This window comes from Acomys russatus, chromosome 19 (assembly GCF_903995435.1).
Source record: "Acomys russatus chromosome 19, mAcoRus1.1, whole genome shotgun sequence".
NCBI classification, from domain to species: domain Eukaryota; kingdom Metazoa; phylum Chordata; class Mammalia; order Rodentia; family Muridae; genus Acomys; species Acomys russatus.
The window spans coordinates 13,643,826-13,701,621 of record NC_067155.1 but is presented as its reverse complement, the minus strand read 5'-3'; the positions used below and the strand labels follow the sequence as shown (position 1 = coordinate 13,701,621).

At 51.8% G+C, this 57,796-nt stretch overlaps 2 protein-coding genes across 2 annotated transcripts; both read right to left on the bottom strand.

The window, feature by feature from the left end:
- Positions 1 to 4,162: 4,162 nt before the first annotated feature.
- On the bottom strand, positions 4,163 to 6,408 carry Gpr4 (G protein-coupled receptor 4). Its single transcript, XM_051162507.1, has one exon. It carries the CDS (start codon positions 5,724 to 5,726, stop codon positions 4,635 to 4,637), a length of 1,092 nt encoding a protein of 363 aa, XP_051018464.1. The 5' UTR covers positions 5,727 to 6,408; the 3' UTR covers positions 4,163 to 4,634.
- Positions 6,409 to 24,272: 17,864 nt separating this feature from the next.
- Positions 24,273 to 57,542, bottom strand: Eml2 (EMAP like 2). Its single transcript, XM_051162506.1, is given in 23 exon segments — positions 24,273 to 24,517; positions 24,893 to 25,023; positions 25,833 to 25,928; positions 26,326 to 26,413; positions 26,985 to 27,082; positions 27,249 to 27,337; positions 27,767 to 27,834; positions 28,465 to 28,596; positions 33,256 to 33,381; positions 33,490 to 33,644; positions 36,491 to 36,590; positions 39,137 to 39,271; positions 40,574 to 40,669; positions 45,803 to 45,913; positions 46,001 to 46,070; positions 47,842 to 47,991; positions 50,809 to 50,938; positions 51,912 to 51,940; positions 54,151 to 54,255; positions 54,360 to 54,483; positions 54,579 to 54,797; positions 57,282 to 57,404; positions 57,407 to 57,542. Coding segments are annotated over 23 exon segments (2,547 nt in total). The 5' UTR covers positions 57,453 to 57,542; the 3' UTR covers positions 24,273 to 24,391.
- Positions 57,543 to 57,796: the final 254 nt, after the last annotated feature.

The window sequence follows — 57,796 nt, the reverse complement described above, 5'->3', positions numbered from 1 at the left end:
GCTGCTCGTGGGAGCGTGGCCGGAGCCCGGGTTCCGACGTAGAGGACGTCGCTGACGTCAGCGCGCTCTGGCGTGATGTCACGTACTGAGTCGGCTTCTCCTGCCCATAGGAGGCGCCCGGCGGTGGGTACGCCTTCCTCCGCGGGTTAGAGCGCTCACCCGGGAGTGAGCCGACTCAGCGTGTAGTCACGGACCTGACCGCTTTACTCACTCTCTGAAGTTGGAGGAGAGGAGTGACTCAACCTCTCGGGAAATCAGTTCTAATTTTTAGTTTTTCCTAATTATTAAAAAAAAAAAAAAAAAAAAAAAAAGCCGGATCTCAGCCGGGCACGGTAGCGCATGCCTTTAATCCCAGTTCCGTTTGTTTGTTTGTTTTTGGATTTTCGTGACAGGGTTTCTCTGTGTAGCCTTGGCTGTCCTGGACTAACTCTCTCTGTAGACCAGGCTGCCTCTGCCTCCTGAGTGTGGGGATTAAAAATGTGCACCACTGCTGCCTGGCTTTATAGTGTAACTGTGTTCCTGAGGCTTGTCCCTGATTCCCAGCCCCTCACTGGGGGATTCTAGGCCAAGTAAGCTGATAAGGCAAGAGTCCCTCCCTCCTTATGCAGGCACAGGGAGTGACACATGTGGAGTTCTTGGGATAGTGCAAGGCCCAGAGAAGCCCTTTCTACCATGTCCGTAGTAGTAATATTCTCTAATTCCAGCCTAATGTGCGCTATAGCTAACCCGTCCTTTTCCCAAGTAACTGAAAGACCGAGACCCATAAGAACAGCGACACAGAGGTCCTCAGCCTGCGCATTGGCTAATAGCACTGGTTCTCAAGCAGCCCCACTTCCTCCTCTGAAGGGTAAGGGTCCCCAGGGAGCTGGCTCAGGAAGGAACTTTAAGGACATGTCCCAGACTGTCCTCCATTACCCAGCAGGGAGCAAAATCGTCTAAACAAAGTCAGGACTGAGTCAAGAGAAATTCCTGCCTGGTGGCGTGAGGGTGGGTAATTGGAGACGAGAAGGGACAAGAAGGCAAAGGAGCCGAGGGGTGGTGGCTAGCAGGAGGGAGACACTGGGGACACGTGGCCAGGGGACCCTCCGTCAGTGCCTTTGGTCAACTCCCCACACCAGGGGACCTACACTTCATTTATATTGGGGACAGCTGGACCTCGTGTCATACCACTGTCATCACTCAGGAGGCTGAAGCAGGAGGCTGGAATGTTCTAGGTCAGCCTGGACTCCATAAAGAGTTCAAGGTCAGGCTTGGCAACCTGACTCGAGGCCAGTGGAAGAGGATGGCACCCTAAGTGTGAGGACAGACTGGGCTGTGTAGCAAGCCTCTGCCTTCTCAACAAAGCAAGACAAAACAGAATGTATTATTGAACGCCTGCTGTGTGCTAGAAGCTGTTCTGAGAGCTAAGGACACGGCCAGAAAGGAAGAATGACATGTGAGCTTAGACATCTCCTAACCCTTCCTGCGATTCCTAGACTCCCCGGCAGGCCCCTTGGCCACCACAGCCGTGGGCTGGGACTCAAGAAATGCTAGTGTCCTCTCTGCCCTGACGACCTGCGGAGCCTCAGTTGGGGAGATGGGGCTGAGAGATGGCTCAGTGGTTAAGAGCATGCACCGCTCTTCCAGGGACCAGCACATGAGAAGGCTCCAAACACTTGTAATTCTAGCTCCAGGGACTCCAGCTCCCTCTTCTGTCGCCCGTGGGTACTACACGCATGTGCACCCGCCCACCCCTCCACCCAGGAACACACATATACACATAATTAAGTAAATATAAATGGGAAGATGCTGCCCGCCCGAAGCAGATGATGGATCTCACCCAACCACACGGTTTCAGAACAGATCCTGGGAGAGCTGTGTTGCAAGAGTCTGGATGTTCTTCATAATTTAGACGCCAGGGCCGCACATGCTCTCCCCTTCCTTCTTTCTAGTAGTGGGCATCGAACCCCAAAAGCTAGGCAAGCACTTTACTGCACACAGCTACACTCCAGCCCCTTGGATGTATATCTTATTTAATTTCCACAGGCCTGTCGCCCCATCTCCTTCCCAAATTGGTGTTTTCTGAAGCCCCTCCACTCTCCGCTCTCCACTTCCTGTCTACGAAATCCTTTTCCTCACTAAGTGTGTTGGTATCCCCTCCTCTGGCTTCCTCTGACGTTCTCTGAGAAGGGTTCTGTTCCACGGGACTTCTCGGGTGAGTGTGTGTGTGTGTGTGTGTGTGTGTGTGTGTGTGTGTGTGTACACAGGATCTTCCAGTCTTAGGTCTGGGATGAGGATACGTGTGTGTGTGTGTGTGTGTGTGTGAAGTATCTTCCAGTCTCGGGCCCGGGATGAGGATACCTGTGTGTGTGTGTGTGTGTGTGTGTGTGTGTGTGTGTGTGTGTGTGTAAAGGATCTTCCAGTCTCAGGGGCCTGGGATGAGGATGTGTGTGTGTGTGTGTGTGTGTGTATATGTGTGTAAGGGATCTTTCTACATCATGGGGTGGGGTGGGGTGGGGCTTGCTAGTCAGAGCTGGGCACTTCCTTTCCCCCTCCTGCTTGGTGAAGGAACCACCACAGCATCTGGATGACCCATTAAGCCACAAAGAGGAAAGGACACCATTAGCTATGTCAGGCAGCCCTGGCCACCCTGGGGCGTGGGAATAGACACAGATATGGGAGGAACAGGGAGCCCAGGGTGGCCCCAGCAGTGACTCACCGTAAGACCTTCCACCCTTTGCCCCCCAGCCTCTTCAGTGGCCATCCTGGACCATGGCCTGATCTGGTTCCCAGAGGCCCTTTCCGCTCAGGCCCCTTGGGCACCCTTTTCCCAGAATGGGCCAGGGGGTTCATGTTACACAGTCCCTCAGGCCCTGCTTTTAGTCCACTAAGTCTTCTTTCAAAATAAGTCCTAAAAACTGGTCCCGCTGGCGTGGTGGCACATGCCTTTAGCGTCAGCATTCAGGAGGCAGAGGTCTCTGTGAGTCCTAGGTCAATCTGCTCTACAAAGCCAGTTCCAGGTCAGCCAGGGTTACACAGTGAGAAAAACAACAGTAAATCAAAACCAGAAGCAACCAGTCTGGCCCTGGCGGTGCAGGCCAGTAATCCCAGCTCTTCAAGAAAGAGCTGAAGACCTGTGTGGACTGCAGAGTTCAGAACCAGCCTGGGCAACTTATCCCGACGAGAAGGGGACCAGAGTGTGACCCCCCTGGGTCCCACATGGTGGAAGGAGAGAACCAACTCCCACAAGCTGCCCTGTCACCTCCACAGGAATGATGCCGCAGAGCCCCCATCCCACGATATAATAAAGCAATAAATTTAGAAAGGAAGTTGCTGATGGGTGATGGTGGTGCACGCCTTTAATCCCAGCACTTGGGAGGCAGAGGTAGGTGGATCTCTTGTGAGGTCAAGGCCAGCGTGGTCTACAGAGTGAGTTTAAAGACAGCCTGGGCCATATGGAGAAACCCTGTCTTGAAGAGCCAAAAAAACAAAAGGGGGGTGGGGTGGGAGGTTGTCTTGCTGTGTTTACTTTTTTTTTTTCTTTTTTTGGTTTTGCAAGACAGTTTCTCTGAACAGCCTTGGCTGTCCTGGACTCACTTTGTAAACCAAGCTGGCCTTGAACTCACAGCGATCCGCCTGCCTCTGCCTCCCGAATGCTGGGATTAAAGGCGTGCGCCACCATGCCCAGTAACTACTTTTTACTTCTTCATCCCAGCCTCTCTGACAAAAGGTTTTGGACATCACCTCTGAGGTGAATGACTGGACGGATGCCCTTCTTGTCCTGGGCTTCCTTCCTAAGCCAGTCCTACTTACTCCTCCAGGAAGCCTGCCCACATTGGCCCTCATCTGCTTCTGACATTTCCCGTCTGCACCATCCCAGACTGAGAGGATGCTATCTGTGTAGAATCTCAGAATCTCTGCTTGACATAGCAGTCCACACCTGTAAGCTTAGCACTTGGGAAGCTGAGGAAGGCGGATGGAGAGCTTAAAGGCAGACTGTGATAAATAGCCACATTCTTCTTCCAAAATACAAATGAGAAAATTACTATTACCAGCATGTATTCTAGGCAGGGGCTCTACCACTGAGCCACACCCCCAGCCCCTCACTGGGGGATGCTAGGCAGGGGCTCTACCACTGAGCCACGCCCCCAGCCCCTCACTGGGGGATTCTAGGTATGGACTCTACCACTGAGCCACGCCCCCTCTTTTCGAGAGCTACTGCTAGATACATCCCTAGGCTTTCTTGCACTTAGTATTTTGAGTCAGGGTCTTACTTTGTGGCCCAAGTAGGTCTTGAACTTTCAAACCCTCACTCCTCAGCCTCCCAAACAGCTGGAATCACAAGCTTGTACCATTAGACCAGGCTTTTCTGTCTTTATCTCTTAGAAATTAAGCAGTTAATTATCACCTCATCCTACACGCTCCATGGCTGACTCCCCATCTGGGAGCCCGTGATGACAAATCCCTGGCTGTGTCATTCCCCTTAAGGCCCTGCCAGTTAAAATGAATCACTGGGGATCGCAGTGGAAGATGATGGCCGAGAGACACAAAAACCTCATTTCCCCCTTGTATTCTTAGGAATATCCACAAGGACATATTTACATCATTTGCATACACGAGGGCGTGGGGGAAGCCATGAGAGTTGAGCATGGGGCTCACTGTGCTGGCGGCAGCAGCACCTTCAGGGGCACCTGGTCCCCCTGGGTGGTCGGTGGCACTGCCCAGACAGCCCCGGAGGACTTGCCCGTGGTGCTCCTCTTGGAGGTCAAGGGTGTCTCCAGGGTGAGCGAGGCGTTGGCCATCTCCTGGGGCTTGTCACTGGTCAGGAAGCGGAGGAGGTTGTGCAGGGCCTTGGTGACGTCACTGCGGGCTCCCTCGTTGACCAGGCAGTAGAGAATGGGGTCAGCCACACAGTTGAGGCTGGTGAAGGCCAGGGAGCTGTGGTAGGCGGAGAAGACTCGCTCCTCGAAGCCACAGTCCCCGGGCCGGCCCAGGAGGACGGCGCTGCGAGACAGCAGGAGAGCGTGGTAGGGCGCAAAGCACACCAGTACAATGGCGATAAGGCTCAGGGCCAGACGCTTGATCTTGACTTTCTCCTGGCGCTCGGTGGACACGCTGCTCTGCACGGCCCGCAGGATGCCGCGGTAGCACAGCAGCATGAGTGCCCAGGGGAAGAGGAAGCCCACGAAGACGCGGTACAGATTCATCCAGGCCACCCATTTCTCCATGGGGAACCTCTCAAAGCAGAAGGTGTGGTTGTAGCGATCTCGAAAGAGCTCGTCGTGGAAGAGCGGTGCGGAGTTAGCACCCAGCTCGGTGGCCCAGACCACGGAGCTCACAGCCACGGCTGTCTTGACCCGGCGCAGGCGCGCGAAGCGCAGCGGATGGGCCACTGCTAGGTAGCGGTCCACGGAGATGCAGCACAGGAAGGCGATGCTGATGTAGATATTGCTGTAGAAGATGAAACCGAAGAGCTTACAGGAGCCCGGGCCGTGGATCCAATTGTCGTGGTGCAGGAAGTAGTCGACCCACAGCGGCAGGGTGCAGATGTACAGCAGGTCGGCGATGCTCAGATTCATCAGATAGACGCCCAGCTCGTTGCGCTGGCGCACCTGGCGGTAGGCCGCCCAGAGGGCCAGGCAGTTGGTGGGCAGCCCCACCCCGATGACAAAGATGTAGAGGGATGGTGGGAAGAGGTGGTCCACTCGAGAGTCCACGTGGCAACCCTCCAACGTGCGGTTGCCCATCCTGGGCGCTGGATCTTTCCAGGTGCTTCCCCTGGCCCGCTGGGGCTACAGGGCCACGGGGGGCGGGAGGCCATGGGGCCCCCCTGAGCCCCTTTTTTGGAGGCTCAGGGGAGCATCATAGGAGACAGTTCAGGAGGACTGAGGCCCCAGTTTACTTTGTGGCCAGCTAAGCAAAAGGAGAACTTGAGAGGATGAGCTTCAATGTCTGAATAGAAAGATGGGGGGGCACCAGAAAAAATGGGTGAAGGCAGTGTTCATGGAGGAGATGAAGACAGCAAAGGTGTGGTGCTTACTGAGGTCTTAGGAAATAAACATGGACATAATGAAATACCAACGGGATGGAACGTTCTAGAAGGCTCAGGAAATAGAGTATTGAAAAATGATCCAAAGTAGGAAAGACGCAACTTGGAGTGCTGGCATCCGCTAGCACCCCAGCAGGAAATAGAGAACTATGTAAAGTCACCAATGGGGGGGGGGTAGAAAAATGAGGTGTCTTGGGGCGGGGCAGTGGACAAAGAGGAAGGGCTCCTGAGGACCGGGGACTGTGGAAAGGGATGCTAGGAAACAGGAAGGTGAGTAAGTGGTGAAGCACAGGAGGATTGTGGGTAGAAGGGGGAGTCTGCAGAGAGCGCCAGAAGACTCAGAGTTGTTCTTGGTGGGCACTGAGGGGTGGAGGTGACGTTGTCCCGTTCATGACTGCATTGAGAGCTGAGCTCCCTAGGCCTGTGGAGAGAGAAAACTGGTGAAACAGGCACGGACATCCATGCTAGCCATCCTCAGACCTTCCCATTATTCCTGTGGAAGACACCCCAACAAAGCCTGCTCAAGTCCCACCCCCAAGGAACAGATGGCTAAGAGCATGGGATCGAAGGCCTTTGCAAATACAAATCAAAGACCTAACACGCGGAGCATGTTGGCATGTGACCTCCATCCCAGAAGTCAGAAGGACGGAGTCTGGAGAATCAGGAGTTCAGAACCATCCTCCACTACACAGTGGGTTTGAAGTCATGATAACCCGTTTGGAAATAAGCAGTGGATGGTGAGGTGTGTGGAGACGGCTCAGTGGGGAAAGGAGCTTACGGCCAAGTCTTGCCACCTGAGTTTGATTCCAGGAATTCACACCATGGCAGAGAACCAATTCCGCAGGTTGTCCTCTGACTGCCCTTCTCCCGCCCCCCTCCCCCATTCACACACACACATGCTCGGGGATGCACACGCATGCACACACACACACACACACACACACACACAGACAGACACAGAGATCTGACAAACTGAGGGAAGGAGCAGGGCCCAGATCTGTCCAAGGTCCTGATGCCCAAGGTGGGCAATCTCTGCCCTCAGCCCCTTTCCCAGCCTGCCCTGCGGTTTCCAGTGTCCTGTGGATACAAAAGGGGCTGACAATGGGACAGAGCCAGGGGGACCCAGCTCTCACAGTGCTCGCAGCCCTCACAGTCTCTTCTCTCCCCTGCCACTGTCCCCACCAAGGACCTTGGACCTTTATTTTTCTGGGAAGATCTACAAGTTTAGAGCGGAGACCATTCATGCACCAAGTCTCTCAGCTGGTGGTCAGAGGGTCTGTACACATTTAGTTTTCTTGGATGTGAACCAATCACCCACCTCCTTCTCTCTCAGTCTCATGTAATCCACCCTAGCCTTGAACCTGCTACGTAATTGAGGATGACCTCGATGCTCCCATCGACTCCTTCTGGGTGCTGGGGTCACAGGAGTGCACTACTGTACCCAGTTTACACAGAGCTGGGATTGTTATGCCTGGCCTCCCGCCTTCAAGGCAGGCACTCTACCAACGTGAGCCACGCCCTCCACACATATGTTGGTTGGCTTGTTGGATTGTTGGATTATTGGAGGTTGGGTCTTACTATGTAGCCCAGGCTAGCCTGAAACTCGTGAGCATCCTTGCTTCTGTCACCTGAGTAATGAGAGTGGAGGCATGCACCATCGGGCCCAGCTTCAAAGCGTTTCAAACTCGGAGGTAGAGGCAGGTGAAGCTCTGAGTTTGAGGCTAGCCTCGTCACAGAATGGGTTCCAGGATAGCCAGGGCGACACAGAGCCTGTCTTAAAGAAAGCCATACAGACAAACAAGATCATACTTTCAAATCTAAGGCAAGCCACTGAAAGGATCATGTGCCATGTAGTCTGAGTGAAAAGACAACGGCAGCCAGGAAGCCACCTCTGCAAAATTCCTAGGACGTGCTCGAAAACCACTGCTTGCGAGCCAGTAAGATGGCTTCAGTGAGTAAAGTCACTTGCTGCCAAGCTTGACAACCTGAGCTGTCAATACTCACATGGAGAAAAAAGAGAACGGATGCCCAGAAGTTGTGCTCCACGCGTACCATGACACATAACACCCTCCTCCCACCCACAAAATCAATAAATAGTAAATGTATGTAATTTAGGAGAGAGAGAGAAAGATGGGTTAAGCTGGGCATGGTGGCGCACACCTTTAATCCCGGCACTCAGGAGGCAGAGGCAGGTGGATCACTGTGAGTTCGAGGCCAGCCTGGTCTACAAAGTGAGTCCAGGACAGCCAAGGCTACACAGAGAGACCCTGTCTTGAAAAACAAAACAAACAAAAAAAGATGAGTTAAGTCAACTAGACAGATGAGGAAATTGAGGTCTAGAGAGGGAAAGGGATGAGCCTGGGGTCACACAGGGGGTCTTCAGAAGCCCGAGTGAAGGAGAGATAAACCTGTTTTTGTTATGATCCCAAGTGTAGGGTGGGGAACGGTCTTGTGAGAGAACAGGTGATGTTAATCCACTGGAAGGCAAAACACCTCATGCGGGAGCTTGATTGTTTCCAGCTGAAAAGATCTGTGAACAGACTCTGGGAGGAGATATATAAGGGAGCCAGAAACAAGAGAGGGGGCTTTTGGAGACTTGGAGTTTTGGCTGCTCAGTGCTCCACTTCCAGACGCTCTTAGAGAGAACCACTCGAGGAAAGGCTTAGGGGCTCCGGGCTCCTGCTGAGGTTCCAGGTTCAGATTACTCCAGGTTCCAGCAGAAGAAATCCTGCTGATCACGCCTGGAGAATCGTTCCTCGGAACTGATATCCTTATGGTTTTGTTATTGTGTTCTTTAATCCTCTTTTCCTGTTTTTTATCTTAGTCGGGTTATAAGGGACGTACGCTTGGTTAATAAGTTCGTAATAAAATACATTTGTTAAGAAATATGAGCGTACACCCGGATCTTTCTTCTTCCCAAGAAAAGCCATTCCTGCTTTATCTCCAGATGGACCCTGAGCCCATGCCTGTGTCTCTAACCCCTCACTGGTTCTATGCTGCCCTCACTGCTCAGGAGCCTGTGACAGCATTGTCCTGTCACTCAGCCTCCCTTGATTAACTTTACAGGGCAGCCAGGAAGACTTTGCTAAGGGAATCAGCTCTTGTTCTTTTCTTCATGAACCTCCAAAGGCTTCCAAGAGGCTGGGTTGTGGCTCGGTACAGCCCCTGCCTAGAATCCCCCAGTGAGGGGCTGGGGGCGTGGCTCAGTGGTAGAGCCCCTGCCTAGAATCCCCCAGTGAGAGGCTGGGGGTGTGGCTCAGTGATAGAGCCCCTGCCTAGAATCCCCCAGTGAGGGGCTGGGGGTGTGGCTCAGTGGTAGAGCACTTGATCAGTATGTGCACTGTCCTAGGTTCTATTTGCCCTATTTTCAAGAAAACAAATAAATCTGACAGAAAATGGAAACTCCTGGTGTTTGGTTACAGGCATCTAGGCTCTTCCCAGCTGGCCTGTGCTGCCTCGCCTACTCCATCTCCCTTCAGCAGGCTCCAAGCCAGAGCTTCCTCCAGTGCCAATACCTTCGCACGCTCTGCCTGGCTGGCCTATGCCGTCTTCAGCTCCTCTGCCTAAATCCCTTCTTCAATCCTTCCCAGGCCTCTGCCCAGGCTTCTGCCTGTCTAGAACTTCTTGGGGGACAGAGATCTTTAGTGTCCTGTGGATTGTTCTATTCCCCAGATGAATGACAGTCCTTGCGTACACTAGGTGCTCAGTAAGTGGCTGGCTACAGAAGCCTAGAGGCTGGGAGAGGGCCCAACCCCCCGGCCAGCCCTTGTCTCATCCATGGCTGTCCTTCTCTTCCTAGATTGGACCCCCGGGGCGCCCAGCGGGAAGAGGCTGCCTGCTGGGAAGAGATTAACGGGCAGGACCCATCTGCTTCCTGATTGACTAGGAAAGGTCAGGCCACTGTACTGACCCCCGCCCCGCAAGGCCAGCGCCTGCTGGGGGCGGGGAGGTCCTTAGACACCTGCTGACCACCCTCAGAACTGCTGACTTATGGGTCCCTTGGAGATGGAGTGGGAGGGACTTGTTCCTGGGTAGACCAATGGGAGCGAGCCCAGCCTACCATCAATCAAAACCTCCCCACAGCCGGGCGTGGTTACCTGCACAGGAGAGTGCTTCTCTGGCAGGTGTGAGGTCCTGAGTTCAATCCTCATTACCATAAAAAAGAAACAGAAGTACGGTGGTGGCGCACGCCTTTAATCCCAGCACTCGGGAGGCAGAGGCAGGCGGATCTCTGTGAGTTCTAGGCCAGCCTGGTCTAAAAAGCAAGTCTAGGACAGCCAAGGCTACACAGAGAAACCTTGTCTTGGAAAAAAAAGAAAGAAACAAACAGAGGGGCAGAATGAGGTCTGAGGCACACACCTCGTCTGATGGAGAATTCACCTAGCTTGCGTGAAGGCCTGGGTTGCATCCCCAGCACTTTATAAATCAGTTCTGCTGGTCCAGGCCTCTAATTCTTTTTTTTTTTTTTTTTTTTTTTTTTTGCCCCTAATTCTTTCTAACAGGCCAGCTTAGGATAAACCAGGCCCTGTTTCAAAATGCAAAGAGAAAGTAAGTAACTGGCTGAGGACGTGACCTCTGCTCTGCAAGGTGAGCACCTGCGTTCAGAGCCTCAGCATCCACATAAAAACCCTTCCGGGAGAACCGAACCCCCATCCCCCCCCCCACCCCGACCCCCCTTCCATGGCCCCAGGTCCCTGCTGAGACTGGAACGGGTACACAGGCAGCAAAGACATTCTTGGCAGCCGACGGAAATGAACTCACCATTGCCAATTTCCTCCCAGGGAACAGAGTCTGACATCCACCCTGTCCTCAGCCTACCTGACTCATAGGGGGTGCTAGGCATGAGGCACGGAGGCACAGACAGACAGACAGACAGACAGGCCGGCTGACGGGCAGACTGACAGACCTTTCTTTCCTGCCTGACATCTGGCCACCAGGACACCACCCCCCTCCAATCATCATAGAACCTCTCTGATTCTTAGAATTCCGTGATACAGGTTCACGTGGTGAGTTGGGCACAGGGAGCTGGCTAATTCCATCCTGTGCGGGGAAACTGAGGTCCACAGTGGAAAGCTGTTCTTCACCATCCGAGGGTTTCTCTCCTCTCATTCCTCTACTTATGTCTTTCTAGGGGCATCAGACTCCTCTGAAAATCTGTTAAAAACTGGGCATTTTTTTCTTGTTTCGTTGGTTTTGGGTTTTTTTTTTTTTTTTTTTCTTTGAAATAGGGTTTCTCTGTGTAGCCCTGGCTGTCCTGGAACTCGATCTGTAAACCAGACTGGCCTTGAACTACAAGAGATCTGCCTGCCTCTGTCTCTTGAGTGCTGGGACTAAAGCCTGTGCTTCCATACTCTGTTAATTGGGACTTTTTTTTTTTTTTTAAGTGACCCTCGAGGCAGAGGCAGGTGAATCACTGTGAGTTCGAGGCCAGCCTGGTGTATAAGGCGAGTCCAGGACAGCCAAGGCTACACAGAGAAACCCTGTCTCAAAAAAACAAAAAAACCAGGCTGGAGAGATGGCTCAGAGGTTAAGAGTACCATCTGTTCTTCTGAAGGTCCCAAGTTCAATTTCCAGCGACCACATGGTGGCTTACAACCACCTGTAATGAGATCTGGTGCCTTCTAGTGTGGTGCACATGTGGGCAGAATACTGTATAAATAAAAAATAAATCTTTAAAAAAAAAAGCTGGGCGTGGTGGCACACGCCTTTACTCCCAGCACTCGGGAGGCAGAGGCAGGCTTTTCGCTGTGAGTTCGAGGCCAGCCTGGTCTACAAAAAAAAAAAAAAAAAAAAAAAAAAAAACAGAAAAAAAAGTGACCCTGACTGCTGGAGTTCACTACAAGGACCTAAGTTCAAATCCACAGTAGTGGATAGGTAGGCCCCAGGAGCTGGCTGGCCTGGCTTTCTGGTTGCAACAGTGAGCTCTGGTTCAGATCTCAAAAACTAAGAGGGGTGTGAGAGAAGGCATTGATGCTCTCCTTTGGCCTGTGAATTAACACGTGCCTGTACACCTGTGGGCACACGTGTGCAACACACACACACACACACACACACACACACACACACACACTGACCCACAGTGGAGGCTAGAGTGTCCCTCCACCCTTTGCTCAGCCCTAGGTGGAGTCAATGTTATCTTAACCTTTAGTGAGACTTTGGGGAGGTGCATACATGCCCAAATTTTACACACACACACACACACCCTTCAACTCATGTTCCTGCAGGAAAGATAAGTTCAAGTGTGGCACAATATTTGTGGGGGTTAGGAAAGGCGAGCTTGGACCCCAAGCTCCTGCAGGGCCTCAACTGCTAAAGCCAGAAACAAATTCCTGCTCCCACAGGACCCTCCCCCATCAGCAGGAGGCAAAGCCTGGAGTTGAAAAGCCAAGAAAAAGAAGTGATAGGAGGCCCCCTCCCATCTTTATCAACCCTTAGCCCACTCACCACCCTTGTTTCTGAAGCCACTAGGCTGGCTCCCCTCTTTCCCTCCACCACAGGCTCCAAGTCTCCCCCATTTCTCAAGCCCCCAGGGGACTGGCCAGCTCCCCGTCTGCTCATTAGGGCTGAAATGTGATCAGTGTGTCTCGCTGCCCACCTGGTGCCTTGGCAGCAAGAGGAAACGGTGTGGGGTGGGGTGTGTGTGTGTGTGTGTGTGTGTGCAATCAGGCCACCTTCATGTCCTGGCTGGGCCTCAGTTTCCCTGTTTCTATTAAGGAGAGTCTTTGTCCCACGCCCACGCTGGCCGCTACGCCCACACCACCCAGCAGGACTGTGGAATTCTTACTGCTGCCCCGCTGACATCCCAGCCTCAGCAGCTCTCCCGTCCCCGGGTTCTATGGCTGGCCCGGCTTGTGGCCGAATGTTCTAACATTCTAGACCCTTGATTCTTTCCTTTCTGTTATTATTATCCTCGCCTTTGCCAGCACGCACCCTTGTCAGTTTCCAGTATTCCAGGCGTCTCCCAGCCCAAGATTCTGAAGTTCTATTGTTAGAACCCTCTATGATTTAAAAAAAAAAAAGAAAGAAAGAAAAGAAAAAAGAAAGAAAGAAAGAAAGAAAATAAAACACACGCTATGACTTTCATAATCTATTATTAAACCCCTCGGTGATTTTTATCTTTTCCCAGCAAATGAATACGCGTTTCCCTTTTCGCTCTTTGCAGAAATGGGAACGCGCGTTGTAAATAGGTGAACCCAACTTCCTCTTCCCCCTCTCCCCCATTTCTGCTTTGACTTAAGACAAAAAAGAAACACCCCAAATCATGAATTCTCAGATTGGGCAGCATCCTAAGATACTTAAAGTTTATAGAGTCGGGGGGAGGAGGGAAATGTGTCAGGACAGATGATCATTTTCACCTGGCCCCCCCAAAAATGATACTCTCTCCACCTCGGGAAGGGACCCTAGGAACCTAGGCTGCTTCTGACCCCTTTGCTCAGCGGTCTGGCCTCATCCCTCCCTGTTCACACCAGCTGAGTTATTATTTGTCTAGACACAAACCAAATTATAGGCCCTGTCCCGAGGGAACAGTGGGGCTTCGAGGGGAGGGTCAGGAGACAGGGGTGGAGTTAATTTGCTTGGCTCGCCTCCCTCCCTCTGAAATTTCTCCCCCTCAACACCCCTCACCACCACCTCCCAGCCCAGGCCACCTCTGGTCTTTTTCCCTCTCCACCACCAAGTCCTCAGCAATATCTTTGCTGCTCCGCTCCACAAACCCTTCCCTCTGGCCTCCGGCCACTCATACCCAAGTCTCTGGCATTCCTCCCTACTCACTAAGTGAACCTCATTGCCGGAATTAATCCGACTAAGTGGTAGAGGAAGAATTTAGGTCTCCAGATATGGTCAAGGCTGCCGTTGGACCAGAGAGTCCCAACCTCTGAGGCTGGCACTCACTCACTCACTTCAGCTCGAGAGCCTCAGTTTCCCCACTTGTAAAATGCAAGGGGCACACGGACTACGTGGTCCCTGCAGGTCCTTTGTGCTGCACGAGCCGGGAATACCATATCCCATCACGATCTGTGTGGATTGAAGGGTTGGGGCATCAAAAGGGGCCTTTGGTTCCCTGTGCTTGTCTTGGAGGGCCTCAGCATCCTGGGTCCTGGTATTCAAAGACTGGAAGTCAGGGTCTCATTCTTTGGCCCAGGCTGGCCTCACTCAGACTAAGATTCTCCCACCTCAGGGTGTCATGTAGCCCAGGCTGGCCCAAAACTTATTGTTTTTTTTTTTTGAGACAGGGTTTCTCTGTGTAGAGTTGGCTATCCTGAACTGGCTTTGTAAACCAGACTGGCCTTGAATTCACCGTGATCTGCCTGCCTCTGCTGGGATCAAAGGCGTGCGCCACCAGGCCCGGCTGACATGAAACTCTTAATCCTCCCATATCTTCCAAATGCCAGGACAGCAGTCAGGTGCCGCCATGGGAGGCTATGGGCTCCTGGATGGTCTGAGTTTGGGAGCCCTTCCCCCACCCTTCTCTGGTATCCATTCCTCGGAGGATCCCAGACCTGAAGTTGATCAAGTTCAACCTCAGAGACAGAGGTGGTGGGAAGCCCTTAGGTAGATTTTGGGGTGAAGGGGGGAGCGTAGTTGGTTGAAGGCTCTAGGAGAGGTGCTGTGGTGTACCCCATCTTTCACACCAGTACCACCAATGCACATTGAACTTGGGACACACACACACACACACACACACACACACACACACACACACACACACCAAAGGCTTTGGGAATTCTGGAGTGTTACCTTAGCCTGGTTGAGGGTCGGAGTAACCTCCCCAGACCCCCCTCCCCGAGTTCAGTTCAGTTGCAGGGAAGGGGAGTGAGGTGAAGCAAGAAGGAGTTAACAGAGGCCCAGCCAAATCCTGGAAGGGAGGAAGTGGGGGGGAGGAAGTCCACCCCCCCCAGCCAGGAATTCCTGAAACAGGAGGGTGGGGTAGGTGTGACCTCAGAAGCCATGGGGTGACTGCAAAGTGGGTACTGGGGTCATAGTGTCACTCGGAGACCATCTACCCTGGATTGCAATCCCACTGTCCCCCCACTTCAATCCTAAGCTTCCCCCCAACCTGAAGAGAAGTGTTCTAGGATGTCTCAGAACTTAGGGAGAGACGATGGGGGCGGGCTAAAGGCAGCACAGAGTGAGCAAGGGCCAGAGAGCAAAAGAACCAAACAGCGGGGTGGGGGGGGGGAAGGGTGGGGGAAGACTCCTAGAGACACTGAGATAGATAGAGTCGGGACATCCAAAGAGAAGGAAGGGGTCTCATATAAACAGAGGAATGGAGGCCAGGGCTAAAGTAGAAAGGACCCAGAGGCAGACAGGAGCAGTCGTAGAGACCCTAAGAAATAAAGAAATAGAGCCCGCTTGGTTTGTTGCTGAAGAGCACCTATAACCGCAACATTTAGAGGGCTGAGGCAGGAGGATGGCCAGTACAAGGAACACCTGAGCTGTAGCCAGGGGTATCTACAAAACGCCAGAGGGTGGACAGTCCTGCGTAGTTACACATACTTATAACCCCAGGCTACTTTAGGAAGCTGAGGCAGGGGGATTACGGTGAGTTTGAGGCCAACGTGGGCAAGAGAGTGAGTTCAAAGCTTAGTTTACCGTATGGGATGATATCGTGTGTGCGCGCGCGCGTGTGTGTGTGTGTGTGTGTGTGTGTGTGTGTGTGTGTGTGTGTGTGTGAGAGAGAGAGAGAGAGAGAGAGAGAGAGAGAGAGAGAGAGAGAAGAAGAAGAAGAAGAAGAAGAAGAAGAAGAAGAAGAAGAAGAAGAGAAGAAGAAGAAGAAGAAAAGAAGAAGAAGAAGAAGAAGAAGAAGAAGAAGAAGAAGAAGAAGAAGGAGAGCCAGAGAAGCAGGGGATCTTTAGAGACCACGGGATCGGGAGGGAGATGCAGAAAGGATAGGCTCTCCGGAGCCAAGTGCGGGGAGACTGAGGCAGCGGAGCGGTCACCCAAAGGTCTTGGACCTGCTAAAGGGGAGAATGGGAACCGAGGGGCAGCAACCCACCTGCGCGGAGGCTGAGCTAGGCGACCGGCGTCTGCGACTTGACTCTCTGCTCTGCGTAGCGCGGGACCCGGCGGGCGCCCCCGCGGGGCAGAAGAGCAGCGACAACCCCTGGCCCGCGGCTGGAGTCTGAGCCCAGGCCCCGCCCCAGCCAGGCCAGGCCCGGCCCCCCGTTAACCCCTCCTCTGCCGTTCCCCTGCACCCCACCGAGCTCCCCCCCCAGCCCAGCCCCAAGGAACTCAAACCTGGAGACCTCACCTGCTGCTTCAGAGAAGCATCCCGTTAACCCCTTCCCTACCCTCCTTCTTTGAAGAGCGCCCCTCCCTGCAGGGCTCAGTTAAATAACCTTCTCCTTGTCCCCCTAAGGGACCGAGAACAAAGGGGGGGGTGTCTGTTAAGGGGTCAGTAAACTGTCTCAGCAGACAGAGGTGATTGCTTGCTACTAATTCTGAACTCAGACCCCAGGGCACACCCGACGGAAGTTGTCTTCTGACCTCCACACTGTCCGGGCGCCACACACCCCCATCGATAAATAAGCGTAAAACTAAAAATTCTGCCGGGCGTGGTGGCGCACGCCTTTAATCCCAGAACTCGGGAGGCAGAGGCAGGCGGATCGCTGTGAGTTCGAGGCCAGTCTGGACTACAAAGTGAGTCTAGGACGACAGCCAAGGCTACACAGCGAAACTGTCTCCAAAAACCAATAAATAAATAAAATAAATATAAAAATCTAAATGCCGGTATCAAGATCCAAAGGTAAGGAACCTTGAGAGTCAGGTCTTGCCTCTGTTTGCTCCCGAGTCAGAGGGGTCAGGCAAGGTCCTTTTCTCATGACGTCACTACCATCGAATTTGTAAAGAGGTGTCATTCTGGGTTAGTGGTGTGCACCTGTAATCTCCCAGCGCTTAGGAGGCTGGGGCTGGAGGATTGCTGGGAGTTTGAAGCCACAGTGGGCTAACCACTGAGGTTCTACCTTTTAAAAAATGTTTCCGGGCTGGAGAGATGGCTCAGTGGTTAAGAGCACCGCCTGCTCTTCCAAAGGTCCTGAGTTCAATTCCCAGCAACCACATGGTGGCTCACAACCATCTATAATGTAACCTGATACCCTCTTCTGGGCTGTCCTGTACATCCCAGCCTGCCTTTCTAGAAGCGTGTTGTTTCCAAAGACCCCCTCAGTTTGCAACGACTGTACTTTTCAGTCTTTTCCCGGTTATCCTAGGTTATCGGCCTCTCTGGTAGGAGGAAGCCATTCTTGTGTTGGGGTTGATTACTGTTGTATGTACCCGTTTCCTAGAAGTGATAGAAGTGAACTCCCCGTTGTTTTCAGGAATTGTGCAAGGGCTGCAAACAGCTGCATTGCCCCCTCCCTTAAAAAAAAAAAATCACGGCTTTCATTTCCTGCACAAATTAGTGCTGACAGTTCATTGTAGACGCGGGGACTTCTGATCCACCGAGCATTCAGACGGCCAAAAACAACAGCAGTAATGATTTACAAATTCTGATTTACATAGATATTTTTATCTTGAGTGCTGAGGAAGATGGAACCAATGGACCAATGAGCTACACATACTGGGCAAGAGCTCTGTCACTGAGCCACGCCCCCAGCCCCTCACTGGGGGATTCTAGGCAGGGGCTCTACCACTGAGCCACACCCCCAGCCCCTCACTGGGGGATTCTAGGCAGGGGCTCTACCACTGAGCCACGCCCACAGCCCCTCACTGGGGGATTCTAGGCAGGTGTTCTGTTACTGAATATACCACTCAGTGTTAAGTTTGTGTGTTGTAGTTTGAGAGACAATTCTACTGTGTAACCCTGGCTGTCCTGGGATTCAGAGATCACTTTATTCTGCCTTCACAGTACTTAGATCAAGGATGTGTGCCACCATACATGTGTCTGTGAGGATATATGTGCCCATGGAAGCCATTTTAGGCAGTTCCTCAGGAGTCATCTTGGACTTTTTCCTTCAGCTAGGGCTTCTCTGTGTAGCCTTGGCTGTCCTCAAACTTAGATTTCTCCCGCCTCTGCCTCCCAAGTGCTAGGATTAAAGACATGCCTAATTAAAATCCTTGTTTACTTATCACTATTGTGCGTAAGGACCCGTTGGGAGTTGGGGTGAGTGTCTCGGTGCACATGCGGAGGTCAAAAGACAACTTTATGGAATTGGTTCTTTATTTTCACTTTCACTGGGTTCAAGAGATCAAACTCAGGCTCGACAGCAAATGGCTTTACCCACCAAGTCATTTCAACAGCTACAATATGCCACACTTTTAAAAAAAAAAAGATTTATTTATTTATTATGTGTACAGTGTTTTGACTGCATGTAGGCCTGTACTCCAGAAGAGGGCACCAGATCTCATTACAGGTGGTTGGGAGCTACCATATGGTTGCTGGGAATTGAACTCAGGACCTCTGGAAGAGCAGTCAGTGCTCTTAACCTCTGAGCCATCTATCTATCCCAATATGCCACACTTTTAAAGAATATTTATGGGTGTTTTGGCCTCATGTATAAGTCTGTGCACTATGAAACTGCAGTACCTGTAGCTGCCAGAAGAGGACATCAGATCCCATGGAACTGGAGTTACAGACAGTTGTGAGCTGCCATGTAGGTGCTGGGAACAGAACTTGGGTCTCCTGGAAGAGCAGCCAGCTCTCTCTTTTAACTATTTATTTTATGTACATGAGAGCTCTACTTTTTGGGAGTTTTGTTGTTGTTGTTGTTTTGTTTTTGTTTTTGTAGCCAGGGTCTCTCTGTGTAGCCTTGGCTGTCCTGGACTCGCTTTGTAGACCAGGCTGGCCTTGAACTCACAGCCATCCTCCTGCTTCTGCCTCCTGAGTGCTGGGATTAAAGGTGTGAGCCACCACTCAGGCGAGTGCTCTGTTTTCATGCATACCAGAAGAGGCGATTCCCTTGAGATTTCCTTACCAGGTGGTCGCTGGGATTTGTACTCGGGACCTCTGGATGAGCAGCCAGTGCTCAATCTCTGAGCCTTCTCTCCGGCCTCACACCCACAAGCACTCTACTGAAAGCCATCTCCTCAGTACCACGCTCTCGCTTTTATCACCACAGAATAGTTTTCACCCATTCTACACCTTTGTACACATCAAAGAACTTAAAATAAAAGGGGGGGGGTATAGTAATTACCACTGTGTGGCTTTGGCCTCGGATGGGTGACCTCCCCTGACCTCCTCCTCCCCGGGCCGGACCGGTCCAGTCTTTCAGGGAACTTGATGGGCACAGGGAATGAGATGGTTAACCATGGAACCACAACACCAGAGACTTAAAAGGACAGGTCCAAGGCAAGTGTCATGGTAACCTTATCCAAACCCCCAAAAGATGAGACACTGTTTCACACAGCCCAGGAAGGAGGACCTTGAACTTCAACAGAGCTCAAATTCCTTCATCCTCCTGCCTCCACTCCAGAGTGCTTGGATTACAAGTGTGAGCTACCACAGCCCGCTTCTGAAAAGCAATTCGGGAGCATCCAGTGGCGGGGATAAGGGTTCCCCCTCTTCTGGCGAACCCTAAGTTTGCCGCAACTCAGCCCGACTCGTGGCAAGCGAAAAGGAAGCTCCTTTCTGAGCGTGGCTGGGAGTATTTAGAGGGACAGAGAGGCTGGAGAGCACCTGAGGCCAAGAGGCCATCGTCACCCAAGGCTACAAATGCGGCCTGCTGAATGGAAACTCTCCCCCTACTCTCAGACTGGGTGGAGGGCATTCACAAGGCAGTTTCTCACGACCCAGCTCGGGGGGGGGGGGGCGGGGGAGACAAAGGTCAAAAGCGACTCTAAGACAACGCATGGAGAATCACTAGCAATTTTCCAACTGGCTTTTCAAGGGATATTTTTCCATGCAGGTCCAAACATGACCACAAGGGGGCGAAGGAGCATGAAGAGCCACGAAGGAAAAGCTCTTGTTTCTATCCCAGTCAGCTTCTCAGATTAGAATGTGGGAGCCCTTGGGATGGTGGTGGGGGTTGTGGGGGAAGGAAAGAAGGCTTGACCCAAGAACGTCAGAAAATAGGCCTTTAAAAACTTAGGAGCTGGGGCTGGAGAGATGGCTCAGTGGTTAAGAGCGCTGCCTGCTCTTCCAGAGGTCCTGAGTTCAATTCCCAGCAACCACATGGTGGCTCACAGCCATCTATAATGTGATCTAACACCCTCTTCTGCAGATAAAGCACTCATACGCAATAAATAAAATAAATATTTTTTAAAAAAACTTAGAAGCTGGCCTGGAGAGGCGGCTCAGATGCTAAGAGCACTGACTGCTCTTTCAGAGGTACTGAGTTCAATTCCCAGCAACCACAAAACCATCTATTATGTGATCTGATGCCCTCTTGGCCTGCAGGTGTACATGCAGAGCACTGTAAATAATAAATAAATCTTTTTTTAAAAACCCAACACTTAGAAGCTTGAGCCAGGCACGGTGGCACACGCCTTTAGTCCCAGCACTTGAGAGGCAGAGGCAGGCCAATTGCTGAGTTGGAAGCCAGCCTGGTCTACAGAGTGAGTCTGGGACAGCCAAGGCTACACAGAGAGACCCTGTCTTGAACCTCACACATACACACTCTGTACGAAAACAAACTAACAAACAACAACTTAGAAGCTGGGTGGTGGTGGCACACATGGTTTGGTTGGTTTTTCTTAGTAGGGTTTCTCTAACACTTTGAGGTTTTTTTGTTTTGTTTTGTTTTATTATTGGTTTTTGTTGTTGTTGTTGTTTTTGTTTTTTTGAGACAGGGTTTCTCTGTGTAGCCTTGGCTGTCCTGGACTCACTTTGTAGACCAAGCTGGCCTTGAACTCACATTGATCCACCTGCCTCTGCCTCCCTCAATGCTGCGATTACAGGCATGCACCGTCATGCCCAACTGGTAGCACACACATTTAATCCCAGCACCCAGGAGGTAGGGGCAGAAGGATCTCCGAATTCAAGGCCAGCCTGTTCTACATAGTGAGCTCTGGGCCAGCCAGGACGATGAAGGGAGACCTTCTCTCAAAAAAAGGCAAACAAAACAAAAAACTTGAGGCTATGTTGGGATGGTGGCTCACACTTGTGACCCCAGAACTTAGACAGTGGAAGCAGCAGGCTCAGGTCCACCCTCAGGCGCACTGGGATTGCACATAGCACCTGGCTCTTCACATGGGTGTTGGGGATCTGACCTTGGGGAACCTCAGACTTGCATGGTGTTGCCAAAATTCCTTCCTGGGAGGAGTCACAGGCAAGTCATATCCCCCTCCTCCTGAGGTCCCACGACACATTCCACCAAAGTTCACATGGGGAATCGGTGAGGTTTTGGGGGCTTCCCTAGAGAGCCCTAGTGAGGGGTCACCCCACCCTGCAAAGTTAACCCAGCAGGGTTGATGGTCATCCATGCATAAATACAGTGTTCCCCACCCCCCCCACCCCCCCACCCCCGTCTCCTGTTCTCTTCTGAGGTCACTTGCAGCTAGGACAGAGTTGTGTGCCACAGCAGGTAGGGAGTGCCTGGCTACTGGGGGTGGGGGTTGGGGGGCAAGCAGATTTAAAAGTCCAGTTGAGACAATCCTTTTGAAAGAAAACACAAGTCACTCCCCAAAATGGCAGTTGCAGAGCTGGGGATGGCCACGCCCCCCTGCACACGCGCCCCCGCCACCCCCCCAAGCAAGCACGGTACACTCTAAGCCATTTCCAAGGCTTTTTGAGGAGTTTGCTGTTTGGTTGCTTGGTTCGTTTTTTGAGACTAGGCTGGCCTCAAACTCACAGCTATCCACCTGCCTCTGCCTCCCGAGTGCTGGAATTAAAGGTGTGCGCCACCACGCCCAGCTCCTTTGAGGAGTCTGAACTCAACAGTCTTTGGCCATAACACCTTCAACTATTCAAACTAACTCTAATCGCCATTCAGTGAACGGCACCCACACTCCTGCTTCCATACCGGAACTGGAACTGGCCTAGGAGACAGTATGGAAGTGACCATTAAAGTCAGTGAAAGAGACACAGATCTGTCCCCAGTAGAGATACCCAATGGTGACAATGGTGACATGGCCTGTGACAGGGACCAGCAGGTGGCTGGAACCCCAAGAAGGCTTTTTAAAAAAAGATTTATTTATTTATTATGTATACATTGCTCTGGCTGCACATACACCTGCACACCAGAAGAGGGCATCAGATCACATTATAGATGGTTGTGAGCCACCATGTGGTTGCTGGGAATTGAACTCATGACCTTTGGAAGAGCAAACAGTGCTTTTAACCACTGAGCCATCTCTCCAGCCCCAAAAAGGCCTTATTAGAAGACGACAACACATGTTACAGCCCCCACTTGGGGCAGTTCCTTCTTTGCCCTTGTGCCTTGTGAAGGTCTGTCTGCTGCCCCTTCCAGGGACTCCTACGATGCCACCTTGGTCTTTCTCCAGCCACACAGAGTCAGCACGTCCCTTCCCATGAGGTAGTGTTGAGGTTGTCTTGGTTATCAGTGTACCCCAAACCATGTACACACACACACATACACTCATGCGCACACACATGCACAGATACACATATATGTGCACACATGCAACCACACACACGTGTGCATACACCCACCCATATACACGCATGTATACATACACGTTTGTACTTGTGCAAACATGTACACAGGCATATACACATGCTCACAGACACTCAACATAATATGCACATGCATGCACACCCACATGCAAACATATGCACACATGCCCACACACACACACACACACACACACACACACACACACACACACTCCACATATAAATGCTGCTTACAGAATTCATTTACTTACTTACTTCCACTTACTAGTGGGAGGAACATTTCATTCCTGGCCAGGCTTTGGCAGGGCAGTGCTCTCAGACTAGCAGGTTGGAAGTTCTGTGTATTCCTCAACTGCTCTTAGTGTCCATGCGTGCGTGCATGTGCGTGTGTGTGCATGTGTGTTTGTGTGTCTCTGTGTGCATGTGTGGGGGTGTGCATGCGTGTATGTCTGTGTACATGTGTGTGTGTGTGCATATGTGTTTGTGCGTCTCTGTGTGCATATGGGGGTGTGTGCATGTGTGTATGTCTGTGTGCATGTTTGTGTGCATGTGCGTGTGTGTGTGCATGTGCGTGTGTGTGTGCATGTGCGTGTGTGTGCATGTGTGTGTGTGTGCGTGTGTGTGTGTGCGTGAGCTGTGGGGAGGTTAGAGGACAACACAGGCATATACACATGCTCACAGACAACATAATATGCACATGCATGCACACCCACATGCAAACATACGCACACATGCCCCCCCCCCCCCACATTCCACATATAAATGCTGCTTACAGAATCCTTCTTTCTCTGTGGGTTCTGGGAGCAGAACTGAGGTCACCAGGCTTACATACTGAGCCACCTCACAGGCCCTCTCCGGCTTAATTTTTTTTGAGACACAGGGTTTCTCTGTGTAGCCTTGGCTCTTATAGACTCTCTTTGTAGACCAGGCTGGCCTTGAACTCACAGCGGTCCGCCTATCTCTGCCTCCCTGAGTGCTGGGATTAAAGGCGTGCGCCACCATCACCTGGCTAACTTGCTCCAGGTTTAAGTAAGAGAGGCTGTGGCTCTGAGCCAGTGCTGGAAAGACGGCTCTTCCAGAGGTCCTGAGTTCAATTCCCAGCAACCACATGGTGGCTCACAACCATCTATAGTGAGATCTGGTGCCCTCTGCTGGCCTCCGGGTGTACATGCAGGCAGAGCACTGTATACATGATAATGAATAAATACATCTTAAAAAAATAAAATAAAAGAGTACTTGTGGGTCTTACAGAAGACTCAGTTTGATTCCCAGCACTCACACACACACTGGGCAGCTCAAGACTGCCTGTAACCCCAAATCCAAGAGATCTAACGCCATCTTCTGGCCCCAAAGGGCAATTGCACACATTCCTACATACCCACACACGCCTACATATATAATTTATCTTAACAACCTTTTAAAAAAATACAGTGGTATGCTGCAGAAGACACTTGATTTTGACCTGTGGCCTCAACAACACACAGACACACACACACACACACACACACACACACACACACACACACACCCCAAATACATAGACCATACTCCAGACAGCTCAGTGCATAAGTCTGTATTTCTGGATGATATAAAAGAGTAAACTTAAAAAACAAAAACAAAAAACAATGCCCCCAAACAAACACCAATGGCTCCCCCAAGGCATAGTGGCCCATTCTTCCCACCCAGATAAACAGAGACTTCCGTCTGTCTGTCTGGTCCCCCACCCGCCCCCATAACCCCCTCTGCTATAGACATACTCTGGGTATATATTACTCTACTCCACAATAGATATCTCCCAAAAATAGACCTCAATCCCGCCGCAGCACTCTCCCTTGGCCCCCCGCACTCCTGTTTCAGACTACCCGCCACTGCAGCACACTCGTGTCTTTTCCCCCAGTGGTTAGGACCATGCTGTCATCCCACAAGAAGGCCACATTGGTCACATGGCTGCTGTGTCCACCGTATTTGTGGCTGAGGGCCTATAAGAAGGGGGAGAAATGGGGGGGAGGGGAGGTCAGATGGAAAATGTCACCTGGAGGCCTTTGTCATTTTCCTCTTCATAGACTTTAATTACATGGGGGGGGGGTGCTGCAGGTTTTTAACTGTATACTCCAGGTTGTCTTTGAGCTCACAAAGCCCTTGCTTCCTCTTTTAATTAAATTAAATTAAATTAACAGTCCTAGGGAGGCAGAGACAGGGGGATTGGGAATCCAAGGTCATATTTGGCTATATAGGGACACTGAAGCAAGCCTGGGCTACTTGAAACCCTCTTCCAAAAAATAAAATAGACACCCCCACACAGGAATGAATAGTGCCTCCAACCCCACACCCTCAGACCCTTCAGAGAGACTCACTCTCGGCTGACAGCAGGGATAGCTGAACAGGTGCACTTTGCCGAAGTCATCAGCAGAAACCAGCAACTTCCCATCATGAGAGCGAGCCACAGCGTTGATGTCTGTGCCATCTGCCCCCTCGGGCCAGATCCCTATAGACATGACAAGAGAAGTGATAAAAATCTGTCCGGAAGCTGGGCATGGTGGAAACAGAAGAAAAAAGTTCAAGACCTCCCCTGGAGGCTTATCTCAAAAAGTTAAATAAAAAGAAAGAAAGAAAGAAAAAAGCTGGGGTGTGGCTCAGTGGTAGAGCCCCTGCCTAGAAGCCCCCAGTGAGGGGCTGGGGGCGTGGCTCAGTGGTAGAGCCCCTGCCTAGAATCCCCCAGTGAGGGGCTGGGGGTGTGGCTCAGTGGTAGAGCCCCTGCCTAGAATCCCCCAGTGAGGGGCCGGGGGCGTGGCCTGACCCTCCAGGTCCCAGTTCAAATGGCTCTCCCTCCCAGGAGGCCCTCCTCAAAGACTTGTCCCAACACTCCTTTTCCAGTGCCATTTCACTTGTCCCAGCTAGTCCCTGTGTGGGTCACACTGTTGAGAGTGAGGCTGCCTTCCTCATTGAACTGTGAGCTCCGTAACAACAGAGATGGGACGTCACCACTATATCCTAGCACCGCCCAGGCCTAGACTTGGGGGACCTGCTGGAGCAGGTGGCCGAAGAAGCTAGCTTCAGAGTGGAGCCCTCTGAGTCAGGTGGGCCGCGCCCGCCATGCATCATTTCCTTAAAGCTCTGAGGGACTTCAAGTGGTCGCTTTCCCCTGCCCTTCCTCTTCGCCTAGTACCATCGCAGTAAAGGAGTGAGCTCCGCAGCCCGGAGGCCCGGCAACGGAAGACCATGAAAATCACAAGGCAGGGTTATGTCTCAGTGCTCCGGTCCTCTCAGTGGAAACTTCCCCGTTCCGGAACTTACCGAACACACCAAAACCCAACACACAAGTAGCGGTGGCCCACTCCACGTTTCTCACGGTGTCTGCACTGGTGATCTGCTTACAGGTGGCGGCGTCCCCTGGGGCAGACAATCGGGAGAGATATTCAGAGCCTGAAGGAGTACCATTAGCCAATCTATTTCCCGGATAACTCAGCACTGAGGTCCTAGACAGAGGGGTCGAAGGTCCCTGAACTTAGTTCTGTCTCTCTGGACCAGCCGACAGCTAGGTTTAGGGCGCTTTTATGCCAAAACCTGAGCTGGATACATTTGCATAAACACCTGCTGGCCATTGGTCAAAGTGGAAGGGAAATAACGGGCTGAAATGGGCCACCCCGGGAAAGAAACCATAAGCTAGAGATTGCTGGGTTCCAAATCGGATCAGCTCAGACAAGCTCTAGGAATGGGGAGCTGTACGCAAATCACACGCAAATGGGATGGCAGGAAAAAGGAATCCAGGGAGTGTCGGAGAACTCACAGTACAGAATCTCGTAATCCCCCGAGTTGGTGACAAAGCAGCTGCTGTCCTGGGCCCAGTCCAGGTGGGTGATAAAACTGGAATGGCCCTGCAGGGGACGCAAGGGTCACTTAGAGCATAGGAGAGGGCAGAGCCAGGGAAAGGGGACGGATTACATCTGGATTAGGAGGCAAAATACACAGCGAGAACACATTGGGCTAGAGGGAGGATACACAGGTCTTCTGAGGGCAGGGGCGGGGCCAGACTACCATGGGCGGGGCTGACAAAAAAGGGCTCTTAAGACAATGGCAATTTAGGACAAGTGGGCAGAACTCCACGGGGGTGGGGGCGGGAGCGGATAGGGTTTAAATGTGAGGGGAGAGGCTACACAGAGGTGCTATTGGGATGGGAGGAATAGGTTTAGGATGCGGGGGCGGGGCTACAAATGGGAGCGGGGCTTGGAAGATGAGGGTTGGGGTCTACACAAAGAAGGGGCGGCTTAGAACACAATAAGGAATGAGGATGGGGGCCAACTGAGACGCCTTGACATAGTCAGGGCAAGGAAAAAAAAAATCAGCTGCGTTCTCAAGCTCTTGCTCCCTTGTGGTAGAAAAACGGTTAATTTCACACCCCACTGGCCAGGGTGGTTGGCGCGGGCCCGGGGACCACTGCCCACTCACCGAGCACTTGCCCAGGCGGCTGACCTTGCGGCCACCCTGGTCCACCGTGTACACGTACACCAAGTTGTCGTGGGAGCCCACAGCCAGGTACGCCCCGTCTGGGGAGGGGGAGGGGCTATGAAGAGGCACCCAGACCCCGCCCCCTTCTCTCCCAGACTCCGCCCCTCCACCACAGTCCCCACCTCCCTCCATGACTAGCCCCTCCCCTCCCAGTCTGTACCCCTGAACCTCAGTCCCCAAGGCCCTGCCTCCCCAGGAGCCTACCTGGCGAAAAGCTGACCACAGAGATCTGCTCGTTGCCGTCTGTGTGGATGGCCACCAGGTCATGGGTGTCTGTATCCAGTAGCAGCCACCTTAAAAGAGGAGGCGTGATGGGGGAAGAATGAGCTGCTGTTGTTAAGGTAGAGAAGTTGGGGGGGGGGGCGGGGAGCCTGAAGGACAGATTAGAGCCTTCCAAATGCAGGACTAAGGGGGCGTGGCCACACTGCCATGGGTGGAGCCAGACAGTGGAGAAGTCAGGCCAGGCTACAAGTGGGAGTGGGGTGGGGGGTGGAAGGAAGATGAACACCACCACCTACAACGCCTTCATCTCTCACCTCCTCCCTCTTAGAAACCCCATGGTCTTTCAAATAGGTGGGCAGAACCCCACAAAGGGGTGGGAGGGTGCAGTGAATGCAAGGGGCGGGGCCAAGGACAGGCCCTCAGGAAGGAAGCCCCAGGGCCTCTTAAAGACAGGGCTTTGGGATAATAAACTGATGAGGACTCCGTCTATTCAGTAGTACCTGCCGGTCACTGTGCCCACCGCCAGGACAGAGCCGCTGGGGTGGAAGCCAGCCGAACGGGCAGGGTCCTGGAAGGGAAGGACAAAGGGCTGGGGTCCCAAAGTCCATGTAGGCCCACCCCAACCTCAGACTCAGCTCCTAGCATGGCCTGAGGTTCCCTCTGCCCAAGGATGCCTTTCAGAAACCGCCAGGAGCCATTCCCTTTCTTTCTTTCTTATGTATACAGCGTTTTGCCTGCATGTCCACCTGCCCACCTGAAGAGGGCACCAGATCTCATTATAAATGGTGGTGAGCCACCATGCGGTTGCTAGGAATTGAACTCAGGACCTTTGGAAGAGCATGTAGTGCTCTTAACCTCTGAGCCATCTCTCCAGTCCCTAGATGCCCTTCTTTTTTTTTTTTTTTTTTTTTTTTTGTTTTTTGTTTTTTGTTTTGTTTTGTTTTTCGAGACAGGGTTTCTCTGTGTAGCCTTGGCCATCCTGGACTCACTTTGTAGACCAGGCTGGCCTCGAACTCACAGCGATCCGCCTGCCTCTGCCTCCCGAGTGCTGGGATTAAAGGCGTGCGCCACCACGCCCGGCTAGATGCCCTTCTTAAAGAGTCCGTGTGTGTAGCTTTCGCCTGACGAACTAGCCCTGAAGTGTGAAAAGCGGCGGTTTCTGCAGAGCCCTCTGTCTCTGTTCCCATCCCTTAGTTACCTCGATGGTCCTGCTCCAGAGGGGTTGGTGGGTCTCTGAACTCCACAGATGCACCAACTTATCCTGCCCACCAGTCACAAACTGTGCCCGGCTAGGGTGCGTGGCCAGGCCCCACAGCTCTTCCACATGTCCCTGCAGGAGGAAGAGGGGGATGACGGGAAGGGCCGTTCAGCGGGCCAAGCCAGGCAAGCCCCTTCTGCTCAGGCACCCTCTTCCACCATGGGCTGACTCAGACCGCCCTGCAGCTTGAAATAAATCCTGTCCCTTTCCCAAACCCTTTGCTTTCTCCTTTGCATAATGGAAGGGAGGAGAGGGCGGCTCAGAATCTGACCTCAGTAGTGCCGGGTGTGTAAGGTGGCGCACGCCTTTAAGCCCAGCACTCGGGAGGCAGAGGCAGGCGTATCGCTGTGAGTTCGAGGCCGGCCTGGTCTACAAAGCGAGTCCAGGACAGCCAAGGCTACACAGAGAGACCCTGTGTGTGTGTGTGTGTGTTTGGGGGGGGGAGGTCCACACAGGCCCCATTCAACCTGGCTACACAACTCCCAAGTTTCAGCCCCTAAGGGCCTGGGAAGAGCTTAGTGACCTTTTCCTGAGCATAGAACTGAGAAGTCTAAGGTTACAAAGAGGACCTCAGCTCTCTTACTGATGGTGGAAGCCAGCCACCTAGTCAGCTGACCTCACTTTGGAACCTCCGTTTTTATTTTGTTTTGTTTGTGTGTGTGTGTGTGTGCGTGTGTGTGTGCTTCTGAGTGCAGAAGCCAGAACTCAGTGTTAAGTATTTTTCTCTATCTCTCACTCTTATTGCCTTTTAAATTTTTAAAAATTTATACTTATTTATTTTGTGGGTGTCATCTGGGTGCATTGTCAAGGCCTGTGTGTGGAGATCAAATGACAACTTGAGAGAGTTAGGTCTTTCCATCCACCATGGAGTCTCCAGGGATCGAACCCATGACTTGGTGGCTTGGTGGCAAGCGCTTTTACCCTCTGAACCAACTCACCGGCCCCTGCCTTGTTATTTTTTGAGACAGGGTCTCTCCCTGAACCTAGAATAGACAGGCGGCCTAGCAAGCTGTAAGGATCAGCCTGCCTCAGCCTCTCTAGTTCAGGGACTGCAGCTGTGTTATTGTCACACCCAGCTTTTTAACCCGTGGGCTCTGGGGAAATCAAGCTCAGGCCTTCATCTTTACACAGCAAAAAAAAAATTTTTTTTTAATGCCAACTGAACCATCTACCTAGCCCTGTTGGTTTTGGGGCCAGGGCTCCCCTGTCTTGTCAAGGCTAGGCTGGAACTCATAGCAATCCCCCTGCTTTCCAGTCTCCTGACTGCTGGGATGGATCCATGCCCAGCTTGGAGCCTCAGTTTCCTAGGCTATAAAATGGGGCCAATTATCCCATGTTCCTCAAAGCAGTGCTGTGCGCTCTGAGGATGTGAGTGGAGAGTGACACAGCAGCACAAACCTAGCACTCAGGATGTGGAGGCAGGAGGGTCAGGACTTCAAGGCTATCCTCAGGTGGGTAGCTAATTCAGGGCCAGCCTGGGCTACACAATACCTTGTCTCAAAAGTCAAAAAACAAAAACAGCCGGGTGGGGGGTGGCGGCGGCGCACACCTTTAATCCCAGCACTCGGGAGGCAGAGGCAGGTGGATCGCTGTGAGTTCAAGGCCAGCCTGGTCTACAAAGTGAGTCTAGGATAGCCGAGGCTACACAGAGAAACTTGGTCTTGAAAAAAAAAAAAAAAACTAAACAAATAAAAATAAAACAAAACAAAAAACAACAAAGAGCTGGAAATACAGCTCAGTGGAAGAGCCCTTGCCTAGAATCCCCCAGTGCCTCAGTGATGGGGTAGGAGCATGGCTCTGTGGAAAAGCACTTGCCTAGTATGCCTGAAGCCCTGGGTTCAATTCTTAGCAGCACACAAAAGAAATAAATGAACCGTGTGTGTGTGTGTGTGTGTGTGTGTGTCACACCTGTAATCCCAGCACTTAGGAGGCAGAGGCAGGGGGATCTCCATGAATTCAAGGACAGCCTGCTCTACAGAATGAGTTCCAAGACAGCCAATGCTACACAGAGAAATCTTGTTTAAAAAACAATTAAAATTAAAAAACAAAAACAAGCAAAAAAAAAAGAAAAAAGAAAAAAAAAAAAAAACAAAAGAAATGAATGAATGAAAATGGCAAACACAGGGGAGGCTAGGTTAAAGAAGGTTCTCAGAGGGGGCTGGGGAGATGGCTCAGTGGTTAAGAGCGCCACCTGCTCTTCCAAAGGTCCTGAGTTCAATTCCCAGCAACCACATGGTGGCTCACAACCATCTATAATGTGATCTGATACCCTCTTCTGCAGATAAAGCACTCATATGCAATAAATAAAATAAATAAATCTTAAAAAAAAAAAAGAAGGTTCTCAGAGAAAATAAGTCACTAGTAATTATTAAGCCCTAAAATGGCAATAACCATTGTAGTCACAGGCAAGAATTTATATCGATAGATATTCACAATTGTATTTATGTTATATTATATAAAATAATTTATATTATGATAGATATTTAATAGTTACGTGTTTTCTATATTAAAATTAATAATGTATTAAATTATTAATAATTAAATTAATAAGATATATTAATATAGAGCATATGATTATATATTAATTATATATAATTAATATAATAGAGAAAACAGCTGGCTCACATCTGTACACCTGAACACTAGGGAGGCATGAGGCAGGCAAGTTTAAAGCCATCCTGGGCTACCTAGAAAAATCCTGTCTCAAAACAACAAAGACAGATAAATATTCATAGAGATGGTTAAGGTTCTTTCTGGCTTCTGGAAAAAAAAGTCCAGCAGGAGAATTGTCATATGTTCAAAGCTGTATATGCTATACAGCAGTACTAGGCGAGTCATTATATCCACAGTGAGACTCTATCTCGTGAAACAAACCAAACCCACAAATAAATGATTAAGAAGAAACCCTGGGGCTGGAGGGAAGGCTCGGTGGTTAGGAACACTGGTTGCATGGGGCGGTGGTGGCGGCGGCAAATGCCTTTAATCCCGGCACTCAGGAGGCAGAGGTGGACAGATCTCTGTGAGTTCAAGGGCAGCCTGGGCTACAGGGCTGCCCAGAGAAACCCTGTCTTGTAGGGGGAAGGGGGGAGGGGGGAGGGGGAGCACAGACTGCTCTTTCAGAGGATTCTGGTCCTATTCTCAGCACCCACAGGGTGGCTCACAACCACCTGTAGCTCCAGCTCTGAGGAATCTGATGCCCTCGTCTGGCCAATGTGGGCATTGCATGTATGTGCACAGAAACAAAGACAAAACACCCACACATTAATAATAATAATAATAATAATAATAATTTTAAAATATTTATTTATTTATTTATTGTTATTGAGTGCTTTATCTGCAGAAGAGGGCATCAGATCATGTTACGGATGGTTGTGAGCCACCATGTAGTTGCTGGGAATTGAACTCAGGACGTCTGCTGAGCCATCTCTCCAGTTATTATTATTATTATTATTATTATTATTATTATTATTATTATTATTATTATTAAAATCCTGATGGCCTTGCTTTATCTTTTGGGGTGTGTTCATCCTCGGGAATTTGTCCATTTTCTTTGAAAAGGGCTGTCCCTTTAGCCTCTGTCTCTTCCAAGCTGGGATTACCTCCGTGCACCCCCAACACCCAGTTGGGTTCTGCAGCTTAAGTTCAGGTATTCACGTTTGCTAGGCAAGTGCTTTGCCCACTGAGTGGCCTCCCCAGCCCCGTCTTTCCGCTATCTTCTTGTAGAAACTGGGGTGGCATCTAAATGCAACGGCAAAGATCCCAGCTGGACTTGCAGAGGACATAAAAACAGGGATCACGTAGGGAAAGGGGGACCAGTGAACAAGGAGACCCAGGACACTGTGAGCAACTTTTGCCTTGTCAGATCCTCCTCACACTCACCCCGTCTGACTGACACAGGAGAGAAGGCTCGCAACTAAGGAGAGACACAGTTGCGATTTCCATACAAGCGGCCAAGTCCCAGACTCCAACTTCCAAATTGCTATGCTACACAGAATCCTGCTGGGTGGGCTTGTAACAGAGTATGGCACACGGGGGAGGCAGGAAGTGGGCATTTGCGCGTCAGGAAGAAATCAGAGCCCAGTGTGGTGGGGTACCTGAAATCCAAGCGCTTGGGAGGTGGCTCAGAGTCCACGGCCAGCCTTGGCTCCATTGTGAGTTTGGGGGGGGGGGGGCAGCCTGGGTTACATGAGACCCACATTTCAAAGATTGAAAAAAAAAAAAAAAAAAGAGAGAGAGAAAGGCCGGGCACAGTGGCACACGCCTGTAATCCCAGCACCCTGAGAGGCAGAGGCAGGCGGATCTCTGTAATTTTGAGACCAGCCTGGTGCACAAAGCGAGTTCAAAACAGCCAAGGCTACACAGAGAAACCCTGTCTTCAAAAACTGAGAGGGGTGGGGAGGGAGGAAGGGAGAGAGAAAGGAAAGCAAGGAGGGGATGAGGAGAGAGAAGAAGTAATAAAGTCAGTCCCACCCCAGGAATGCCTTCTAAGAGATGCTGGGGACCCAATTTAGAAGGCAAATAACCCTTTGGGGAAGTTCTGGGCCATGGCAGCGTGATAGGTCAACAGTTGAAGAGAAAGGAAGGGACGTGGGGTTTCCCAGGCCAAGGAGAAGGAGAAAGGGATGTGGCGGGGATGTAAAGAGGAAGGGAAAGAAACGGAGACGTGTGGTGATAGTGACGATGATGGTAGTGGCAGTGAGGATGTGGGAACAAAACTGGAGAGGTGCTCACCTGGACAAGCAGCGAGAAACCTGTGTGCACTGAGCCAACCAAGATGGAGTTCCGGGTGGTCCCCACGTACAGTGTGTCTCCTCGGCCCTCTGCCACGGTGCGTACAGGGCCAAAGTCCTCCGGGACCTGAGATGGTAGAGGACGCATGGGAGGTGGGGGGGTGTTAAGAGCCCTGGTGGGGGGAGGGGCCTTACCACAATCCTACTAGGCCATCCCCCACGCCCTTGTCCTCACCTCCACCTCCTGCACCTTGCTGTAGTCCGAACCCCAGAGGACCACCCGACGATCGCGGCCCCCTCCGGACACCAGCGTCCCGTCCCGCAGGGCGCAGAGCCCAAACACGCCGCCATCATGGGCTCCCAGTACTTCCTGGGTGATACGGTTCCCACCTGTGGGGAGATCAGGGATGGGAGTTGGCCCAGTGGAGGCTGGACCTAAAAGCCTTGAGGCCCGCATCCAACTGCTCACTCATCTTTCTATCTTTCCCTTGGTTCTTGCTCCCACTACCCACCCACCTGCCCACCGTCCATGGACTCGGTGCTTTATCGCCTAGGCACTGAACCATCTGACCTCACACCCACCCACCCATCCTTTGATTTGTCCACTCATCCACCTACCTCTCCATGGCTCCTTCCACTCACCTGTCTAACAGTCTGCCCACCCATCCATCTCTCTCTCATCAGTCATCAGTTCCACCGTCTATCGATCGGCTCATCTATCCACTCATTCGCCCACCTATCTACTGGTCCGTCAACAATCTTGTACCTCCTTGTACCCCCCTGCCTCCCATAAAGTCTTCTACAGTTATGTATTTAATGAGCCAACAATCAATCATTCCTTCCACCCGCATTCATTCATTTATTCATCTGTCTACTGACCTATCAATCACTCTACTACCTCACCCATCCATTCATCTCCTCACTGGCCCGCCTATTGGCCCATCAACCCACCTCCCCACCGGCCCGCCTATTGGTCCATCAACCCACCTCCCCACCAGCCCGCTTATTGGTCCATCAACCCACCTCCCCACCGGCCCGCCTATTGGTCCATCAACCCACCTCCCCACCGGCCCGCCTATTGGTCCATCAACCCACCTCCCCACCGGCCCGCCTATTGGTCCATCAACCCACCTAGCCATCCACATCCATCCTCCCATCCTCTCTCTCTCCCTTCCTGCCACTCATTCACCCATCTGCGTACCGATCTAACAATTCCTTACACTATCTCTCTTCCATTCCTTCCACTTAAATATTCCCTCATTTTCCAGTCCCCCTGACCCGTTCATCACTCACCAACACAACCAGCAAAGGGTTAGCTATGTGGGGCCGAGTTCCACATGGAAACACAGTGGTGACCGAGAAAACCTCAGATCACACTTTTACAGGGCTCGCGCCAGTGGCAGAGATGGACTGGCCATCGCCAGTCAACGAAAACTCAGGTGGTTGGTGCCCTTAAGGGACGACACTCAGGAGCCTGTGGCATCCTGCAGGGGGCGCTCCAGCCTGGTGACGCAGAGCTTTGTTGAATAAAGGGACTGGTAATTAAAGATCTAAGGGTTGAGCTGAAATTGCCTTGGTCAAGTGGATGGAAAAGTTGTCCAAGCATAAGGAATAACCTTGTCTTGCAAGGGACAGTAGGAGAGATTAAAGACTGCTGAGGGGACTGGAAAAGGCTGCCGTGACTGAGTGCCCAGGCAGGGACCCCTGTTCTGCGTCCGTTCTCTCACTAACCCCACACACACTCATCCATCCATCCATCCATCCATCCATCCATCCATCCGATCACAAATCCATCAATTCATCCATTCTTTTGTGTTTGTTTTTGTGAGACAGGGTTTCTCTGTGTAGCCCTGGCCCTGGCTGTCTTAGACTGGTTTTGCAGACCAGGCTGGCCTCGAACTCACAGCAACTTGCCTCCCTCTGCCTCCCGAGTGCTGGGATTAAAGGCGTGCGCCACCACGCCCGGCTAACCAAGGATGACTTTAACAGAGTTGGAGATGCCTGGGGCTGAGCCTTGTCAAGGATGCTGGGGAAAAAAAAAATGAGAATTTACTCTAAAAGGGCTGGAGAGGTGGCTCAGTGTTAGGAGCACTTGTTCTTGCAGAGGACCTGGGTTCAGTTCCTAGCACCAACATGGTGGCTCACAGCCATGCATAACTGCAGCTCCAGGGCATATGATGCATTCTGGTCTCTGTGAGGATTGCATGCACATGGTACACACATACATGCAGGACACGGCACCACACACACAAAACTAAATAAACATTTTTAGATTTACTTTCATTTTTTAAACTGTGTGTGTGAGAGAGAGAGAGAGAGAGAGAGAGAGAGAGAGAGAGTGTGTGTGTGTGTGTGTGTGTGTATGTGCACATGCAACTCCAAGCCAGAGAAGTTGGATTCCCTGGAGGAGGAACTACAGGATTACAAGTCCCCTGACAACAGTTGCTGGGTAGCAAACTCAAGTCCAATGGAAGAGCAGACAGTGCTCTTAACCACTGAGCCGTCTCTCTAGCCCCCAAATAAGTGATTTTTAAGAAAGAAAAAGGAAATGGAAAAGGAGAAAAAAGAAAAATAAAAAAGAATTTACCCTAGCGTAGGTACCCAAGCAGGTCCATGCTTACAGTGCTTGCCGCGCAAAGTGTGGTGACCTGAAATCAGACCCTAGAACACACGTGAATGCGCAGCCTTGGAGGATGGAGACAGCAGCGCAAGCTGGCTAGCAAGACTAGTCGTACTGGTGCACTCTGGGTTTGATTGAGAGTCCTGGTGTGCTCTGGGCTCAATTGAGAGTCCTACCTCAGTGAATAACGTGGAAGATTGGCTATGGCCACTACTAGCCTCCACACGCGCTTGCATACATGAACAACACACACACACACACACACACACACACACACACACACACACACACACACACTCACAGACGGACGGACGGAAAGGAGGAGAAATTTATCTTACAGTGACAGTCATTCCACACGCGCGTGGCTAAAGAAAGGGAGATTCGGGCCAGACTGGTGGCGCGCACCTTTAATCCCAGCACTCGGGGGGAGGGGGGGGGGGCAGAGGCAGGAGGATCCCTGTGAGTTCGAGGCCAGCCTGGTCTACAAAGCAAGTCCAGGACAGCCAAGGCTACACAGAGAAACCCTGTCTAAAAAAAAAAAAAGAAAGAAAGAGATTCAGCCAAGAGTATTCGAAAAGATGGAAGTCGGAGCCCAAACTACTGTACTGATACTAACCTTTGCCCCAGACATAGAGGTTCCCACCCGAGTCTCCAGTGACCACGTCGCCACCTTCCAAGAAGGTCACACACAGCACATACTTTGGTTTCTCGTGTTTCTATAGTACAGGAAGAAAGAGGAAGGACGATGTCAGAGTGCCACCGAGGCAGGGCCGCCGTGTGCCGGTCACAGGAATCCAGGGCTTTTGGTCCAAGGGAACCCCTGTGGTTTGGGGTGGGACACCCCGTAGAGAGCATCCGCCTTTCCTGTCTCCTCCCACCTGAAATGCTCAGGCCACACCTGGGAGTTCTGATCACGTTGTGACCCTTGCCTGCTCTGCGGGACAAACCTCTTGCCCCACGTCTTTGTGCCCCCCTTCTCTGACAGTTCTGTCTTCAGTTTTCTCTGCTTCCTCTCATATCCCTGCATTGGGAACCCTAATTTTCAGTGTCCCGGCTGTATCTCGGTGCCTCAGACCCTCAGTACTTCCTTCTGAGCCGGGAAGAGTGGGGAACCCTCTCCGGAGCTCCTCTTTACCTGCCATCCTAGGCCTTTTATGTCCTGTTTTGATTCTTTGTGCACGCGCGTTGCTGGGTGCCTACGCACCTGCATTCAAATGGCAGCCAGAGGACAACCACGGTGCCATTCCTTAGAAGGCATCCACCTTGGCTTTCGTTTGGTTTTCTTTTCTTTCTTTCTTTTATTTGTTTACTTATTTTTAGACATAGGAATCTTACTATGTCACCCAGGCTGGCCTTGAACTCACCGGGATCTGCCTGCCTCTGCCACCCAAGTGCTGGGATTAAGGCGTGCACCAGTGTGTCGATTTGGTTTTTTTGTTTGTTTTGTTTTTTTGAGACAGAGTTTCTCTGTGTAGCCTCGGCTGTCCTGGACTCGCTTTGTAGACCAGGCTGGCCTCGAACTCACAGCGATCTGCCTGCCTCTGCCTCCCGAGTGCTGGGATTAAAGGCGTGCGCCACCACACCCAGCCTTGATTTGTTTTTGTTTTTGTGTTTTTTTTTTAAATATTTCATTACACTTTTCGTTTCTTCTGTATTTGTGTGTGGCGTATGTGTGTGTGTGTGTTGGGGGGGGGGCACATATGTGCCAGAGAGTACATGTGGAGTCAGAGGACAACTGTAAGTGCCAATTTTCTTCTCCCATTATGTATATGTCCCAAGGATTGAACTCAGGTTGTCAGCCTTGGTGGCTTGTAACTGCCAAGCCACCCTGCCTACCTATTTTTGTTTGTTCTTCTTACTAAAAATCATGCGTTTGTGTGTGTGCACGCACGCACACACATAAGCGTGTGTCTGTGAGTACAGGTGCCTGCAGAGATCAGAAGTGGGTGTGGGATTCCTGGAGCTGCCTATTGTGGGTGCTGGGACCTGAACTTGGGTCCTCTGCAAGAGTACTTTTCCCACTTAACTACACAGCCATCATCTCTGTCTGGCTCCTCTCCTGTTCTCACTGGGATCTGGGCCTTGCCAAGTAGGCTGGACTGGCAGACCAATCAGCCAAGGATCTGCCTGTCTCCATCTCCCCAGTGGTGGGATTATAAACACATGCCCCAGCCGTGGCTCTGTGTGTGTGTGTATATGTGTGTGTGTGTGTGTGTGTGTGTGTGTGTGTGTGTGTCGAGCACGCATGCGCATTTTTAAAGAGGCAGGCTCTCCTGTTGAACCTGGAGTTAACAGGTTCAACTACTCAAGCTAGGGCTGGAGAGATGGCTCAGCAGTTAAGAACACTGTCCCCTCTTCGAGAGGTCCTGAGTTCAATTCCTGGCAACTGCATGGTGGCTCACAGCCATCCAGACTGTGATTTGGTGTCCTCTTCTGGCCTGCAGGTGAACATTCCGATAGAGCGCTCATACATAAAAAAATAAGTAAATCAATCTTTTGTTGTTGTTTTGTTTTTCAAGACAGGGTTTCTCTTTGTAGCCTTGACTGTCCTGGACTCTTTGTAGACCAGGCTGACCTCGAACTCACAGAGATCCACCTGGCCCCCCACCCCACAGTGCTGGGATTAAAGGTGTATACCACCATACCCGGCAAATAAATCAATCTTTAAAACTACTCAAGGTTCTCTGCCTCGCCTTCTGAGGGTTACAAGTGTGCCACCATGCTCCCCCGGTTGGGAGTTGCAATTCCAGTCCTGGTGCATGAATGGTAAATAAGTGCTTTGTCCCCTGAGCCGGCTCCCCAGCCCATCTGTCCCTGCAGCCTATCCCTGTGAGTCCCCCTCCTGTGGGCAGCACCATTATTTGAGCAGTCCGATCTGCCTGAAGCTTCTGTGTCCTCTCACCCACTGGACCCTGACACATCATTGTTCAGCAGGATCCTTCCCTCACAGAGATGAGGAAACTGAGGCCTGGCAGGTACCAGCTCAGTATCCCTCTACTAGCAAGCTGTGAGCCCTCTGACTGTCCACCTGGCCCTCTGACTGTCCACTCAGCTCTCCGACTGTCCACCCGCCCTCCGACTGTCCACCTGGCCCTCCTACTGTCCACTCAGCTCTCCGACTCTCCACCCGGTCCTCCACTGTCCACCTAGCCCTCCGACTGTCCACCCGGCCCTCCGACTGTCCACCCGGCCCTCCAACTGTCCACCCAGCATCCCTGCCTGGCCATCAAGATCAACCTGTCCACGAATCCCCGGCACTCACCTCAAACAGGCCCTGCCGCTTGCTCAGGCTGCCTCCCTCCAGGCTCCAGAAGTAGATGTGCGATTTCCCACAGGTGATCAGCAGGCTGGGCTCGGTGGGGTGGAAGGTAGCCACCAGCACGGCCTCATTGGAACACTGTTAGAGACAGATTCTGAATGAAGACCTCAGAGCCACCAGGGCCACCACACCCATCCCACAGAGGACTGCCCTGGACAGACTGCTTACAGGAACAGGTAGTAGAGCAGAGGGCCCTATGGGAGCCCCTGTTCTGTGTTATGCATTGTGTTGTGCACTTTTTAAAACTCATCTGATCCCCATTATCCAATGGGAAACAAGGTCATGAGTGCTTTCTATCATAGATGAGGCTCAGAGAGGGCAAACACTGGTTTAAGGCTACACAGCCATCTAAGGGCTATGCCCAGAATCCAGTTCACAAAAGTCTAGTTTCAGAATAGCACCTCTTATCCCCTTAGCCTTTCCTAAGGAGGGGCCTCCATTTAGAGTCAAGCTTCCTGCTCTCAGCCCAGCCACGTGATCATGGGCGAATATCTTTTTTTTTTTTAACTATATTTTTTAAAAATTTCATTTTATTAATTTATTCATATTACATCTCAGTGGTTATCCCCTCCCTTGTATCCTCCCATTCCTCCCTCCCTCCCATTTTCCCCTTACTTTAATATTTTTTAAAATTTATTTTTTAAATAATTTATTCTGACCACATCCCAGTTGTTATCCCCTCACTTGTATCTTCCCGTTCCCCCCTCCCTCCCTCTTTCACCCTAATCCCCTCCCCTAGACCTGTGACAGAAGGGGACCTCCTCCCCCACCATATGATCACAGCCTATCAGGTCTCATCCACATAGCCTTCTTCCCCTTCCTCTGAGTGCCACCAGGCCTCCCCACCAAGAGGTAGTGATCAACTAGGGGGTATCAGAGATCATATCAGAATCAGGCCCCACTCTCCACACAACTGTGGAGAATGCACTGTCCATTGGCTAGATCTTGGGCAAATGTCTTATCTCACGACCATGCCTCCCTGCCACCCAATCCTTCCCCCACAAGAGACTCTCCCTATGCAGACCAGGCTTCTGCGAAGATGGCAGATCCACCTACCATCCCCGCAAGCGCTGGGATTAAAGGCGTGCACCACCAGAAGGGTGCTCATGACGCTTTTTGCTCAGCCTCCCCCCCGCATTCTGGGATTCGAGGTGTGTCACACAACACCTCACTTTGTCTACCCACATCATACCCAACTTTCCACCTCCCATGAGGAGGATGTTGCTACTGATCTCATTTTCGACAGGAGGCAACCGAGGTTCACAGTGTTGGAAGCCGTTTGCACGGCCACCCAGCAGACAACGCCGACGTCCATTTAAGTTCGAGTCTGGTTGCAGATACCTAACCATATAGTACAGCGCGTCTCAAAGGGTCACCCACCTTGCTGTCCACCACCTTGCTCTCCTTGGCCCAGTCCCACACAGACAGCACATGGTCATTGGATTCATCCACCGCACATAGCAGGTTGCCCCCATTCTGGGAAAGACAGAGAGGTGGGTTAGAATACATTCGCCACATGTTCAATAATATTTACAAGGCTGGGCAGTGGTGGCGCACGTCTTTAATCCCAGCACTCGGGAGGCAGAGGCAGGCGGATCTCTGTGAGTTCGAGGCCAGCCTGGTCTACAAAGTGAGTCTAGGACAGCCAAGGCTACACAGAGAAACCATGTCTCAAAAACAAAAACAGACAAACAAAAGCCCAAAAAACATTTACGAATATCCTCTACACTGCAGCACATTTGCACTGGTCAGTTTTGACTGACAACTTGATATAACCCAGAGTCACCTGGGAAGGCCAGCGGTATTGTTATTTTTTTTTTTTTGAAGCACCACCTGTCTCGTATTTTTGTAAATATCTTCTCCATCACCTTCTGCTTGGTTTAATAGAGTTGAAAGAGCCAAGCGCGGTGACGCACACCTGTAATCCCAGCAACTGGGAGGCAGAGGCAGGTGGATCGCTGTGAGTTCGAGGCCAGCCTGGTCTACAAAGCAAGTTCAGGACAGCCAAGGCTACACAGAGAAACACTGCCTGGAAAAACCAAAAACCAAAACAAAAGACAAAAACAAAAAAAAACAAAGAGATTAAAGAGCCAGGCATAGTGGCACACGCCTTTAATCCCAGCACTTAGGAGACAGAGGCAGGCGGACCGCTGTGAGTTCGAGGCCAGCCTGGTCTACAAAGTGGGGGCTACACAATGAAACCCTGTCTGAAAAAAAAAAAAAGTTGAAAGGCGAGAATAGGCAAAGCAGGTAGGCGGGACTTCCGGGCAAAGACAGGAACTCCGAGAAAGAATCAGGCACTGGACATTTGCTAACCAGACGGGAGGAAGAAACAGTTACCAGTACTGAGAAGAGGTACCCAGCCACGTAGTGGAATGTAGATTAATATAAACGGGTTAATTTAAGTTATACGAGTTAGTTTGGAACAAGCCTGAGCTAAAGCCAAGCTTTCATATTAATAAAAAGTCTCTGGGCCATTACTTGAGCAGCTGGCGGGTCAGGGTTAGAGAGTCTGGCGATAAGCGCATGCTCAAATTCATTGCTTTCCGCGCCCGCTTCCCCTAGTGGCTTCAAGGTCCTGGTGCCTTGACTTTCCTTTGTCTTTTAAGTTGCTTTTCACAGACTACTATAGCATAGCATCAAGAAATTAAAACAAGCCTTGGCAGTGGTGGTGCACGCTTAAATCCTAATACTCAGGAGGCAGAGAGGTAAGTAAATCTCTCTAAGTTTGAGGCCAGCCTAGTCTACAGAACTAGTTCAAGCACAGCCAGGGCTACACAAAAAAAAATCCTGTCTTTTTTTTTTTTTTAAGATTTATTTATTTATTACATACATGGTGTTCTGCCTGCCAGAAGAGGGCACCAGATCTCATTATAGATGGCTGTGAGCCACCATGTGGTTGCTAGGATATGAACTGGAGACCTCTGGAAGAGCAGCCAATGCTCTTAACCTCTGAGCCATCTCTCCAGCCCCCAAGAAATGCTATCTTGAAAAATTCAAAAGAGAAATAAAAGACAACACTAGTTAAAAATTTTTTTGCCCTATGCAAAAATCTTTTTTTTGTGTGTATGATATTGGAGATGGAACCTGTCATAAACTAAGCATGGTTCTACCACTGAGCCACGCCCCCAGCCCCTCACTGGGGGATTCGAGGCAGGGGCTCTACCACTGAGCCACGCCCCCAGCCCCTCACTGGGGGATTCGAGGCAGGGGCTCTACCACTGAGCCACATCTGAGTCCTGATTCTTGTCTTGGTTTGAGAAAGAGCCTCCCTTGGCTACCCAGGATATGAACCAGTGAGATGGCTCAGTAAGTGTGTTTGCTGCCAAATCTGATGACTTGATTTCAATTCCCAGCATTCATATAGTGGAAAGAGAGAGAACTGACTTCTGCAAGTTGTCTTTTGACCACACATGCATGTGCACAAACGTATAATGAATAAATAAATGTTTAAAAGTCTTAATTAGTTAAAACTGCCCAGGCAGTTGTCTGTACATTAGACATCTGGGGAGTCTGGGGTACACACACCTCTTAAACACTGTTATGATGGCTGGGCAGTGGTGGCGCACGCCTTTAATCCCAGCACTCAGGAGGCAAAGGCAGGCAGATATCACTGTGAGTTCTAGGCCAGCCTGGTCTACAAAGCGAGTCCAGGGCAGCCCAGGCTAACACAGAGAGACCTTGTCTCAAAAAACAAAGACTTTGTTACAATGACTCATCACTAAGAAATGTTGCAGCCTACACAGCTGGGGAATTTTTTTTTTTCTTTGCAAATTCTATTTTATTGTCATATGTGTATAGGTGATTTTGCCTGAAGTATGCCTGTACATTAGACATGAAATGTCCATGAAAGCTGCAAGAGGGGCATTGGACCCCTTGGAACTGGAGGTATGGACAGCTGTGAACCACCATGTGGGTGCTGGGAACCAAACCCAAATCCTCTGAAAGAGTGGGCAGTGCACTTAACTGCGGAGCCATCTCTTCAGCCTCCATACTTTCTTATTTGTTTGTTTCATTTTTTTTGAGACAGAGTTTCTCTGTGTAGCCCTGGCTGTCCCAAAACTCACTCTGTGGATCAGGCTGGCCTTGAACTCACAGCCTCTGCTTCCTGTGTGCTGGGTGCTGTTTCCCCACCACCACCACCACCTTGAGACAGGGTTTCTCTCTGTAGCCTTGACTGTCCTGGACTCATTTTGTTGACCAGGCTGGCCTTGAACTCACAGCGATCCGCCTGTCTCTGCCTCCCGCGTGCTGGGATTAAAGCCATGAGCCACCGCGCCCGGCTATCACAATTGGGAATTCTTGCTGACACCATCTACGCTGCACTATCATACAGGATGAGGGGCACTGAAATGGGATCCTGCTGCGGACTTCCGGCTTGTCTCCAACTTGCTATGTAGCCCAGGCTGGCCTCAACCTCCAGTGAAACCTTGCCTCTGTGTCCTGAGTGATAGTGTTTTCTTTTTCTTTTTCTTTTTTTTTTCCCGTTCCTATTTGGTGCTGGAGATGGAATTCAGGGCAGCGTGCAGGCTTGGCAAGCGTTCTATGGCTGGACCACGCCCCGTCCGTCCTCTGGAATGGCTTTTTATGTGCATGAAATCCAGCCGTTATCAACGCCCTGGGGCTTGGGGAGGTGGGGCTGGCAAAATGGCTCAGTGGGTAAAGGTGCCTGTTGCTAATTCTGGCTTGAGTTCTGTCCCTAGGACAACCCCATTGGCAGAAGGAGAGAGGAAACTCCAAGCAGTTCTTGACGACCACAGGAATGCTTGGGCACTTGTATGAACGTGCGTGTGCAAATACACCCACTGTAGAGACCAGACCATTTTGTGTTCAGGGCCGGAGAACTTGACACTCCCCCACCCCCACCCCACCACTGACCCCCGCTGGAGTTTCCAGGGAGAGCCACAAACATACAGCTAGTAACCGGTCCTAGGAGCTTGCATCCGGGGCCAACCAATCAGAGCTACAGGTCACGGTGACCAGAACAAATGAAAAATTGCCCCCTGCGGGCTGGCCCTGACCTCCCTAGATTAGCCCTGGTCTCCCAGCCAATCAGCTTAAAGGACAACTTTCCTGGACCCCTCTGACCTACCATGTAACAACAAAACCCTGCTCCCCTGCCCAGCACCACGGGGGAGGGGGGGCGCCATCTTCCCTCCTCCCGAGGGGGCTGACGGTCCAGGCTCTGAGCTTGACTAACAAAAGAGACCCTGTGTGATTTGCAACCGGCCGATTCCTGGTGGTCTTTGGGGGAGGGGGTAGGTTCCACAACGTTTATACCACAACAAACTAAGCATTTAAAGTTGGTTGGAGGAAGGATAGCATCACGTGCTGACTGGATGAGCAGGAACATGAACAAAAATACCAGAAGCACGCTATTTTGTATGCTAACTTTAAAAATTAATAAGAAGGGGCTGGAGAGATGGCTCAGAGGTTAAGAGCACTGTCTGCCCTTCTAGAGGTCGTGAGTTCAATTCCCAGCAACCACATGGTGGCTCACGAGCATCTATAACGAGATCTGATGCCCTCTTCTGGCCTGTAGGTGTACGTGCAGGCAGAGCACTGTATACATAATAAATAAATATTTTTTTTAATAAGAAAAATAAAACAAAAACAGGGGCTGGAAGCCCCATATTGTGGTGCACGCCTTTAATCCCAGCACTCAGGAAGCAGAGGCAGGTGGATCTCTGTGAGTTTGAGGCCAGGCTGCTCTACAAAGTGAGTCCAGGACAGCCAGGGCTACACACAGAGAAACCCTGTCTCAAAAGACCAAAAAATATATAATACTAATAATAATATTAACAACAACAATAATAATGATGCCAGTATTAAAGGCATATGCTATGACACTCAACTGAGTTGTGTCTTTGAGGCAAGGTTTCACATAGTTAAGGCTGGTCCTAAAACACCTGATTCTCCTGCCTGGGCCTCCCTACTGTGGGGAACACAAACAGGCGTCCCCATACAAGCTAGTGTTTCTTAAACTGTCTTTGGGGAGTAGAAGTTTCCCCCCCCGCCCCCAATCCATTGCAGACTAACACTTTCAAATAAAGTTACCATTAAAAAGCCAGGCATGGTGGCGCACACCCTTAATTTCAGCACTTAGGAGGCAGAGGCAGGCGGATCATTGTGAATTTGAGGCCAGCCTGGTCTACAAAGTGAGTTTAGGACAGCCAAGGCTACACAGAGAAACCCTGTCTCGAAAAAAACAAAACAAAACAAAACAAAAAACCCCCAAAACAACAACAACAAAAGGTATCATGGGAGTAGTAAGGGAAGGTGGTACTGCATCAACACTAAATTGCTCCACAAATTCCAGAAATATTATTTTGACTTCTGTTTTGATGGGAGATTGGATGGCACCAGGCACTCGGTGTTGGGGTTGAAATACCTTGAGAGATAAGGAAACTTCCAGAGTGCTCAGGCAAAGGCCGCCCCATGTGTTGCACAATTCTAGATGTCTTGTCCCCTATGCGGGCTGGGCTCAGGGTCCCAGGCCTCTGAGGCCTGAGATTTGAAGGGGTGAATGACTTCATTGTGACATCATAATGAGGCGCAGCCTCCACCCAGAGGAAGGTGCTTTCTGAAGGCATTGGGCCCAAGACTTACGGATTTGGAGAAGGCCACACAGCACACAGCTCGGTCAAACACCCCCAGGCCCAAGACGTGTAGGGTGGAAAGGGAAACTGAGTCCCAGACCCGCACATGGGGTGGCAGAGGCTGCAGAAAAGAGAGGTACAGTTATGTTAGGGAGAGGGCGTCCCACCTTCCATTAGCCACTCTGTGCAATGCCCACTCCACAGATACCTTTCCTTCCTTTGTGGTGCCTGCCACCTGTCCCGTGGCGATGGTGACCATATCTGGGTGGACAGCCAGACTGAGGGGAGAGGGACAGAGGAAGAGAATTCAGCTGTGGGAAGAAAACTCAGAAGGACCAGGGATCAGGGACCAGGCACCAGGGACCAAGGACCAAAGACCAGGGACCAGGGACCCTTTCATAGCAGGTTAGAGTCAAAATGCACAGCTGTTCACCCAATAAACATGGATTTTAAAAATATTTATTCATGCCAGGTGTGGTGGCGCAGGCCTTCAATCCCAGCACTCAGGAGGCAGAGGCAGGCGGATCGCTGTGAGTTCGAGGCCAGCATGGTCTACAGAGTGAGTCTAGGACAGCCAAGGCTACACAAAGAAACCCTGTCTCAAAAAAACAAAAACCAACCAAACAAAAAACCCACTATCTTTATTCATGAAGCCCGGTGTGGTGGCACGTGTCTTTAATCCCAACACTTGGGAGGCAGAGGCAGGGAGACCTCTGAGTCCAAGGACAACCTGATCTACAGAGTGAGTTCCAAGACAGCCAGAGCTCCACAGAGAAACCTTGTCTCAAAAAAAAAAAAGGGTTTTTTCTTTCATTTGCTTATTGAAACAATGTCTCATGTAGCCCAGGCCTCCAACCGGCTGTGTAACTGAGAAGGACACTGAACTTCTGACCTTCTCCCTCCACCTCCTGAATGCTGGTATTACAGGCATGCAGCAGTACTCCTAGTTTACGGGGTGCTGGGGATCGAACCCAGGGCTTTGAGCACGTCAGGCAGGTACTCTACCAACCCAAACGCATGCCCATCCTTAGTCCTTTGATAGCAATGGCAGGTGGTGAGAGGGAAGTCTGGGTCTCTAATTCAAATACCTCGCTACCCCCATCCCCCCCCCCCAGGCATATTCAAATGGTATCCATGGAAACAGATCAAATCACAACACAGGAATGCCTGGGATGCTGGGTCGATTTCTTCAAAAGAGAAGTGCATATGGAGCCACACCCCTGTGCAATACTGATACTTGTCAGGAGTAGTAGTGCGCACCTGCAATCCCAGCACTCAGGAAGCTGAGGCAGGAGAAGCATTGAGTTCAAAGGCAACTTGGGCTACATAGTAAGTTGCAGGCCAGCCTGGGCCATGTAAAGAGGCCCTGCCACATAGGAAAAATAAGTTGGGGTGCTAGAGAGATGCTTAGTGGTGAAGAGCATCTGCTGTGCTTCCAGAGGACCTAGATTTGGTCCCCAACACTCAGGCTCATAACCTGCTATAACTACAGATGAAGGGACCAGGACGCCCTCTTCTGGCCTGTGGGGGTATTGCACACATGTGATCTACTTAACAAATGGTGCGCATGTGCGCATGAACTCTCTCTCTCTCTCTCTCTCTCTCTCTCTCTCTCTCTCTCTCTCTCTCTCTCTCTCTCTCTCTCTCTCTCTCTCTCTCTGTCTCTCTCTCAAAAAGCAAAATAGGAGCCGGACATGGTAGTGCATGCCTTTAATCCCAGCACTTGGAAGGCAAAGGCAGGCGGATCGCTGTGAGTTCGAGGCCAGCCTGGTCTATAAAGTGAGTCCAGGACAGCCAAGGCTACACAGAGAAACCCTGTTTCAAAAAAACAAAAGAAAAAAAGATACACTATATATCTACACACGCACAGAAATAATGTCTATTGTCCCACTACTTTCTGCCTGGGGTCCCGTCTTGTCGTAGGTGGAGCAGAGACAGGCACCACCCCGCGCTCCATGGTGGCAGTCATGTGGAAAGAGACCCAGGAGCCAAAGATTGGATCCCTGCCAGAGCCTGGGTTCTCCCAGCCCCCAAGCTGCCCTGACTCACCATTTGATGTCATCGTTGTGCCCCAGGTAGTGCCGCTGTCTCTGCTCTTCCACGCTGTACAGTACGGCCACAGACGCCACAAAGTATACCACCTCTCCAGTAGGCAGGAGGTAAAGGTTGGCCCTGCAGTCCCGGCCTCGATAGCCATAGCTGGAAACGCCCAGGGGTGGTTAAGGAACCTGTTTCATACCTCCTGGCTGAAAGGGACTCCTAAGGCCACTGGATGGTTTTCCTGTCTCTGCAGGGGGCTCGAACCATGGGTGTCCCCAAAGTCCATCCTTGTATGTGTGTTTGTGTATGTACATGTATGTACAAAACTTTAGAGGCCAGAGGTAAATGTTGGGGTGTACTCCCCCGATTGCTCCCCACCTTATTTTTCTTTCCATCTTCCTTTTGACGTGAGTGTCTCTCGCTGAAGACTGGCTGGCTGGGAGCCTGGGGGAATCTTCCTGTCTCTGCCCCACCCAGTGCTGGGACTGCAGCCACAGGCTTGCTTCATTTTTCTGTGGGTCCCGAGGATGGAACTTGGGTCCTCATGTTTGCGCGGTAAGCATTTTGCTAACTGAGCTATCGCCACAACCGTGTTTGTTTTCAGACACCATATTACAACGTAGCCCAGGCTTGCCTTCAACTAGTAGCAATCCTGATGCCTTGACCTCCTTCAGTGCTGCAAATGATGGGACAGAGTCACCACGCTTTGCTAGGTCCACACCTTGACCCTCCCTACAAACTGTGAAAATAACCTTAGATGGAGTACGGAGTTTTACCAGTGTAATTAGGCTCGCAGGATGAAGTCACCCTATACGATATGCATAGATCCTAAACCTGGTAACAAGTGTCTTTATAAAAGACAAGAGACTGGTTGTGGGGTGCACATCTGTAATTCCAGCACTTGGAAGGCTGAAGCAGGAAACAGACTTACCTAGAGATAGAATACCTTACTGGGGGCATGGCTCAGTGGTAGAGCCTCTGCCTAGAATCCCCCAGGGAGGGGCTGGGGGTGTGGCTCAGTGGTAGAGCCCCTACCTAGAATCCCCCAGTGAGGGGCTGGGGTGTGCCTCAGTGATAGAGCCCCTGCCTAGAATCCCCCAGTGAGGGGCTGGGGGCATGGCTCAGTGGTAGAGCCCCTGCCTAGAATCCCCCAGTGAGGGGCTGGGGGCGTGGCTCAGTGGTAGAGCCCTGCCTAGAATCCCCCAGTGAGGGGCTGGGGGCGTGGCTCAGTGGTAGAGCCCCTGCCTAGAATCCCCCAGTGAGGGGTTGGGGGCGTGGCTCAGTGGTAGAGCCCCTGCCTAGAATCTCCCAGTGAGGGGCTGGGGCGTGGCTCAGTGGTAGAGCCCCTGCCTAGAATCCCCCAGTGAGGGGCTGGGGTCGTGGCTCAGTGGTAGAGCCCCTGCCTAGAATCCCCCAGTGAGGGGCTGGGGGCGTGGCTCAGTGGTAGAGCCCCTGCCTAGAATCCCCCAGTGAGGGGCTGTGGGCGTGGCTCAGTGGTAGAGCCCCTGCCTAGAATCTCCCAGTGAGGGACTGGGGCGTGGCTCAGTGGTAGAGCCCCTGCCTAGAATCTCCCAGTGAGGGGCTGGGGCGTGGCTCAGTGGTATGCCTGTGCATGTATGCATCCATGCAACTATGGGTGCCTTCCTCAGTCACTCTCCACTTTACTCAGGCAGAATCTCTCACTGAGGCTGGAGTTCAATTCCAGCTAGTCTAGCTAGCCAGCTTGTTCCCCCCCATCCCCCCAAGTCCTGTCTCTGCTACCATGCCCAGCCAACATTTATGTGCGTGCAGAGGGTCTGAACTCCAGTCTGCATGCTTGCACAGCAGGCACTCTATCTAACAAACCATCTTCCCAGGCCCAACCCTACACCTTTACCCATCATTCCTCAGTCCTGGGATGCTACAATCAGGAAATCCTTTCCCCCCCCCCCCACCCCAGAGGAGACAACCAACTAACTGAGGCATGGGGAGAAAAGTGACTTTTCCATGGTCCAGATTAGCCAGAAGATGGGCTGGGTTTAAAACTGGCAGCTCCAGTTCCTTTCCCCCCACCCCCCCCCCCCGCAACACCTACGACTACTTTCTGTTTCTTTTTTACTGTTTCCCAGGCAGCTCAAACTCACTGGGGCCACAGTCATTGCACCCATCGCACCCATGGCACCCTTAAGTCTGGAAGGTTTTCCTTTTAATTCTTCTGTTGTTGGTTCCTGGGAGTTTTATTCCTTAGCTCAAATGCCTTCTCTTTTTTCTTTTTTTTTTTTAAAGATTTATTTATCATATATACACAGTGTTTTGCCTGCATGTACACCAGAAGAGGGCACCAGATCTAATTATAGATGGTTGTGAGCCACCATGTGGTTGATGGGAATTGAACTCAGGACCTTTGGAAGAGAGCAGCCAGTGCTCTTAACCTCTGAGTCATCCCTCCAGTCCCCTCAAATGCCTTCTTTTTGAGACACTCTGTCACTCCCCAATGCAATATCACCTCACCACTGAAAGTTTCTAATAAAGGGATTTTTGTTGCCGAGCATGGTGGCATACACCTTCAGATCCAGCACTTGGGAGGCAGAGGCAGGCGGGTCTGTGAGTTTGAGGCCAGCCTGGTCTACAGAGCGAGTTTCCCCCAACGTGCGCCCCCCAACTCCACATTCCTGAGCTGAGCTCGGTTAAGACCTTCCACAGGTAAACGGATCTTGGTGGCTTTACATCTATGTGAATGACATCCGGGAGAGCCAGCCATGGTGGGGGACAAACCCATATCCTGCAATCCCAGCCTTTGGAAGATGCAATATCATCCTTGACTAATAGGAAGTGCCACAGCTACTGTGTTTCCCTCTGGACAGCTGGTGCCATCCCCTACCTCCCCCACAGTGGCCTGAGAAACCCTAGCTGCGGCCCAGCCCCAAGAGTCCCTCTCCTCAGCAGGACTTAGCCTCTTCCAAGGGGGCAGAGAAAGCACACATAGGCAAAGGATACACCCAGTCTAGCTTTAGCCGGCTGGAGGGCAGCTCAGAGCGCGTGTCCAGGCTGTAGGTGGGCGCCAGCTCATCTGGGATTAGCATGGGCACAGGGCGGCCCCTCAGGAACATCTTCACGGACCCTTCCTCTGCCAAGACACCCTCGGAGGTCAGGTTCCATACTAGCCCCTAGGCTTGCTCATACTCCTCTCTTTTTATTATTATTATTATTATTATTATTATTATTATTATTATTATTATTATTATTATTAACATCATTTGAAACAGGGTCTCTACAGCCAGGTCATCCTAGAATTCGCTGTGTAGCCGAGGCTGGCCTGGAACTCAAGGGATCCTTCTGCCTCAGATTCTCAAGTGCTGGGATTACAAGTATGAGCCATAACATCCAGCTAATTATATAGAGACAGGATCTTTTTATGTAGCCCAGGCTAGCCTTCCTCCAATTCCAAATGCCTCAGCCTCCAAAATACTGGGTTGCTGACCTATTCCACACCTCCCTTCCACCGTCCTTTCTCCCCTCCCCTTCCTCTCTCTCTCCCCATCCCCTTTTTTCTTTCTTTCTTTCTTTTTTTTTTTTTCAGCTTTTTGAGACAGGGTTTCTCTGTGTATCCCTGCCTGTCCTGGACTTACTTTGTAGCCCAGGCTGGCCTCGAACTCACAGAGAGCCACCTGCCTCAGGCCTCCCAAGTGCTGGGATTAAAGGCTTGCGCCACCAACGCCTGGCTTCATTTTATTTTATTATTTTATTTTTTTTTTGAGGCAGGGTTTCTCTGTGTAGCCTTGGACTCACTTTGTAAACCAGGCTGGCCTCGAATTCGTATGTACCCCTGCAGGCCAGAAAAGGGCATTGGATCACTTTATAGATGGTTGTGAGCCACCAAGAGGTGGCTGGGAATTGAACTCAGGGACCTCAGGAAGCGCAGTCAGTGCGCTTAACCTCCGAGCCATCTCTCCAGCACCACCCCCTCACCCCCACCCCGTTCTTTCTTTCTTAACAGGTGGATAAAAATGAAGGCAGACAGGCCAAAGGCCCCCGTAGCCAGCACCCTAAATTTTCAGCGGGCTACCATTCGCGAAACCACGCCCACCCTCCACACTCACCCATGCTGAAGATAACTTCTTTGGTTTTCCTGTCAGGAAAAGATGCAAGGGGGGAAAAAAGAGAGAAAGAAAGAAGAAGGAAATAAGTGCTTTAGCAGGCAGATAAGATAGGCGAGAAAGCACTCCCCCTAGCCCCTGGGTCTGAGGGTCTCCATTGAATAATCAGGTGAGTAAGGGGCGGAGCGCTACCTCTCTGCAGGCCCTGTGCTTTGCTCGTTAGATCTTTAAGAGCCTAAGACACAGGCCCAGAGAGGCAGAGATCGCCAAAGGGTCACACAGCACGAAGTGGCAGGCCCGCGATCCTGGAAGACCCAAGTCCCTAGGGACCCTCCCTCCTAGGCAGCAAAGTGCTCCCCGGCGCGCCTTCCCTCCCTCCCTCCCAGCACCCCAAACTCCTAGCAGCTAGGAGAGCATTAAAAAGTTCAGAGGAAGGGGCGTGGCTCCACCTTCTCTGCCTGAGGAGAGAAGGGACAGGAGGAAAGAGGAGCGGGGCTGCGAGAGGGTCTCACCCAGTTCCAAAACTACTCATGGCGGCTGCCGGCGGAGCTTCGGGTCGGAGGTGGAGCCGGGACCGGCCCCGCCGCTTCCGGCCCCGGGAGGCGCGCCCGTGCCACCGCCCCTATCCCGCCCCGTGCGGCCGACCCCCCCCCTCGTCCGCCCCCCGCAGGCGTCAGGTGCTCCTGGGTCCCATAGCCCTGCTCTCGGAATCCAGACCCAAGACTCTTTGTACAGGGTGAGCGGTGGGTGATGGTTGACAACACAGACTCAGAGACACGCCTGCCACTGAAGCTCAGATCTCCCCAGTTCTGCCTTTTTCTAGAAGTGTGAACAAGTTGCTCAACTTCTGCCTCGGTTTCCTCGTTACAAAAACGGAATGGAATAGCTACACTCCCCAGGGTGATTGAGAGGTTGCTAGTGGCTAGTTCTGGCAATTGGATCCAGAACGTGTTTGTTATTATTACTTCAGGAGGCTTGAAACCTGCTGGGGTTTGACCTGAGACTTAGTCTCCTCTACAGGCCAATCTTGCTGTAGCGTGACTCCACTCTTACACCTTGACCCGGCCTCTAGCTTGACCACGCCCACCACTGGTCACACCCATCCCCTCTTTCTTCTTCTTCTTCTTCTTCTTCTTCTTCTTCTTCTTCTTCTTCTTCTTCTTCCTCCTCCTCTTCTTTTGTTGTTTTGCTTCGCTTTGCTTTGTTTTTCTTTTTTTCTTTTTTTGCTTTGTTTTTCAAAACAGGGTTTCTCTGTGTAGCCCTGGCTGTCCCGGAACTCTCTTTGTAGACCCGGCTGGCCTGGACTGGCTCTGTCTAGTCTGTGTCCCTCCTCTTAAGGCAGGAATATCATTAGTAGCCCAGGCTGGCCTCAAACTGTAGGTAACCAAGCATGACCTTGAACCTCTGATCCCCTGCCTCAACTTGCCAAGTCCTGGGATCAGAGTTGGGAGCCCTCAATGCAGATTTATTTATTTATTTTTAAATCTGAGACAGAGTTTCGCTGTAATCCGGGCTGGACTGGAACTCACAGTGTAATCACGTAAATTGTGGCAATCCTGCCTCAGCCTCTGCTGCAACTCACAGGCTTCCCTCTTAACGACTGAAGGCTGACCCCACCTTTTTTCTTGGATCCCCGTTAGGCATTCTGACTCCACAGGGTCCCACAGTTCTTCAAGCTAGCTCTGCAGGGTTGGACCACGCCCGGCTAAGCCACACCCAATCTTAAGCCACGCCCATCCACCCCTAGCGGCTTTCTCCCAAGGGAGGGTTCCTGAAATGACAGGCCCCTACCCTAGATTCTGATTCTACCGTGCTCTTACCTCTTACAACCCCAAATTCCAACCACACCCCTTCCTCTGTTTCTCACCTTCTCTACAGAAACTCTGAGTCTTGAGCCCTGACTCCACACCCTGGGAATCAAAGCGAACTTTCTTTTACCTTAATAGCCACACCCATAAGCCTGGCTCCTCCCTAGCTTCCTCTGCTTACCCATAGACCATCCAGGCCGCCTTAGGATCCAGTTCCGTTTCCCAGTGAGGGTCACGCTCCCAATTTTGGCCCCACCCCTCCTGGCCTTCCATTTTGACCAGGCTACCCCAGCGCTGCGCCCACACCTCGTGAAGAGGTTCACCCCACTCCGGGTAGTTATAACCTCGTGACCAGGGGCCTGACTTTAAATTCCCCCACGCACTCACTCACTCCCTTGCTCGGCTGGAGTTGGGGCCCGCACCCCTGAACTTACCCTTCCTTTTTGGCACTACAGTTACTGCTGGAAGATGTGGTGCGGCTACGGGGGTCCTCGCGACGGACAGAGGCCAGGCGCTCTGGTGACAAGTAGCGACGGCTGCTGCGAAAAGACCAGAGGGGTTGAGGGCAGAGCCTCGCAATGGTATAGCAGTGTTCTCCAGCAAGGTCTGGGAAGAAGGCGGGTTCCTGCTTTCCTTGTCTTACCTGCGCCCGGAGCTCGCCTCCTTCTTGGGGGAAGATGGGGAGGTGGCATAGCCGCCCACGCGTCTCGGGGGTCCGGAGCCATTGAGGGGAGTCCTGGTGGGTAGGCCTTTCAGGAGCTGACACACTGGGAGTGAAGAGGTTAGAGCACGGGAGATGATGAGAGTCAGGTCCTGCCTCCCCGGTCTCTCCTCATCACACCCTCCACCCCGACCAAGGTACCCGAGGCGGTGGTGCCCAGACGCGGGGGCGCCCGGCCCTTAGGGGTGCCCCTTGCGCGCAGCGCGGCGCCTTGTTCTTCGCACGCCCGCAGGCGACGCAGCGCGTCCGCCAGCGCCGCCTTTAGGACCGCCAGCTCGTCTTCTTGCAGCTGCAGCCGCTGCTCCAGCGCCGACACGCGGTCGTCCACCTCCATGCCGCTGGTGCCAGAAAGATTATCATCTAGGAAGCCAAGGAGATGCAGGCTGCAGGCGACCACCGGGGTTGGGGGTGGGATTGCGGGGCCGGGGAAAGGAGAACACTCCAAGAACCAGGATCGTTCCTCTGGCTTGTCCGTGGTCTGTCGGGGACCAGGCAAGCTTTCCTGTAACCTGGGGCTGGTGGGGATGCTTGGAGATAGGCCGAAAACGAGGGCTCCGGCAAAGAGGAAGGAAATCCCCACCTTCTCTCTCTGCCACAGTGCCCTGGCCATGCGACCTTGGGGGGGGGGGAAGTCCCTTTTTTTTCTCTCTCTCATGCAGATTCCGCCAATCCCAGGGCCTCACTTTGGTTTTGAGATTCTGTGACTAAGATGCTAAATATCTTTAAGTCGCATCAGCGTTTTAAAGATGACGTCAACCTACTCCCAGGGACAACGTTCTAGAATGCGCCCCCCAGCGTCCCCTGACGAACGTCAGTATTCTGTCACGGGGACCAACATTCTCTAGCTGTTGTATCCAAGACTTCTCAAGCCAAAAGGTGCTGTCAGTCTCGTCCCTTCCAGAGTCTCTCTCTGCAAGGGGTTCGCTTCTCCAAGAAGCCGTGAGGACAGACCTTCTGTGACCCCTAGTGGCCGACATGGGCATTGCAGGACAGATATGACACCCGATCTCTTTTCCCCAGCAGGGAGTTTCTGTCCTCTGGTTTGGCTGGCTCCACTTTCTGTTGCCTCTGTACCCCCTACCCAGATTTAGCTCTCCTCCTCCTCCCCCCCTCAATCCATTGCTTCAGTTTTAAATGCCTCCCTCTTCATCTTCCCTTCCCGTCCTTCCCCTGCAAGGGGGGGGGCAGTTCTAAGTGGCCCCCCTCCGCCTCCCTCCCGGACCACTCCTACCCAGACTCATTGCTGAGACAACCTAGAAGACCCTGGCTTCCAGGTCGGTTCAAGTAAAGATGGTAGCAGGAAGCAACCGGGCTCGGAGGTCGCACTTGCCATCCTGAGTCCTGTGTTCCGTCCCTAGGCCAGCCCCGCCTGCCCGCTGGACTCCGCACTGCAGCCTCCTGTCCCTCCCCATCCCTCTCCCTCTCCCTCCGTGGTCCAATCGTCTTCCTGGTCCTGGCACCCTGTTTTCTGCTCCCCCCCCCTTATCCCTCCCCCCCCCCGCCCTTCAGTGTTTTCCAGGTCCGGTTCTGGACCTGCAGAGGGAAGATGGGGTGGGGGGTGGGTTGGAGGTCAGAGGGAGAAGACTGCAGAGACTTGAGACCCCTATCAGGAAGTCCAAAAGTCCTGGGGGAATCCTTCTTTCAAAGAAGAAACTGAAGAAGAAGGTGGGAAGGAGTTTGGAGACAAGCCAAGGGCCACACAGACAGTAAGGGGGCGGGGGAACCACCAAACGACCTTATGTCGTAAATAATATTACAACTAGAAACACAAGAACTAGTTCCTGCACTTACCATGTGTTGCCCACATCATAATAGTTCAATAAATCCAAAATAAGATGGACCACTAAATGTGGTAGCTAATGCTTACACACACACACACACACACACACACACACACACACACACACACACTGCCACCCCACTCATGGCTGTAGTGTCCTCAGCAAAGACAAAAACCCAGAAGGGCCCAGCCACTTGCTCAGGACACAGCATTTATCTTTCAGGAGCAGAAATCACACTCGCCCCAGCCTGAGAGACCCTGTCATCCTTAACCTTTACAGGGTAGAGAGGCAGCGATGAACTGCACTTTCTAGATTCTTTTCTGACTCTAGGGGTCCCTAGCAAAGTGTATGTGTGCCCAAGGGAGTTGACCTCCAAACTCGGAGATGATCCTTTTGCAAGGCCCCCCTGACTGACTGACATAGGGGCACATTGACCCTGAACCGCCAGCTTCCATCTGTCGCCTTGCTTGATCTGATGGTCCCACCCCGTGACTCAAGCTCTTGGCTTCCTCCTGGCAGTTAGTTGCCCTGGCCCGGACGGAGACCAGCGCCCACTTTCCGCATCTCTTATCTTCCCCACTCCTCGGCCCCACCACCACCCTAAATGCCAAAATGGCCCTTCTGGTGGCCTACGTACGCATTTGTGCAGGGTGGGAGGGGCAGAGCTGAGGATGGGGGTCAGTCCTCCGCTCTTTTACTGGTCCCAATCCAGCATTTCCCCCTGCTGTGCCCAAACACAGAGGAGGGTCCCAGACGGTGGGCAGAAAGAGTTCAAGATTTAGCTGACTTCCTCCCGCGGGCCTGCCCTCCTCCCGTCACAGGCTCCTTCACGATCTTTCCTCTTCCCTCTGTCTAGCCACCTTCAGAGCAGGTGTATGTTGGGGTGGGGGAGCAGGACCATGGCTTCGGGGGTGGAGGACCTTGTTCTGGGATTAGAACCCTGTTGATAGGGAGGAAGGAGGAATCATCCTATAAGGACTTGGAAGAAAAGGGTCGGGCCAGGAGAGGGTAGGTCCATTCCTGGGTGGGGCTAGGGTCTCAACTGAGAAAGGGGCTCTCTCACCGTTGCAGTACTGCAGCAGCGAGGACGTGTCGTAGAGGCCGCAGAAGGCCGGCCCGCGCTCCGCCATTGCCCCGCCACAGCCGCCGCCGGCCCCCGCAGCCCCAGCTCGGGCCCGGTCCCCCCCCCAGGCCCTGCCTCCCGTTGCCATAGCAACGCCCTTCGTTCCAGCATCCCCGGCTCGGCCCACCCAGCATCAGGCGGCCAGCTCAGAGCCTGGCACTGGGGTCATCCCCTAGGATGCCCAGAAAGGAGATGGAGAGACTGCTCTGTCAGTACCCCCCACCCCCAACAGTCTTCAGGTCAGGATTGGCTGCGGTCCGGGTCCCTCTAGGTACAGTCTGGTCCCTCCCACAACCTGAGTGTATTCTCTCTACACCCCCTCCTCTCCCGTTAGGAACCAATGAGAGTCTGTCGCACAGGCTCCTTCGCCAATAGGGATCCGGACTGATTTGATGGGGCGGGGTCTTTTCCTGCCCCTCATCCTGAAGCGTCGCCCCTCTAGCTCTGGAAGGAGG

Coding starts and splice junctions, on each gene's coding strand:
- Gpr4 (XM_051162507.1), bottom strand. CDS start 5,726: ATGGGCAACCGCACGTTGGAGGGTTGCCACGTGGACTCTCGAGTGGAC.